General features: G+C 46.3%; 2 protein-coding genes and 1 pseudogene across 2 annotated transcripts in view; 2 read left to right on the top strand and 1 right to left on the bottom strand.

Moving 5' to 3' along the window:
- The first annotated feature begins 22,940 nt into the window (after positions 1-22,940).
- On the top strand, positions 22,941-55,540 carry LOC103303866 (transmembrane 4 L6 family member 4-like). The gene is made up of 5 exons (XM_054714108.1): positions 22,941-23,493; positions 24,236-24,325; positions 41,514-41,650; positions 54,622-54,796; positions 55,455-55,540. Exons 1-5 carry the CDS (start codon positions 23,320-23,322, stop codon positions 55,470-55,472), a joined length of 594 nt encoding a protein of 197 aa, XP_054570083.1. The 5' UTR covers positions 22,941-23,319; the 3' UTR covers positions 55,473-55,540.
- LOC103303867 (ras GTPase-activating protein-binding protein 1-like) lies at positions 38,678-40,088 on the top strand (annotated as a pseudogene).
- A 10,910-nt stretch (positions 55,541-66,450) lies between the features above and the next one.
- WWTR1 (WW domain containing transcription regulator 1) overlaps positions 66,451-72,089 on the bottom strand; it is a 153,078-nt gene continuing 147,439 nt past the window's right edge. Inside the window, exon 7 of the mRNA XM_008160850.3 lies at positions 66,451-69,796. Coding sequence (XP_008159072.2) covers positions 69,612-69,796 — 185 coding nt within the window. The 3' untranslated portion in view covers positions 66,451-69,611. The remainder of the gene's footprint in view (positions 69,797-72,089) is intronic.

The following is a 72,089-nucleotide window of genomic DNA, read 5'->3' as shown; positions in this document are numbered from 1 at the left end:
TCCAAGACTACTGTACCCAGCAAGGCTATCAATCAAAATTGAAGGTGAAATCAGGAGCTTCACAGACAAAAAAGGACTAAGGGAGTTTATCACCACCAAACCAGCAATGAAAGAAATGCTAAAGGGTCTGCTGTAAAAAAAAAAAAGAAAGAAAGAAATAGGAAGCAAAGAAGGTACACAGGGGTATAGAATAAAAATGGCGTCAAATAAGTACCTATCAATAATAACTTTAAATGTAAATGGATTGAATGCCCCAATCAAAAGACACAAGGTAACAGACTGGATAAGAAAACAAAACCCAGATATCTGCTGTCTACAGGAAACCCACCTCAAAAAAAAGGATGCATACAGACTGAGAGTAAAGGGATGGAAAGAGGTTTTCTAGGCAAATGGAAATGAAAAAAAAGCGGGGGTTGCAATACTTATATCTGACAAATTAGATCTCAAAGTGAAGGACATAACAAGAGATAATGAAGGCCACTTCATAATACTAAAGGGAGAAATCCAACAAGAAGAAATAACTCTGGTAAACATATATGCACCCAATACAGGAGCACCAAGATACATTAAAAAACTCCTGGAAGATATCAAAGGAGAGATTGACAGTAATACAATCATAGTAGAAGACTTCAATACCCCACTATCACCATTGGACAAATCCTCTAAACAAAAAATCAGCAAAGAAACATCAAACCTAAATGACTCAGTAGAACAGATGGAATTAATCGACATCTTCAGAACATTTCACCCCAAAGCCACAGAATATACATTCTTCTCAAGTGCACATGGGTCATTTTCAAAGATAGACCATATGTTAGGACATAGGCAAAGTCTCTCCAAATTCAAGAAGATAGAAATCATATCAAGTATCTTCTCAGATCACAGTGGCATAAAACTGGAAATCAACTACAATAAAAACAACCCAAAGAAATCAAACACTTGGAGACTAAGCAGCATGCTATTAAACCATGACTGGGTTACCAAAGACATCAAGGAAGAAATAAAAAACATCATGGCATCAAACGACAATGAAAACACAACAATCCAAAATCTATGGGACACAGCGAAAGCAGTCCTGAGAGGGAAGTTCATAGCTCTACAAGCCTACTGCAAAAAACAAGAAACAATGGTAATAAATTACCTAACCCAACAACTCAAAGAATTAGAGAGAGAGCAACAAGATAAGCCCAGTGTAAGCAGAAGGAAAGAAATAATAAAGATCAGAGCGGAGATAAATGACATAGAGACCAAAGAAACAATACAAAAGATCAACAAAACCAAGAGCTGGTTCTTTGAAAGGATAAACAAGATTGATGGACCTCTAGCCAGGCTCACCAAGAAGCAAAGAGAGAGGACCCAAATAAACAAAATAAGAAATGAAAGAGGTGAAATAACAACAGATCCCGATGAAATACAAAGGATTGTTACAAAATACTACGAACAACTCCACTCCAACAAACTGGACAACCTAGAAGAAATCGACGTATTCCTAGAAAAATACAACCTTCCAAAACTCAATCAGGAAGATTCTAAACAGCTCAACATGCCAGTAACTATGGAAGAAATTGAAGCAGTCATCAAAAAGCTTCCGGCAAACAAAAGCCCGGGGCCAGATGGCTTCACAGGAGAGTTTTATCAAACTTTCAAGGAAGAACTAAAACCTATCCTCCTCAGACTATTCCAAAAAATTCAAGAGGAAGGAACACTTCCAGGCTCCTTCTATGAAGCCAGCATCACCCTAATACCAAAACCAGATAAAGACAACTCAATGAAAGAGAATTACAGGCCAATATCCCTCATGAACATTGATGCCAAAATCCTCAACAAAATTCTACCAAATCGGCTCCAGCAGTACATCAGAAAGATCATACACCATGACCAAGTAGGATTTATCCCAGGAATGCAAGGATGGTACAATATCCGCAAATCAATAAACGTGATACATCACATAAACAAATTGAGAGATAAAAATCACATAGTCATATCAATAGATGCAGAAAAAGCATTTGACAAAATCCAACACCCTTTCTTGATAAAAACTCTCAACAAGGTGGGAATAGAAGGCTCGTACCTCAACATAATAAAAGCTATTTATGATAAACCCACAGCAAACATCATACTCAATGGGCAAAAACTAAAACCATTTCCCCTAAGAACAGGAACAAGACAGGGATGCCCACTCTCACCACTCCTGTTTGACATAGTACTGGAAGTATTAGCTATCGCAATTAGGCAAGAAGAAGAAATAAGAGGCATCCAAATTGGAAAAGAAGAAGTGAAGCTGTCCTTATTTGCAGATGACATGATATTGTACATAAAAAACCCAAAAGATTCCATCAAAAAACTAATAGACTTAATAAGTGAATTCGGCAATGTAGCGGGATACAAAATTAACGCCAAGAAATCTATGGCTTTTCTATACACCAATAATGAACTTACAGAAAGAGAGACTAAAAAAGCAATCCCATTTACCATCGCACCAAAAAAATGAAGATACCTAGGAATAAACTTAACTAAGGAGGTAAAAGACCTATATGCAGAAAACTACAGGACACTGAAAAAAGAGATAGAGGAAGACGTAAACAGATGGAAGAACATACCATGTTCCTGGATTGGTAGAATCAACATCATTAAAATGTCCATACTACCCAAAGCAATCTACAGATTCAATGCACTCCCCATCAAAATATCAACAGCATATTTCACAGACCTAGAAAGAACTCTCCAAAAATTCATGTGGAATAAAAAAAGACCCCGACTAGCCTCAGCAATCCTCAGAAAGAAGAATAAAGTAGGTGGGATCTCAATACCAGATTTCAAGCTGTATTACAAAGCCACTGTTCTCAAAACAGCCTGGTACTGGCACAAGAACAGACATATTGATCAATGGAACAGAATAGAGAACCCAGATATCGACCCAAACCACTATGCTCAGTTGATATTTGACAAAGGAGGCAAGAACATACAATGGAGTCAAGACAGTCTCTTCAATAAATGGTGTTGGGAAAACTGGACAGATACATGCAAAAAAATGAAACTAGATCACCAACTTACACCATACACAAAAATAAACTCAAAATGGATACAGGACTTAAACATAAGATGGGAAACCATAAAAATACTAGAGGAATCCGCAGGCAACAAAATATCAGACATATGCCACAAGAACTTCTTCACTGACACTGCCCCTAGGGCAATGGAAGCTAAAGAGAAAATTAACAAATGGGACTACATCAAAATAAAAAGCTTTTTTACAGCAAAAGAAACCATCAACAAAACAACAAGAAAGCCCACTGCATGGGAAAACATATTTGCAAATGCTATCACTGATAAAGGTTTAATCTCCAACATCTACAGGCAGCTTATGCAACTTAATAAGAGGAAGATAAATGATCCAATAAAAAAATGGGCAACAGACCTAAACAGAATATTTTCAAAAGAAGACAGAAGAAAGGCCAAGAGACACATGAAAACATGTTCAAAGTCACTTATTATCCGAGAGATGCAAATCAAAACAACAATGAGGTACCATCTCACACCTGTCAGAATGGCTATCATCAACAAATCAACAAACAACAAGTGTTGGCGAGGATGCGGAGAAAAAGGAACCCTCGTGCACTGCTGGTGGGAATGCAGACTGGTGCAGCCACTGTGGAGAACAGTATGGAGTTTCCTCAAAAAACTGAAAATGGAACTCCCATTTGACCCAGTAATCCCACTCCTGGGAATATATCCGAAGAAACTAGAAACACCAATCAGAAAGGATATATGCACCACTATGTTCATAGCAGCACAATTTACAATAGCTAAGATTTGGAAACAGCCTAGGTGCCCATCAGCAGATGACTGGATCGGAAAACTGTGGTACATCTACACAATGGAATACTATGCTGCCATAAAAAAGAAGGAATTCTCATCATTTGCAACAACCTGGATGGAATTGGAGAACATTATGCTAAGTGAAATAAGCCAGTCAATGAAAGAACAATACCACATGATCTCACTCATTTAGGGATAGTAAAGAACATTATAAAGTGGTGAACAAAAAGATAGATACAGAGACAGTAAAGCATCAAACAGACTTTCAAATTACAGGGGGAAAGTTTGGGAAAGGTGGGGGAGTTTTGAAATCAAACGAAGGACTTGTATGCATGCATATAAGCATAAACAATGGACGCAAAACTCTGGGGGGGGAGGGCATGTGTGGGTGTGGGGGGGGTTATAGTAAGATATGTACACATATAATACCTCAATAAAAATATTTTAAAAAAAAACATATATGCACCCAATACAGGAGCACCCAAATACATAAAAAAATTCTGGAGAATATCAAGAGAGGGATTGACAGCAATACAGTCATAGTAGGGGACTTTAATACCCCACTAACACCACTAGACCAATCCTCTAAACAAAAAATCAGCAAAAACAGCCAAAACCGGTTTGGCTCAGTTGATAGAGCGTCGGCCTGCGGACTCAAGGGTCCCGGGTTCGATTCCGGTCAAGGGCATGTACCTTGGTTGCGGGCACATCCCCAGTGGGGCGTGTGCAAGAGGCAGCTGATTGATGTTTCTCTCTCATCGATGTTTCTGACTCTCTTTCCCTCTCTCTTCCTCTCTGTAAAAAATCAATAAAATATATATTTTTTAAAAAATCAGCAAAAACAAAACAAAACATCAATCCTAAATGATTCACTAGAACAGATGAAATTAATTGACATCTTCAGAATTTTCATCCCCAAGCCACAGAATATACATTCTTCTCAAGTGCACATGGGACATTTTCAAAGATAAACTGCATATTGGGTCCCAGGCAAAGTATCTTCAAATTCAAGAAGATAAAAATCATATCAAGCATCTTCTCAGATCACATTGGCATAAAACTAGAAATCAACTACAATAAAAACAATCCAAAATAATCAAACACCGGGAGGCTAAATAGCATGCTATTAAACAATGATTGGGTTACCAAAGAGATCAAAGAAGAAATAAAAAGCATTGTGGCAACAAACGACACTGAAAACACAACAATACAAAATCTATGGGATGCAGTGAAAGCAGTCTTGAGAGGGAAGTTCATAGCTCTACAGGCTTATCTCAAAAAATAAGAAACAATGGTAATAAATTATCTAACCCTACAACTCAAAGCGTTAGATAGAAAACAACAAGAAAAGCCCAGCATAAGCAGAATGAAGGAAATAATAAAGATGAGAGTGGAGATAAACGATATAGAGACAAAAAAAAAATACAAAAGATCAATGAAACCAAGAGCTGGTTCTTTGAAAGGATAAACAAGATTGATGAACCTCTAGCCAGGCTCACCAAGAAGCAAAGACAGAGGACCCAAATAAACAAAATCAGAAATGAAAGCGGTGAAATAACAACTGATCCTACAGAAATACAAATGATTATGAAAAAATACTGAAAACAACTCTATTCCAATAAAATGGACAACCTAGAAGAAATGGACATATTCTTAGAAAAATACAAGCTCCCAAAACTCAATCAAGAAGAATAAAAAAACCTGAATAGGCCGATAACTATGAAGAAATTGAAACAAAAATCTTCCAGCAAACAAAGCCCTGGTCTGGATGGCTTTACAGGGGAATTCTACCAAGCATTCAAAGAACTAAAACCTATCCTCCTCAGACTATTCCAAAAAATTCAAGAGGAAGGCACACTTCCAAGCTCTTTCTATGAAGCCAGCATTACACTAATCCCAAAACCAGATAAAGACACCACAACAAAAGAGAACTACAGGCCAATAACCTTGATGAACATAGATGCTAAAATCCTCAACAAAATTCTAGCAAATCGAATCCAGTATTACATTAGAAAGATCATACACCATGACCAAGTGGGATTTATTCCTGGAATGCAAGGATGGTACAATATCCACAAATCAATAAATGTGATACATCACATAAATAAACTGAGAGACAAAAATCACATAATCATATCAATCAATGCAAAAAAAAGCATTTGACAAAATCCAACACCCTTTCTTGATAAAACCTCTCAACAAACTGAGAATAGAGGGATCATACCTCAACATAATAAAAGCCCTATATTACAAACCTACAGCCAACATCATAGTCAATGGGCAAAAACTAAACTCATTTCCCCTAAGAACAGGAATAAGACAGGGATACCCACTTTCACCACTCCTGTTTGACATAGTACTGGAAGTGCTGGCCATAGCGATCAGACAAGAAGAAAAAATAAAAGGCATCCAAATTGGAAAAGAAGAAGTAAAACTGTCCTTATTCACAGATGACATGATACTATATATAGAAAACCCCAAAGGCTCCATCAAAAAACTACTAGACCTAATAAATGAATTTGGCAATGTAGCAGGATACAAAATTAACACCCAGAAATCTATGGCCTTTTTATACACCAATAATGAACTCACAGAAAGAGAAATGAAAAAAAAATCCCATTTACCATTGCACCAAAAAATTTAAGATACCTAGGAATACACTTAACTAAGGAAATAAAAGACCTGTATTCGGAAAACTACAGGACATTGAAAAAAGAGATAGAGGAAGACATAAAAAAAATGGAAGAACTTACCATGTTCATGGATTGGTAGAATCAACATCATTAAAATGTCCATACTACCCAAAGCAATCTACAGATTCAATGTGATCCCTATTAAAATACCAATGGCATATTTCAAAGATCTAGAACAAACTATCCAAAATTTCATCTGGAACAAAAGAAGACCCCGAATAGCCACAGCAATCCTGAGAAAGAAGAACAAAGTTGAAGGGATCACAATACCAGATAACAAGCTATATTACCAAGCTACGGTTCTGAAAACTGCCTGGCACAAGAACAGACATATAGACCAATGGAACAGAACAGAGAACCCAGAAATCAACCCAAGATTATGCTCAATTAATATTTGAGAAAGGAGGCAAGAGCATACAATGAAGTCAAAACAGTCTTTTTAATAAATGGTGCTGGGAAATTTGGTCAGATACATGCAAAAAAAATGAAACTAGGTCACCAACTTACACCATACACAAAAAGAAACTCAAAATGGCTAAAAGACTTGAATGTAAGACGGGAAACCATAGAAATCCTACAAGACTCCAGGTCAATCAGAGGTGGTGTCATCCAAAGGAAGAGATGTATATGAAAGACAATATTCTCACAAACACATAAAATAGCATATGTATGTCGTAACAATATATTTACCAACACAGCTCCTAGGGCAATGGAGACTAAGGAGAAAATAAACAAATGGGACTACATCAAAATAAAAAGCTTCTCCACATCAAAAGAAACCATCAAAAAAACAACAAAAAAGCCCACTCCATGGGAGAACATATTTTCCAATGATATTTCCGATAAGGGTTTAATCTCCAAAATTTACAGAGAACTCATACAACTTAACAAAAGGAAGATAAATGACCCAATCAAAAAATGGGCAAAGGACCTAAATAGACACTTATTGAAAGAGGACATACAGAAGCCCCAGAGACATATGAAAACATGCTCAAAGTCACTAATTATCCGAGAGATGCAAATCAAAACAACAATGAGGTACTATCTCACACCTGTCAGAACGGCTATCATCAGCAAATCAACAAACGACAAGTGCTGGAGAGGATGTGAAGAAAAGGGAATCCTCCAGCACTTCTGGTGGGAATGCAGACTGGTCCAGCCACTGTGGAAGACAGTATGGAGTTTCCTCAAAAAGTTAAAAATGGAACTTCGATTTGACCCAGTAATCCCACTTCTAGGACTATATCCCAAAAAACCAGAAACACCAATCAGAAAGGATATATGCACCCCTACATTCATAGCAGCACAATTGACAATAGCTAAGATTTGGAAACAGCCTAAGTGCCCATCAGCAGATGAGTGGATTTAAAAACTGTGGTATATTTACACAATGGAATACTATGCTGCTATATAAAAAAGAAGGAACTTTTACCATTTGCAACACCATGGATGGAAGTGAGGAGCATTATGCTAAGCAAAATAAGCCAGTCGGAGAAAGATAAATATCACATGATCTCCCTTATATGTGGGATATAATCCTCTCTAATAAAATGGTAATATGCAAATTAACCATCACTCCGCTACATATGCCACGCCCACCAGCCAAGCCACGCCCACCAGCCAATCAGGGTGAGTATGCAAATTAACCCCATCCAAGATGGCTACAGCCACAGAGAGCAAGGTTTCCCAGGTAACAGAGCAAGCCAAGCTTTCCATAGCCGTTGCAGGCCTAAGCCTCCACTCAAACTACAAAGTTTCAATTATAGAAGGTAAACAAATTCAAACAAATGGTGGCAGAATGGAGCTTGAGAGAGCAGGCCAGGGTTGCCGGCAGCAACAGAGGAAGCAAAGCTTTCCGCACACCCTGGCCTGGCCCACCCGCTTAAGGCTACAAAGTTTCAATTATAACCCCAACACAAATGGCTTCAGGCCTCAGATGGAGCCCCAGGCTTGGCTCCGCTCCAGGCTACAAAGTTTCAATTGTAGAAGGAAAATAAATCCCAGATACCAGGGCCTCCCCTTGGGTTGCCAGGGGGCGTGGCTGGCCTGCAAACCACCACAGGCCCCTCGCTCAGGCCGCCCCATGCCCCAAGGGAACCCCACCTTGATCCGGGACACCCTTCAGGGCAAACCAGCTGGCCCCCACCCGTGCACCAGGCCTCTATCCTATCTAATAAAAGAGTAATATACGGATTGATCATCACTGCAACACACAATATAGCTGCCCCCATGTGGTCAAAGATCCTGCCCCCATGTGGACACAAGATGGCCACTATAAGATGGCCAGCAGGAGAGGGCAGTTGGGAGGCACCCGGCCTGTAAGGGAGGGCAGTTGTGAGGGACCAGGCCTGCAAGGGAGGGCAGTTGAGAAGGACCAGGCTTGCAAGGGAGGGTAGTTGGAAGTGATCAACCCTGCAGGAGAGGGCAGTTAGGGGTGACCAGGCTGGCAGAGGAGGGAAGTTGGGGGCAAACAGGCTGGCAGGGGAGCAATTAAGCATCAACCAGGCTGGCAGCGGAGTGGTTAGGGGGTGATCAGGCTGGCAGGCAGAAGCAGTTAGGGGCAATCAGGAAGGCAGGCAGGCAAGCAGTTGGGAGCCAGCAGTCCTGGATTGTGAGAGGGATGTCCGACTGCCCATTTAGGCCCAATCCCACCAGGATCGGGCCTAAACGGGCAGTCGGACATCCCTCCAGGAGTCCCAGATTGGAGAGGGTACAGGCTGGGCTGAGGGACAACCCCCCGCCGTGCACGAATTTCGTGCACCGGGCTTCTAGTGATCAACATAATTTGATGAACAAGAAGAGATCCAGAGACAACTGATAGGGGAGGGGTGGGGTTAGAGAGCAACCAAAGGACTTGTATGCATGCATATTAGCATAACCAATGGACACAGAAACTGGGGCAGTGGGGGCTTGCCCAGAGTGGAATGGCTGGGCGGGGTGGGGGGGGTCAATTGGGGAAAAAGGAGACATATGTAAAACTTCAGACAATAAATAAATTTTTAAAAAATAAAGTAAGGTATTTTTAGGTTACCTTTAAAAAAGAAAGAAAGGGGAGAGAAACCAAGATGGCGGCATAGGTTAAACACCTAACCTGCAGCCGGGCACAACAATTTCAAAGGCACAACTAGAGGTCAGAACGGACATCGTCCAGAACCACAGGAGAGCTGGCGGACTGAAATGCCCACAGCTGGGGGGAAGGAGAAGGCCACGGGGACAATCAGGGGAGCCGTAAAAGCATGAGGTATGGAGAAACGGGCGGAGACACCAGCACGCGCGCCTGCGGGGAGGATGGAGCCGGAGAGGAAGGGGCGGCTGACGGCCTGGCAGGTGTTCACTGGCAGGAAGGAGATAAAGGCTCCGGATTGCGCTAAGCGCCGGCTCCGACTGCACTGAGCTCCAGTTCCGGGCGAAACCCTGGGAAGCCAGGCGCAGGCTGGGGGAATGAATCTGGGCTGTGGGGCGCAGGCACAGAGGAGCGGCGGAAGGCAGAGCTCCAGAGGCGCGCACGGGACGGACTGTTGCCTGCGCCACTGAACTGCCCTAGCGGGAAGGAGACATAAGCTCAGGACCGTGCTGAACCCCAGTTCCGACAGCACTGAACCCCAGTTCCAGGCGAAACCCTGGGAAGCCAGGCGCACCCCGGGTGGAATGAATTTGGGCTGTGGTGGCAGAGGCACAGAGGAACGGCGGCTCCAGATGCGCGCACTGGAAGGTGCGCAGAGGACGGACTTTTGCCTGCGCCACTGGGTGGCCCTGCTGGGAAGGAGACAGGGGCGCCAGACTGCGCTGAGACCCAGTTCCAACTACACTGAAACCCAGTTCCAGGCGAGAATCTGGGAGTCCAGATTCATTAGGGGAGGGACTGGACTGTTTGGCAGTGGGCGAAACTCCAGGGCGCGTTTCTCTCAGAGGTGTTTGCAAGGAATACAGAGGGACACAGACGCAGGAGCCTCATAGGGCGGGGCTGACAGGAAGCCAAGGTTGTAGGCTCCACGCTGTAGCTCCGCCCCAGCCAAGCTGAGCAGAAGCTTTTTCCTGCTGAGTGCCTCAGGTAGTGGCTGACCCACACTGCATTGGAGACCCAGAAACGAGGGCATCTAGTGGTTGGTGTGAGATGACACCAGATTTCAACCACTCGCATAAGGGAGGCATTCTAGAGGCAGACTCAGTGAGCGCCAAGGCATTGCTGCATCAAGACCCGGCCCATAAACATGTCTCCTGCACAGCAACTCTTCCTATATAGACAAAGAGGGTCCTCACGGCCAATTGGCCTGGAGGACAATTCCTCCCAGTGACACCAACAACAATCAAGACTTAACTGTACAAAGGAGGACCAAGATGGAGACATAGGGCGGCAGCCTGATCGTTGCCAACCACAACAATATTGAGACTACGACGGGAGAGCAGAGCAGACACCAGCCAGAACCACCGGGGGGCTGGCTGAGCAGATGCTCTACAACTAGAATAAAAGAGAGGGGTACGCGGGATGATGCTGATGCCGGTGACCCAAAGTCCACACTTTAAGAACTATGGCTCAGGCGACACAATGGCGGCCTGGAACGTGCTCGGCGCAGTTCCCCCGACGGTCTCCGGCTGAGGGGACGGCTCCACTCGCTGCCGAGCACGGACAGACGAGCCCCTGGGAGACATGGGGTGGGAGACTCCGTGCTCGCTGACCTCCGAGTCCTTCAAGAATCTCAATGCCCCGAAGCGGCCAGGTGCGCATGCTCGGCGACCGGCCACCGTTGCAGACCCAAGGGCCAATGCAGCGACACTGGACCAGCCCGCTGCAGCGCACCGGGCACACCGGAGCCTCGCCAAGCCGCCCAACGAGTTCTGCGGCAGCCGCCCTGGAGCTCTGAGAAAATGACCTAAGGAATTGCTGAGAGGGAATTGACCAACAGGAATTGGGATCAAGAAGACGAAACCCCGCTGAGACCCGAGTCCAGGCGAGGCTGCGAGCCTCTGGGCTCAGGTGTGGTCACACGCCTCTGGGTCTAGGTGAGGCCTCACGCCCCTGGGTCTGGGTGAGGCCACGCGCCCCTGGGTCCAGGTGAAGCTGGATTCCGGGTTCGGGTGAGGCCATGTGCCCCTGGGTCCAGGTGAATCTGAACCCTGGGTCCGGGTGAGGCCGTGGGCCCCTGGATCCGGGTAAGGCTGGGTCCCGAGTCCGGGTGAGGCCGTGTGCCCCTGGATTCGGGTGAGACCACGTGACCAGGGGTCTGAGAGAGGTAACGTGCCCCTGGGTCCGGGTGAGGCCATGTGCCCCTGGGTCTGGGTGAAGCTGAACCCTGGGTCCGGGTGAGGCCGTGGGCCCCTGGATCCGGGTAAGGCTGGGTCCCGAGTCCGGGTGAGGCCGTGCGCCCCTGGATCCAGGTGAGACCACGCGACCAGGGGTCTGAGAGAGGTAACGCGCCCATGGGACCGGGTGGCTTCGTGCACCTAGGTCCAGGTGAGGCCACGTGCCCCTGGGTCTGGGAGAGGCCACGCACCCCTAGGTCCGGGCGAGACCATGTGTCCCTGGATCCTGGTGGGGCCTCGTGCACCTAGGCCCGGGTGGGGCCGTGTGCCCCTGGGTCTGGGGGAGGCCAGGCGTCCCTGGGTCCGGGTGAGACCGTGTGTCCCTGGATCCGGGTGAGGCCTCGTGCGCCTAGGCCCGGGTGAGGCCACGTGCCCCTGGGTCTGGGAGAGGCCACGCACCCCTAGGTCCGGGCGAGACCATGTGTCCCTGGATCCTGGTGGGGCCTCGTGCACCTAGGCCCGGGTGGGGCCGTGTGCCCCTGGGTCTGGGGGAGGCCAGGCGTCCCTGGGTCCGGGTGAGACCGTGTGTCCCTGGATCCGGGTGAGGCCTTGTGCGCCTAGGCCCGGGTGAGGCCACATGCCCCTGGGTCTGGGGGAGGCCAGGCGTCCCTGGGTCCGGGTGAGACCGTGTGTCCCTGGATCTGGGTGAGGCCTCATGCGCCTAGGCCCGGGTGAGGCCACGTGCCCCTGGGTCTGGGAGAGGCCAAGCGTCCCTGGGTCCGGGTGAGACCATGTGTCCCTGGATCCGGGTGAGGCCTCATGCACCTAGGCCCGGGTGAGGTCACGTGCCCCTGGGTCTGGAGGAGGCCAAGCGCGCCTGGGTCCGGGTGAGACCATGTGTCCCTGGATCCGGGTGAGGCCTCGTGCACCTAGGCCCAGGTGAGGCCACGTGCCCCTGGGTCTGGGGGAGGACAAGCGTGCCTGGGTCCGGGTGAGACCATGTGTCCCTGGATCCGGGTGAGGCCTCATGCACCTAGGTCCAGGTGAGGCCACGTGCCCCTGGGTCTGAGAGAGGCCACGCACCCCTGGGTCCGGGCGAGACCATGTGTCCCTGGATCCGGCTGAGGCCTCGTGCACCTAGGCCCGGGTGAGGCCACGTGCCCCTGGGTCTGGGAGAGGCCAAGCGTCCCTGGGTCCGGGTGAGACCATGTGTCCCTGGATCCGGGTGAGGCCTCGTACACCTAGGCCCGGGTGAGGCCACGTGCCCCTGGGTCTGGGAGAGGCCAAGCGTCCCTGGGTCCGGGTGAGACCATGTGTCCCTGGATCCGGGTGAGGCCTCGTGCACCTAGGCCCGGGTGAGGCCACGTGCCCCTGGGTCTGGGAGAGGCCAAGCGTCCCTGGGTCCGGGTGAGACCATGTGTCCCTGGATCCGGGTGAGGCCTCGTACACCTAGGCCCGGGTGAGGCCACGTGCCCCTGGGTCTGGGAGAGGCCAAGCGTCCCTGGGTCCGGGTGAGACCATGTGTCCCTGGATCCAGGTGAGGCCTCGTGCACCGAGGCCCGGGTGAGGCCACGTGTCCCTGAGTCTGAGAGAGGCCAAGCGTCCCTGGGTCCAGGTGAGACCATGTGTCCCTAGATCCAGGTGAGGCCACGTGCCCCTTAGTCCAGGTGAAGCCGTGCCCCTGGGTCCGGCCGAGACCAAACCAGAGGGAGTCGGACCTCCGTTACCACCATTTGTCCACCATCCAGAGCTGAGGTGTCAGTGCTGACATGTACACATAAGGAACTGGTGGACATTGAAATTGGGTCTCAAAAGAACTGTTGGTCCAGAAAGAAACTCACTACAGACTGATTCATTTGCCTGTCAGCATAACTATTATTGCTCGTCTCACATTCAGTTCTCATAAGTATATATCTAGTGACATATGATCTCGCTCATCTAGGGGAAATGATGAACAACATAGACTGAGGAACAAGAACAGAACCAGAAGCAAGGAGGCATCGATCGGACTATCGGGCCTCAGAGGGAGGATAGGGGAGGGTGGGGGGAGGGGGAGAGTTCAACCAAAGGACTTGTATGCATGCATATGAGCCTATCCAACGGTTAAGTTCAACAGGGGGTTGGGGCATGCGTGGGGAGGGGGGGATGGGAATGGGGGGATGAGGACAAATATGTGACACCTTAATCAATAAAGAAATTTAAAAAGAAAAAAAAAAAGAAAAAGAAAGGGCAGTGTCCTAAGCTCTCTGCCCCATGTACCTGCCACCCACTAAGGGCTGCCACCTGCAGAGCATGCACTCAGATGGGCACACCATTCTTTACATGTGTCAGCCCCATTTTGTACCACAACCCTCTGGGGGAGTCGTGCTATTATTACAACCACAGAGGAGAAATGAGGAGACTGAGGCACAAAGAGGTTTGGCAAGAAACTCAACGTCACAGAGCTCCCCCAACCCCACCAGCCCTGTCCCCTGAAGACTGTCCCCCTGCCCCGTGCCAGCTGGGCTGCTTCCCCCTGGCCACGGGGACGGAGTCCTTCCCGGTGCCAATCAGACCAGCAGCACGTTCAGTCACACTGTCAGTTACAGAATTCTCTGTGTGACAGATGCATGCAGACCCCACATGAACCCATTCTTCCAATGGCTGCTTGTGCTCATTCTCCAGAAAGCTCCCTGCACCACGTGCTGAGAAGAGCAGTGGGCCCTGCAGGGTCAGGAGCTGATGTCTGCGGCCTGCAGCTGAAAGTGCCATGGTTTCAGCCACTTTCACACATGTGTGTCAGGAGTGCTCTGGGCTCACTGTTTCAGTGTGTGTGCTGGACCAGGGGAGGGAGGACTGGATGCTGGCTGAGACCATCAGTAACTGTGCAACTTTGGAAAAGCTTCAGTCTCGTGGCCTCATCTCCTGCCAGTCAATGACATGATGGGTCAGGCTGCTGCTGGCTCCTCTCTGAGGCCTCCATGCTCTAGTGGGGAGGGCACAGTAGCTGGGTTAGCAATCTGTCCACTGAGCTTAGCTCCTTTGGAGAAACTTCCGAACGCCTATGTCCAGGTCCTGCCTGCAGAGACAGTAGATTCATCAAGCCCAGCATCAGTACTTCTGTTTTTCTGCAACTCAGCATGGGGTTCCAATAAGGAATGAGGAGGCAGGTTCGAGAACCAAGACTAGAGTGTTCTCAAACTTAAATATTCATCAAAAACACCTGAAGGCGATTCCCACCCCAAACTTTCTGATTCAGTGGGTGAGGGCCGAGGCATTTCTAGTCAGTTCCCAGGAAAGGCCGATACAGAAACTTTAATGTAGATGGTTTTCCATCCTTTCAAATTTTCCATTTTTGTGACTGTTTTACAATGTAACAATGCATTAGAACAGTCATCATGTATACAATTTATAAATAAAGAAATAAAAAGAAAACAAACATGCATCAGGGCTCACTGTTGAGACAGTCAGGTGCCTACTCACCAGGGTCCTCACCTGAGAGGCCCCAGAACCCCTTGGCAGCTGCTAAATAAGTGCAGAGTCCCAGCCCTCAGCCTCATTCAGATTCGGGACTCAGAGAAATTCACACTTTACACTCACATCTTAGGATATTCTGAGCAGGGAGCCATTGACTCCACTATGAACCTCCCTCAGAAAAGGCCTTATTTTTCTTTCTCTGTTCTTAAAAATAGCTGTATTCTCTCACTCAAAAGCCACAGATATCCCTGGCAATGGATATATAGGTGAGTGCAAGAAAGGAAGCAAACATATCAGCATTCTACATGTCTTTCTACCTCCCCTTTCCCTGAAACTCCCCCTTTTTCCCAGGCTTCCCTGTCCTCCCCTGAGTGGGGCTCTGCTCACCACACCATGGTGAAGCCCACTGCTGCCCTCTAATGGCCACTCCACCCAGCAGTCACTCTGCAGATAATTTCTCCCCTTGAAGGAACATTTTCCAAAAGGCCTGGTAATCAGGACATGGCAGGATGAGCAAACAGGTCAATCAGAGGTGATGTCATCCAGAGGAAGAGATGTATGTGAAAGACAATATTCTCACAAAAAAACATTCATTCATTCAACGGAAATTTTGAAAAGATTTGGAACAGTGTACTAGGCATTGTTCAAGTTCCTAATATAAAATAACACAAAAATGGGGTTCCAATAAGGAATTCACAAATAACCCATGCAAGAGCCCTATGTATGCTTAGCTGACAGCCAATGGGATGAGATAACAAAGAAGTGAATTATCCTCGCTCTTGCATGGAGTGAACTGCTGTGGAGGAAGACGTGGCCGAGAAGAAGCGAGGGAAGAACTCACAAACAGGGAGAGCATGAACATTTACCGACCAGCTAGGAATTGAATTACTGGGTGTTCTCTATAGGTCACTTCTCTTCATCTTCACTCTCTCATTGTACCCTTCCTTTTATTATAATAGCCAGTCTTATGTGTAAAGAAAGTGAAGCCCAGAACATTAGGAAACTTGGCCCAGGTGTTAATAGCTGCATGCACTGAACTTCTTCACTGGTTGTAGGAACAAAGCCCAGGGTGGACTTGAAAAGGAGACTGCTCACACCTGCCCCTTCTGACCACTCACACACCTTCCCTGGGACTAGCAATGCTGCCTGCAGTGTGCCAGCTCACCTTCCCACTAGTACTCCCCATATCCTCATTCTCTGAAATGTGTTCCTCTCTGCTCATTCCATGATGCAGTTTCTTTCTACAGTGCAAGGGCTTAGTGACAATTAACCTCTGCTAATCACAAAAATAATTTACTCAATTTATAGCCCTACAGTCAAATTGTTACAGAAAACTGGAGAAAAACCAAGCAATGCTTAAAGAAATGGAGTTACCCAGCTTTATTACGCCAGCGGACTCAGAGGAGGTTGTCTCTCAAATTCTGAGCAAAGCAATCTGGTGGAAGCTTTTCCTTTATATCTTTTTGGCTTCTTTGTCCCCTAAATATGGGGCTTCCGGTCCCTTTTGCAAGTTTTCAAAAGAGCCCTATGTATGCTTAGCAGATATCTCTCAGGAAGCCTGTAGCCTTGAGAGTACAACACAGCTCAGTAGCCTTGATAACAGATAACTAAAAGACACCTGGTATGGGGGTAGCTAGGGATGGCAGCAGAGTGGCTTGCAAGGTCAGACAGTTGAGCTTATTTTCCTTATCATTAGAGCAAAGCATGGTTAATTCATAATTAATTCACAGAACAAAGAACCTTCTATGTCTAGTAGAAATTTCAAACAGCAGTTTTTACAAAATAGAGGTTATTATGCTTCATTCCCTACTGGTTTTATATACATGAGTCAAATCATTGACTCTTGTAGGCCATTATTGGGGATGGGGTTATATTGACCCCTGATGTTACAATGAACAGGGACAACAACTTTCTTAGCTGCTTCCTGCTGATAAGGGATGACGACCAAGGGGTTAGCATCCCATTTCTTCCTCTTGGAGGGGATTGTAGGGAATTCTGCTGGTTTGTAGGACCATTTGAAGTTTATGAGGTAAGGTGAGTTAAGAAATTTAGAAAACATGGTCCTAAGGTTACGGCTATGAGTAGCATTAAGAGTGGTCCTGTCCATGGGAGAAGCCATTTCCAGACCTCTCCCCTGCCCACCCCCTAAGCAGCCCAGGATCGGATAGCTCCTGTCTTCTTTTTGTTGCTCTTTCTATTAGATCCTTAGCCTTATCTCTGACAATGCCTGACTGGTTGGCGTAAAAGCAGCACTCTTCTCCTAAGAAGAGGCGGATTCCATCTTTCTCTGCTGTTAGTAAGTCTAATCCTCTTCTATTCTGTAGTACTTCTGTGGCAAAGGAATCAAGTTGATCCTGCAAGGCAAGTAGGGTCTCAGCTACTTTCTCTGTCTTCTGAAAATTCTTGGGTCAAAACTTGATAAGAGACAGAGTGAGCTATTCCCCCTACCCCAGCTCCTATGCCACCCACAATTCCAAGTGCTTTTAGAATGAGAATCACTTGCACAGCCCTTTCATATCTAGTTACTGCTTAAATAGGGGTTTCAAGTGATTGGTTGTTGGGTATAATAGACATATCTGGGGTTAGATAGGCAGGAGTGCACACTCCCATCCAGTTTGCAGGCAGGCAGGGGTAAGCAATGGTCACACACACGTAGAATGTTCCTGCACAGGGGGAACCAGTGGTTGGTGGCGTTTTCAGCCTTGAGAGTGGAGTTGCATAGATCATCTGGGAGGCGATCTGTTGGATGTTGGCCCTGGGTACTGCTGATACAAATAGGAGCAACATTAGTTAGCTGCACATTGGCCATGACAGGTCCTATTATTTCTTCCGCTAAGTTCCCTGGTTTAGTTATGTTTACCGGGGTAGCCATTAATAGGAGTGGTCCTGGGGAAAGATATAACCAGCAATTCCTAGCCACATTAGGGTTGGTAATGTTGAGGAGGTGCTGGGTTGAATCGAGGAGCTGATAGAATCGGGGATCCAAGTCATATTGCTTCTGTGGCTGAGTTCTTAGTCTGGGTACAGGTACCTTGGATGCTTCCTGTCATTGCTTGATTGTTTCTAGTCCGATGACTTCCCTGGGTCAGGCAACAAAACTTTGGTCCCCACTACGGGCCCAATAGACTGAAGCACTGCTTGAGAGTCCCTGAAAATGGTTGCGAAGCTTACCTGTCCAGTAGACCAGTCTTTTCCATATACAGAGCTTTATTCCACTGTAGCAGTAGCTCCCTGATAAGAGGAAAGACTTTACAATAGTGTCATCCTGGGTCCTGGTTAAGCAGGGGCAGGATGGATATGTAGTTGTAAGAGAGAGTGGGAACATACAGGCTATGATTAAGGGATGTATGCTATTCCCCCTGTTCCTGTTCAGTGGGGGTCCACAGCAGTGAACCGCTAGAATGAAAATTAGTATTATAACTATTCCTGCAGGCAAATGTAGCCAAAGATGGCATGACAAGGAGTGATCCAGCAATTCATGATGAGGCCTTCGTTTCCTTGCTGAGGAGCAGCCAGAGGGGATTTTCAAGATCTGGGGTCACCTTCCACTTGGACTGATCGCTGCTTGGCTGATAAGCTGCCTTCACACGTGAGTGGTGGACCCATGTGCTCAATCCTGCAACTTTGAGAGCTGTGGGTGTGGTTAATATGACTGGATAGGGTCCCTTCCAGGTAGGCTTGTGGAGTTCCATTTTCCAATCATTTATCCAAACCTGGTCTCCAGGTTTATAAGGATGTACAGCTGTTCCTAGAGAGATGGATAACCGATCAGTAAACCATCTGTGGACTTCAAATACAGTTTTTCTAAATCCTTGTAGCTGCTTCTGGATTTCCAAGTTCCCTATTTCCCCCAAATCTCCCTTTGGCCGAATTAAGGGAGGGGGTCTGCCATATAGAATTTCAAAGGGAGAGAAACCTACCCTGGCCCTCGGGGCACAGTGTACCTGCAGGAGTACAAGAGGCAAGATATCTGTCCAGGGTAAGGTTGTGTCTTGGCATAGCTTAGCCATAGTCTGCTTGAGAGACCAGTTCATGCGCTCTACTTTCCTTGAACTCTGAGGCCTGTAAGCTGTATGTAGGTTCCATTTAGTTCCTAAAGCCTTGGCTACCTGTTGTACTATTTCTGCTACAAAGGCTGGGCCATTATCAGACCCTATGGTCAGAGGCATTCCATATCGCAGAATTATGTCCTTCAGTAACACCTTAGTGACTTTTCTTGCCTTTTCCGTATGAGTGGGATATGCCTCAACCCAACCTGAAAAGGTGCAAACAAAGACTAGCAGGTATTTATTCCCTCTGCTAGGCCCCATTTCTGTAAAATTTACTTCTAAGTCCTCAAAAGGAGCTTGCCCACAGCGCTGAACTCCTATTGGTCCCACAGGACCCTGTTTGGCATTATTCTGAGCACAGTGGAGGCAACGCTGAGAGACTGAGGCGCACAAGGAGGGAAGACGGGCAATTAGGTAGTACCTGCCTAACAAAGCTTCTAGGGCAGCCTTTCCTAAATGAGTGAGTTCATGCTGCTGGAGGACTGCCTTATGGGCTAACTGTTCTGGGACATAGACCCTATGATCTGGGAGTATCCACCAGCCTTCCATTGTTCTCTTGTCCCCTTCTTGCTGGGCCCATTCCTCTTCCTGAGGAGTGTACTTTGGAGGTTCAGGTAATTCGGGGGCCACATGATCCGTGACGGTGCCACTTGTTCTTTAGCAGCCAGCTTGGCTGCGGCATCAGCACGCTGGTTTCCTTCTAATTCTGAGTCTTTCCCTTTCTGGTGACCTTTGCAATGGATGACGGCTATTTCCTTGGGCTCCCAGACTGCTTCTAGTAACTTTAAAATCTCATTCTGATTTTTTTATTCCTTTCCCTCTGGCTGTCAGGAGTCCCCTTTCCTTGTATATAGCCCCATGGATATGCAGGGTGGTGAAGGCATAGTGCGAATCAGTGTAGATGTTGGCACGCTTATCCTTACTGAGTTCTAGGGCTCTTACTAGGGCCCAAAGTTCTGCCCTTTGCGCTGACCATCCTTCAGGCAGGGCCTGTGCCTCAATTGTCTCAAAGTTTGATACTACTTCATATCAGGCTGGTCTTTTCCTTTCATCTAAGAAGCTACTGCCGTCTGTGAACAATACTAAGTCCGGGTCCTGTAGGGACTTGTCTGTTAGATCTGGTCAGCTGGAGTCAACCTCCTCTAGGACTTCTAGGCAATCATGCTCAGGGGCTCCCTCAGCAATGGGTAGAAAGGTGGCAGGATTAAGTGTTCTCACTGCTTCTAATCGTACCCGCAGATTTTCACATAACAGCCCTTGATATTGAGTCATTAGAGCACGAGTCAGCCAGTGCTGCCCCCTTGTTTCCATCAGGGTGACAACAGCATGAGGTATTTTTACATTTAAGTTTTGTCCCAGGGGAAGCTTATCTGCTTCTTTGACTAACAATGACGTGGCTGCAAGGGCCCTGAGACATAAGGTCCACCCAGTGGCAACTGTGTCAATCTACTTGGGGAGATAGGCTACTGGTCTTTGCCAGGGTCCAAACTTCTGAGTTAGAACCCCTAGGCTACCCCATTGTTCTTGTGAACAAAGAGGTTAAAGTCCTGTGTCACATCTGGTAGCCCTAGTGCTGGGGCCTCGGTGAAGCTTTGCCTTAATAGTGATGAAGACATTTTCCTGCTTGGGACCCCAGTTGATGGGTGCCTTCTCTTCCCCTTTCAAACCTTCAAAGAGGAGCTTAGCTAGTTCTGAAAACCCTGGGATCCAAATCCGACAGAACCCTGTTGCTCTCAGGAATTCCCGAATCTGCCGCCGGGTGCTAGGGTCTGGGATGGCACATACTGCCTGCTTCCTTTCAGTCCCCAGCCTGTGTTTCCCTCGGGTGATGAGGAAGCCTAGATACCTGACTTCTTTCTGACAAATCTGTGCCTTTTTCTTAGACACCCGATAACCTGTTTCAGTTAACAGTCTCAGAAGGGCTCATGTTCCTCCCCAGCACTGAGCTCGCGTGGAACTAGCCAGAAGGAGGTTGTCTACATATTGGAGGAGAACACACCCCAAGTCCTGTCCTGGGAACATAGATCAGATGCTAGTGCTCCACTAAAAAGTAGGGGAGTTCTTGAACCCTTGTGGCAGTCTGGTCCAGGTGAACTGCTCCTTGGTCCCATAGTTTGGTTTTCCCATTCAAAGGCAAGCAGAGGCTGACTGGAGAGTGCCAGCTGAAGGCAGAAAAAGGCATCTTTCAGATCTAGACATGTAAACCATTCTGCCTCTGATGGGATGAGTCCTAGAAGTGTGTAGGGGTTCAGTAGCGCCAAATGCAAGGTTATAACAGCCTCATTAATAGCCCGCAGGTCCTGCACCGGGCAGTAGTCATTAGTCCCAGGCTTTTGGGGTTTTTTGTTTTGTTTTGTTTTGTTTGTGTTTTTTTGTTTTGTTTTGTTTGTGTGTGTGTGTGTGTGTGTGTGTGTTTTAATGTATTTTATTGATTTTTTTTACAGAGAGGAAGGAAGAAGGATAGTTAGAAACATTGATGAGAGAGAAACATCAATCAGCTGCTTCCTGCACACCTCCTACTGAGGGAAAGTGCACAGTTAGATACCTACTATAGTCACATTTGAATATCAAGGAGGGGTCGGATGAACATTTCTCAGGCATTTCCCATCTAAAATCTATATTTTAGATAATAAATACAGCAAAGATACCCAGAACTGAAAGTGAAACAAATGCTTTGGGAAGACACAATGTAGGGGGGAAAAAATAAAACAAATTAAACAGTATTATTCACAAGAAATTATCTGGAATAAAATGTCTTATCAACAGTACAAGTTATAGGGTGAATTCAGAAACTTAGAAATTTGGTAAGAATCCAGAGTCAATTCATAGCTTAGATGAAAGCTTCTGTGAATTTTATCTGGTCTGAATAGCTCCTGAAAACTATCTCATCAGATGCCATAAATTTCAGGAAATCTTCACTTTCGGGTCACTAGGTGGTGTGCAGATCCAGGCAGGAGAAGTGCTCTCTTTAGATATGTCACCTGAATCCAGGTCTCTATTCCCTGGAGTTTGTTGGCGCAGGGTGGTTAGCAATGCCTGATAGAGGTCTTTTCAGTGAGGTTCAGGTGAGTCTTTCTAAAGTTGTTTTTTCCAGCAGATAAAACCTCCAGGTTGTGGAGTGTGTGGCTGAAGGTCTTCATCTGCCTGGAGCGCCCTGTGAAAGGATTGTTGCAACAGAACATGGTTATTTTGATAGAGGCAATCAGGCCTTCAGAGTATTGAAATATGTCTCCTTTTTCAGCTGTGGATCAAGGGGCAGGGACCAGGTGCACTGGGTGCCCTGTGACTATCTCAAAGGGTCAGAGTTTGTGCATTCCAAAGGGGGTGGGTCTGAGATTTAGAAGGACCAATGACAGTGCTTTGGACCAAAGAACATGGAAGGTCTCTACAAATGTTGCCAGTTTTTTGTTTGTTTGTTTGTTTTTTTAATCTTTGCCAATTGTCTTAATAATGCTGATAGTGTGTTCAAGTAACATGGGGTGAGGGTGGTAAGTGCAGTCCAAGTGTTATAAAACTGACCAAACAGCACAGACTTGTCAAAGCATTTTATAAAGTGGGTTCTGCAGACCATGCCCCTCCCTCCACTCCACCCCCCACACCATCTGCCTTTCTCACAATGGAGGAGAGTCACAATGCCTGTGAGCACAGGAAGGTTCTGAGATGTGTTGCAGTAAAGAAGTCTGCTTTATTTTGTTTCAGCCACTGTTACCTAAGTGCACGTGATCGCCTAATCCAATTTTGGCAGAACTTATATCCTGATAGAACCACAGTCTGTTGAACACACTTAGTCTCCATGGCAAAATAGTTACTCTGAACCAAGCATAAAACACCCAGGACTCCGGGTCGGGGAGAAGGTATAAATAGCCATCGGCATCGAGGTTCTGCTCCATTTGAGAAGCGGAAGCAACCAGAACACAGTTCCCAGGCTGACTGGCTTCTCAGCTCCAACATAGGGATTGAACTGGGACATTGACTAGGACCCTCTGCTCATAACTTTGAAGAGACCCGTGAAAGAGGCAGTGAGGGAAGTTTTTTCCAGTCCTGTGCCATCCTTCCCCAACATGTGCACCGGGGGGTGTGCCAAGTGCCTGGGGGGCACCCTCATTCTGCTTTCCATGATTGCCTTCCTGGCTAACATCCTTTTGTTTTTCCCTGGAGGAAAAGAGATAGACAACATCAATCACCTTTCTGAAGAGGTCTGGTTTTTCGGAGGAATATTAGGAAGTGGGTTCTTGGTGAGTATTAAAATCCCCTGAAGGAGATTTTCACCCCATTCTTCCAAAATTGGGCACTTATTAACCAGGAAGATGCTTACTTGCTAACAAAAGCCTAAGCATTGCTTGATGAAAAGTCAGTGCCTTAATTGTTCCTTCTCCATTAGGGCCTACAAGGACCTGTTTGCTGTATCACTAGGTCATTTAAACTTGGTCTGGCGGTTCTCATGGGCCAATAAAGCTCCAGGAACCAAACTGAAGGTCACAGAATTTCTCAATTCAAACAAGAGAGAGTGCTATGGGGAGGAGGAGGGGGAGGGGGTGGAAATACACTTTATAGCAAATTGATTGACTGAACCACCAAGAGAAATAGGTGTCAGAGCATTCTTCTTCCACTCGTGCATGAAGGCTTTCTTGTTCCTGTTTCCAGTAGAGACTGGGAGCTTCTGCTTTAGAGAGAGATCCTTATCATGACAATCCAGGACACCTGTTTTGTTTTGTTTTTCTTTTTCTAACCCACCATCTAAATGGAGACTGGGGGTGTCAGAGTTTGCAATCTTGGTCCATTGAAACTGCAGTTAAGTCAAATGGCATCAAAATACTCAATAACACTGGTCCACCCCACCAGCCATGCTCTGTCATTCCTGCCATAACCTTCAGCCACCAAGTCCCACATCATGGCTGTGGCTCCTCACACAGCCAGGCAGGTGGGGGCCTTGCTTTCACACCCAGACCCATTCTGAGGTGCTTCTCTTGCTGACAGATGCTCCTTCCTGCTAACTTGTTCTTGGACCTGAAGTACAATGACTGCTGTGGGTGCTGTGGCAACGAGAGGTGTGGGAAGAGATTTGCGGTGAGTTACCAGGGGGGCAGACACCATAACTATTCCCAGGCACACTGTCCCCTCCTGCTGGACATCTCAAGGGGTGCAGAGGAGTAACCAGCCCCAAGCAGGACTCTGGGGACAGCTGGTGCAGGGATAAAGATGTAATTCTTCCTGTGGATGGAAAGTAACTATAACGATACATTTAAAATGCCACCTCCGATTTCACAAACAAGCAGAGATGTCAGAGCTGGAGGCATTTAAAGAACCAGGCTGGGAAGGCAGAGATGGGGAGTGGCCCTCTCCTCCAGCCATGAGAGGCCGTGAGACCCTAGGCAAGTCATTTCCTTCTCTGGTCCATCTGTAAAGAGGGGTTGGAAAGATAACAAATGGTAACCTCCTCTCCCCTTTAGCCCCCTAAATTCCCCATGCACACCACTGCCAGTTCACTATCTCAGTGCCCAGCTCTTTCCACTTCTCCCTGCATTTTGCCTCAGGACCTCTTCCTTCATGCAGCCATCCATATTTTCACAGACAGGTAGAGAGATTAGGCCTCCCTGTTCCTCTCAGGGTGGGAAAAATCATGGGATGTAAGGTCGGGTCCCATTTTCACAGCTGGCCAAGTCACTGTCCTGCTCTCTGCCTCCCTTTGTTTACCTGTGATATGAGGAAGTTGGACTAGATCAGAATTTCCCAATTTAGGACACGCTTTGCTGGTATTCAGATGTGCTATATTTTTCAATAGCATGGAAGGTTACCCCCTTTTCAATTTTCCTTCAATCCTTTGAGTCTATCATGAAAAAGAAAATCTTATTTTGGTGGAACAAAGTTCTTACTATTCCTATCCCCTCATGACCTCCTTTTCTAAGAAAAGAACAAGCCCCCAGCTCCAGGATTGCCAGCAAATTAACAAAGAATGATATTGTGCTCTGTTTGCTAAAGATCCTAGCTTTTCATGCAGATGATGATATGAATGAATGAAAGAGAGGGTTGACTTAAAGAAAAGTATTAGGAGATCAATACATTGATGTGGCAAAGATGAAGGTAGAACTGGAATGAAGGCGGGGTGAGGAGTAAGGCCAGCTCCTGCTCCCATCTCCTGAGGTTCAGTTGTCCACCTAAGAGACTTGAGAGCCCAGTGATGAACTATACCTTAACTTCTTCAAGGGAAAGCTATCTGTTCCGAAATAAAATCATGTCATCATTGTTTCTCGCCACATTTGCTCATTTATTGAATCAAACAATACTTACTGAGCACATATGAAGGGCTAAGGCTGGTGCACAGCACATAGCACACGGATTTTCATGGGAGATGAAAGATCATTCAAAGAAAACGTTCTCACCTTCGTAACACCAGCACGAGATCCAAGTAAGCATCAATTATTATAATAATCTTTAAATCTCATTTACAAAAAGATGTAAAATAACCACAATTTATGTGATCTATATATATAAAAGCCTAATATGCTAATTGTCCCTCTGACCATTCGACCGTTCGACCAGTCACTATGATGTGCCCTGACCACCAGGGAGCAGATGCTCCGACTGGTAGGTTAGCTTGCTGCTGGGGTCCAGCTGATCAGGACTGGGCGAGACAAGACGAACATGCCCTGGAGCCCTCCTGTGGTCCCTCTGACAGTCCCTCCCTGGCCCTGATCATGCACTAGTGGGGTCCCTTGGCCTGGCCTGTGTCCTCTCCCAATCCACAGGCCAGGCTGAGGGACCCCACTGGTGCATGAATCCATGCCATGGGCCTCTAGTATAATTATATTACATGTGTAATATATACAGTAGGTCCTCGGGTTACGTCGGAGATCTGTTCCTACAGCGCAACGTAACTCAATTTTCACTGTAAGTCGGAACCCACCTACATAAGCACCTATGTCACTCACATGGAGCACATACACAGCAGCAATGAAGTGAAATGGTAAAAAAAAAAAATTAAGAGAAAGATAAGAATTCCTGACCTTTACCTGTGGTAAATAAATAATAAAAAACATAAAGCACATATGTACATATATCGAAATGATAGAACATTTTTTTTTATAAATAAATGGGAGATGACAACGTAACCACGAAACGACATATATCAAGTCCGATGTAACCGAGGACTGCCTGTAATGTGATATTTTTATATTAATAAGATAGGAAGAAATACATAACTCATTTTCCCCTTGAAATGTAATCTTGTGCAATGTGGAAGATTTGGGGGAATAAGTTGAAGGTGAGAATTTGGGGAGGGGGGAGCAATTAAGGATATTGAGTGAAAAGAAAAGAAGACTCATTGTTTAACAGTCTACTGGCTCATTCCTTGGTATTGAATAGAGGTGAAGACTAACCTGTTAAAACAAGGTTGTTCTTTTTTTAATCTTTATTGTTGAGATTATTATAGATGTCCCTCTTTTTTTCCCCCATAGCTCCCCTCCACCTGGTTGCCACTCCACCTTAGGCTTTTGCCACCCTATTGTCTGTGTCCATAGGTATTGCATACATGCATATATGATCTTTTTCTAATCTCTTCCCGCACCCTCTTGTACCGCGCCAGCACAGCCAAGGGTTCAGTGAGCCTGAGCGGGGGCGACGAAGGATGGAGAAATGATAGACAAAGAGAAAAAGCTGGGTCTAGGTGGATCTTCTGTGCCTTGCTGAGGCCACAGAACAGATCCAGACTGCAAAGCTGAGGCTTTATTTATAATCAGGGACAAACAAGGTAATCTACAATGTTCTTGTAAGTTTCACTTGTTTTTGGCAGCACTTGCTGCCCCTCCCACAGCCCACTAGCTAACCAGGAAAGATCTAGGGAGCAGTCACAAGATCAAGCTTAATTATGCTTAGAGGACTGTGCCCTCCAAGCTGGGACTTGTTTGTGACTTTGCCAACAGGTCAGTCCGAGGCTTAACCCTATAACCGCTTCCTACACCCTCCCACACCCCCTTCCCTCTGAGAATCATCAGTCTGTTCCATTTCCATGCCCCTGCTTCTATTCCATTCACCCTTTTATTCTGTTCCTCAGATTTTTTATTCATTTGATTTTTAGATTCACTTGATAGTTACTTATTTGTTGTCACTTTGCTGTTCATAATTTTTTATCTTTACCTTTTTCTTCTTCCTCCTTATCTTAAAGAATACCCTTCAGCATTTCATATAATACTGGTTTGTTGGTGATGAACTCCTTTAGCTTTTTTTTTTCTGTGAAACTCTTTATCTGACCTTCAATTCTAAATGATAGCTTTGCTGGGTAGAGTATTCTTGGTTGTAGGTTCTTGCTATTCATCACTTTGAATATTTCTTGCCACTCCCTTCTGGCCTGCATAGTTTCTGTTGAGAAATCAGCTGACAGTCATATGGGTACTCCCTTGTAGGTAACTAATTGTTTTTTTCTTGCTGCTTTTAAACAAGAATTCTCTCTTTGTCTTTTGCCCTTGGCATTTTAATTATGATGTGTGTTGGTGTGGTCCTCTTTGGATTCCTCTTGTTTGGGGTTGTCTGTGCTTCCTGGACTTGTAAGTCTATTTCTTTCACCCGGTAGGGGAAGTTTTCTGTCATTATTTCTTCAAATAGGTTTTCAATATCTTGCTCTCTCTCTTCTTCTGGCACCCCTATAATTTAGATGTTGGTACCCTTGCAGTTGTCCCAGAGGCTCCTTACACTATCTTCATATTTTTTTATTCTTTTTTCTTTTTGCTCTTCTGGTTAGGTGTTTTTTGCTTCCTCATATTTCAAATCATTGACTTGATTCTTGGTATCCTCTAATCTACTATTGAATTCCTATATATTATTCTTTATTTCAGTCAGTGTATGCTTAATTTCTGACTAGTCCTTTTCCATTTTTTTTGGCATTCTCACTAAGATCCTTGAAGGTCTCACTAAGTTCCTCAAAGGTTTCTAGATGATTCTTGAGTAACCTTATAACTGTGGTTTTGAACTCTACATCCAGTAGTTTGCTTTCTTCCATTTCTTTCATTTTTGACATGTTTCTTTGTCTTCACATTTTGGCTGCTTTCCTGTGTTTGTTTCTATGTATTGGGTAGCTGCTAAGTCTCCTTGAGTTGATAGAGTGGCCTTGTGTAGTAGGTGTCCTATAGGGCCCAGTGGCTCAGCCTCTCCAATCACCTGAGATGGACACTCTTGGTGCACCCCTTGTGAGCTGTGTTGTAGTTGAGCCTTGATTGCCATTGGTATCACTGGGAGGAGTTGACCTCCAGGCCAACTGGCTGTGAGGACCCGCTGCAATCACAGTGGGAGAGCTGCTGTGTAGGAGATAACCTTATGGGGCAAGACTTGCTTCAGTGGGGCTCTGGTGCTCACTGAGTCTGCCCCTTGTGTGTGTCACTTATGGTTGTAAAGAGTTATAACCTGGTACGGTCTCACACTGACCACTGGGTACACTGGCTCTTGGATCTCCAAGGAGGTGCAAAGTCAGCCACTGCCTGGGGCCACCCAGCAGGAGCTACAGAGAGATCTGCAGATTCCTCTTCTTTGTTTTTGTTTGTTTGTTTGTTTGTTTTATTTTTATTTTATTTATTTATTTATTTTTTTTTACTTTATATTTCTTTATTGATTAAGGTGTCACATATTTGTCCTCATCCCCCCATTCCCATCCCACCCCTCTCCCCACGCATGCCCCAATCCCCTGTTGAACTCAACCGTTTGATAGGCTCATATGCATGCACACAGGTCCCTTGGTTGAACTCTCCCCCCCCCCCTACCCTCCCCCTACCCTCCCCTATCCTCCCTCTGAGGCCCGATAGTCCGATCGATGCCTCCTTGCTTCTGGTTCTGTTCTTGTTCCTCAGTCTATGTTGTTCATCATTTCCCCTAGATGAGCGAGATCATATGTCACTAGATATATACTAACAAGAACTAAATGTGAGACGAGCAATAATAGTTATGCTGACAGGCAAATGAATCAATCTGTAGCGAGCTTCCCCCTGGACCAACAGTTCTTTTGAGACCCAATTTCAATGTCCAGTAGTTCCTTATGTGTAAATGTCAGCCCTGACCCCTCAGCTCTGGATGGTGGACAAATGGTGGTAATGGAGGTCCGACTCCCTCTGGCTTGGTCTCGGCCGAACCCAGGGGCACGGCATCACCCGGATTAAGGGGCACGTGGCCTCACCCATACCCAAGGGGCGCGTGGTCTCACCCGGGCCTGGGACCCAGCCTCACCCGGATGGATCCAGGAGCGCATGGCCTCACCCGGACCAAGGATCTGGCTTCACCCGTACCAAGGGACGCTTGGCCTCTCCCAGACCCAGGGGCACGTGGCCTCACCCGGGCTTAGTTGCACAAGGCCTCACCTGGATCCAGGGACACATGGTCTCTCCCGGACCCAGGGACGCTTGGCCTCTCCCAGACCCAGGGCCACTTGGGCTCACCCGGGCCTAGGTGCACGAGGCCTCACCCGGATCCAGGGACACATGGTCTCACCCAGACCCAGGAACGTTTGGCCTCTCCCAGACCCAGGGCCATTTGGGCTCACCCGGGCCTAGGTGCATGAGGCCTCACCCGGATCCAGGGACACATGGTCGCACCCGGACCCAGGGACGTTTGGCCTCTCCCAGACCCAGGGCCACTTGGGCTCACCCGGGCCTAGGTGTACGAGGCCTCACCCGGATCCAGGGACACATGGTCTCACCCGGACCCAGGGACGCTTGGCCTCTCCCAGACCCAGGGCCACTTGGGCTCACCCGGGCCTAGGTGCACGAGGCCTCATCCGGATCCAGGGACGCATGATCTCACCCGGACCCAGGGACGCTTGGCCTCTCCCAGACCCAGGGGCACGTGGCCTCACCCGGGCCTAGGTGCACGAGGCCTCACCCGGATCCAGGGACACATGGTCTCACCCGGACCCAGGGATGCTTGGCCTCTCCCAGACCCAGGGCCACTTGGGCTCACCCGGGCCTAGGTGCACAAGGCCTCACCCGGATCCAGGGACACATGGTCTCACCCGGACACAGGGACGCTTGGCCTCTCCCAGACCCAGGGCCACTTGGGCTCACCCGGGCCTAGGTGCACGAGGCCTCACCCGGATCCTGGGACACATGGTCTCACCCGGACCCAGGGACGCTTGGGCTCTCCCAGACCCAGGGCCACTTGGGCTCACCCGGGCCTAGGTGCACGAGGCCTCACCCGGATCCAGGGACACATGGTCTCACCCGGACCCAGGGACGCTTGGCCTCTCCCAGACCCAGGGCCACTTGGGCTCACCCGGGCCTAGGTGCACGAGGCCTCATCCGGATACAGGGACGCATGGTCTCACCCGGACCCAGGGACGCTTGGCCTCTCCCAGACCCAGGGGCACGTGGCCTCACCCGGGCCTAGGTGCACGAGGCCTCAGCCGGATCCAGGGACACATGGTCTCACCCGGACCCAGGGACGCTTGGCCTCTTCCAGACCCAGGGCCACTTGGGCTCACCCGGGCCTAGGTGCACGAGGCCTCACCCGGATCCAGCGACACATGGTCTCACCCGGACCCAGGGACGCTTGGCCTCTCCCAGACCCAGGGGCACGTGGCCTCACCCGGGCCTAGGTGCACGAGGCCTCACCCGGATCCAGGGACACATGGTCTCACCCGGACCCAGGGACGCTTGGCCTCTCCCAGACCCAGGGCCACTTGGGCTCACCCGGGCCTAGGTGCACAAGGCCTCACCCGGATCCAGGGACACATGGTCTCACCCGGACCCAGGGACGCTTGGCCTCTCCCAGACCCAGGGCCACTTGGGCTCACCCGGGCCTAGGTGCACGAGGCCTCACCCGGATCCTGGGACACTTGGTCTCACCCGGACCCAGGGACGCTTGGCCTCTCCCAGACCCAGGGCCACTTGGGCTCACCCCGGCCTAGGTGCACGAGGCCTCACCCGGATCCAGGGACACATGGTCTCACCCGGACCCAGGGACGCTTGGCCTCTCCCCGACCCAGGGCCACGTGGGCTCACCTGGGCCTAGGTGCACGAGGCCTCACCCGGACCCAGGGACGCTTGGCCTCTCCCAGACCCAGGGCCACTTGGGCTCACCCGGGCCTAGGTGCACGCGGCCTCACCCGGATCCAGGGACACATGGTCTCACCCGGACCCAGGGACGCTTGGCCTCTCAGACCCCGGGGCACGTGACCTCACCCAGGCCTAGGTGCACGAGGTCTCACCCGGATCCAGGGACACATGGTCTCGCCTGGACCCAGGGGTGTGTGGGCTCTCCCAGAACCAGGGGCGCTTGGCCTCGCCCGGGCACGGGATCCAGCGTCATCCGGGTCCAGGGGCATATGGCCTCACCCGGACCCGGAGTCCGGCCTCACCCGGACCCGGAGTCCGGCCTCACCTGGACCCAGGGGCATGTGGCCTCACCTAGACCCAGGGACGTGAGGCCTCACTTATACCCAGAGGCGTGTGACCACACCCTAGCCCAGAGGCGTGCAACCCCGCCCGCACCCGGGTCTCAGCGGGGCCCCGTCTTCCCGATCCCAATTCCTGCCGGTCAATCCCCCCTCAGCAATTCCCCTGGCCATCCTTCCAGAGCTCCAGTATGGCTGCTGCAGAACTCGTCGGGCGGCGGCTCGGCGAAGCTCCGGTGCGCCCGGTGCATGGCGGTGGGCCGGTCTGGCGTCGCTGCGTCGGCCCTTGGGTCTGCATCGGTGGCCGGTCGCCGAGCATGCGCACCTGGCCGCTTCCGGGGCGTTGAGATTCTTGACGGACTCGGAGGTCAGCAAGCGCGGAGTCTCCCACCCCATGTCTCATAGGGGCTCGTCTGTCCGTGCTTGGCTGCCAGTGGAGCCGTCCCCTCAGCCGGAGACCGCCGGGGGAACTGCGCCGAGCACGTTCCAGGCCGCTGTTGTATCGCCTGAGCCATAGTTCTTTTGTGTCGCCTGAGCCGTAGTTCTTAAAGTGTGGTCTTTGGGTCACCGGCATCAGCATCATCCCACATACCCCTCTTTTATTCTAGTTGTAGAGCATCTACTCAGCCAGCCCTATGGTGGTCTTGGATGGTGTCTGCTCTGCTCTCTTGTCGTAGTCTCAAAGTTGTTGTGGTAGGCAACAATCAGGCTTCCGCCCTATGCCTCCATCTTGGTCCTCCTTTGTATAGTTAAGTCTTGATTGTTGTTGGTGTCACTGGGGGGGCTCTCTTTGTCTATAAAAGAAGAGTTGCTGTGCAGGAGACACGTTTATGGGCCGGGTCTTGGTGCAGCAAAGCTTTGGCGCTCACTGAATATTCCTGTTGAATGTGTCCCTTATGCACATGGTTGAAATCTGGTGTCATCTCCCACAGACCACTAGATGCCCTCGTTTCTGGGTCTCCAATGGGGTGTAGATCAGCTACTGCCTTAGGCACTCAGCAAGGATTACAGCAAAAACTGTAGTTTCTTCCTCCTGTCTGAGTGGCCCTGGAGCAGTCCGACTAGAACAGCAGTTCATCTGGTCCGCTGCCAGAGAGCAGGCCACCCACATGCATAAGCCGTTGCTTGGGGCGCAGGTGTGCCTGCAAGACTTGCGGGGCAGGTCTTCAAAACGTGCGGGGCGGGTCCCAGGGCGGGGCGGGGTCTCAGGGCGCCAACAGGCCATGGTGCGGCGAGCCGCGATGGCTGTGAGTCTGGACCTTCTGCCTTCCACGTATCTAAGTCCCCTCGTTCCGCACTCCAGCGCAGCAAACACTGATTGCTGGGCGCACCTTCGCAAGAGTCCCGCCTCTCCCCGCAGGCATCTGGGTCTCCCGCGGTTCGCCAGAAGATGGATTTCAGGGTGATGGAGAGCTAATCTCCCCTAGGTTTGGAACAAAAGCCCCTTTCCCCCGCCACCAGCCAGACCCACGCGCCTCCACACCTCATCCCCTCCGATTTCGCTGGGTGCGAGGCAACAGAACAGCCTTTAACCTCCGCCGCCATCTTTTTCAAACTTCCCAATTTGTACTTCTTAATCCCTTCATTTCAGTCAACTCTACTGAAGTCTAGCGCCGCCGGGAGGTGCACGGAAAGGGCGCCCGGGCCTCCGTCCGGTGCGCGGTGCGCGCGTCCCGAGGAACCAGGCGCGCGAGGGCTGCGCGGCGGGGACAGGCGCTGGGCGGCCGCCGAGCTCCAGGCACCGCCATCGCCGCGTTCCGGGCATCGCCGCCGCGGCGTCCCCCCAAATTGTACTTCTTAATCCCTTGAATTCAGTCAACTCTACTGAAGTCTAGCGCCGCCGGGAGGTGCACGGAGAGGGCGCCCGGGCCTCCGTCCGGTGCGCGGTGCGCGCGTCCCGCGGAACCAGGCGCGCGAGGGCTGCGCGGCGGGGTCGGGCGCTGGGCGGCCGCCGAGCTCCAGGCACCGCCATCGCCGCGTTCCGGGCGTCGCCGCCGCGGCGTCCCCCCAAATTGTACTTCTTAATCCCTTGACTTCAGTCAACTCTACTGAAGTCTAGCGCCGCTGGGAGGTGCACGGAGAGGGCGCCCGGGCCTCCGTCCGGTGGGCGGGGCGCGCGGCCCGCGGCGCCAGGCGCGCGGGGGCTGCACGGCGGGGACGGGTGCTGGGAGGCCGCCGGGCTCCGGGCGCCGCCGCTGCGACGGCGTCCCCAGCGTCCCGGGCCGGGCGGCCTGCGGGGGCGGCGGAGTTGCGAAAGTCAGATTCCTCTTCTTTGTATCAGGTTGGAAGTGCCCAGATGAGGCCCAGCTATGAAGCAAGGCAGACCGGTGCTGATGCCAACCTTGGGCCTTTTATTGATCGCTTTGGGGCTCCCTAACCCAGATGCAGCTTGTTTGATGGGCTTTAGGCTGAGAAAGGACAGGCCATTCATATTCAAAAGCTGCTGTGCACAGCTTGGGTGGGTTTGTAAATTGGGTGGGGTGAGGTCTCAGGGAATCTCCAGGGCGGAGTGAACAGAAATGTCTGCCAGTCAGCACTGGGGAGGTCCCAGCATGGGAACAATGACCACTGCAAGCACCTCTGTCTGGAAGAAAGCCACTCCAGAGTTCCTGCCCAATGCCAGACAGTCCAGTTTCTCCCCATACGTGTCTGGGTCCCCAGAGCCTCGCCTGGCACTGGAGCTCAGAGCAAGCGGGAGCTTGTAAATTCAGTTCAAGGTGCTGGCCTTTTAAGAGGAGCAGCTGGGTCTCTATCAGCCTGTGTCACTCAGCTCCAATCTGCACTGGTTTTCACAGTCCGTAGTTCTTACTGCCTGTAGGACTTCTTTCCCCAGCACTGGAACCCTGGGCTGGGGGTCTGATGTGGCACTGGAACTCCTTGCTCCTCCAGGTGACCTCCAAAGAGGCGATCTCCCTCCCGATTAAAAGAGTGACACACCCAGATGCCGGACCAGCCCATTCCATGCCTCCGCACCTCTTACCAGTCTCAATGCACTTTCTTCTTTACCTCTCTAGTTGTAGTACTTCCACTCAGCCAGCTTTCCCATGGTTCTGGATGATAGTTGTTCTATATTTTAATTGCAATTTTGATGTGTTTGTGGGAGGCAGCAAGTACAGATGCTTACCTATGCCACCATCTTAGTTCCTCTCAAAACAAGGATTTTTTTTAATCTTTTGTTTTTAGATTTATATACAACCTTAACGAGATGTGAAATAACATTCAAGTATCATACAGAACTTGTTTTTAATTAGATTTAAGTGCAGTCCAAGAGGAATGCTGAGAAATCATGCTTTTACAAGTCCAATTGAGTCCATATGATCTGAAACATTTGCTCTGCCCAATTCTAGTTGTCCAGATCCCAACCGGTATGTCCCTCGTCCACATACCGGTTGGGATCTGCCCTTGGTGTGAGTTGAGGATGACACCTTCAAATGACTGTCCAGCTGTCCACAAGCCAATGCCCACCAAAGGAACAGCCAAGCCAGTCTGTAAGCCCAGCCACAGCTGCCCTGGACCAGGGACCACCAGCCTCCAAGTGGCCAGAAGCATTTGTTTTTGTTGTGTTTGTTTGTAATAGACTGCCAACTTTTCAAAATAGAGTTCACTTAAGTATGTAGACACTTCTTTTTCAAAAAGTATGGTACTGCAGGGCCTGCATGTTGGCACAGTGGCCTACACTGGGCAAGGCTGAGCCCTTCGTTAGCAGCCCCACCCCACCCCTAGGAGCCATTGCATCATGCCTTGCTCTGGAGCCAGGTTGCCTTTTGTTCTGAGAATCTGGACAAAGCAGCAACCATTCTATAAAGACAGGTATTCACAAACATTTGTCAGGCAAAGAGATGTGGGCTGGAAACCAGGTCTCCTCAGACTCCCAAACTATCCTATGTAATAAAAGGCCAGAGACCATAACGGCGTCACAACCATAATGACCATGAGGCCAGAATCACCACGGCCCCTCGTGGGGCTGGCCCCACCCACCAGCAAGCAGTTAGGGGTTATCAGGCAGGCAGACCAGTGGTTAGGGGTGATCAGGTAAGCAGGCAAGTGGTTAGGGGCGATCAGGTAGGCAGGCCAGCAGTTAGAGGTCATCAGGTAGGCAGACAGCCCCTCACAGGGCCGGCCCCAGCCCCCAGCAAGCAGTCAGGGATTATCAGGTAGGCAAGCCAGCGGTTAGGGGTGATTGGGTAGGCAGACAGCCCCTTGTTGGGCTGGCCCTGCCCCCAAGCAAGCAGTTAGGGGCGATTAGGCAGGCAGGCAGAGTGGTTAGGGGTGATCAGGCAGGCAGACAGAGTGGTTAGGGGTGATCAGGCAGGCAGGGGAGCAGTTAGGGGTATCAGGCAGGCAGGCAGAGGGGTTAGGGGCGATCAGGCAGGCAGGCAGGTGAGCGGTTAGGAGCCAGTAGTCCTGGATTGTGAGAGGGATGTCTGGATTGGAGAGGGTGCAGGCCAGGCTGAAGGACACCCCCCTTCATGCACGAATTTCATGCACTGGGCCTCTAGTCTTCCTATAAATACGATCTTTTGTTGACCTTAAAAAAAATAGATAATCTATTTCTCCAGCAAAATGGGATTATTTGGAAATAACAAAAAGTTGCAACTCGAGACATGCAGTTTAATGGTGAACCACGTGCAAGTCCCAAGAAACAAAGGAGAGGACCCTCTTTTCTGGAGAAAGGCGGTTGGAAGAGCTCTTGTAAACAGTTCTTACTGACGGCTCCATGGTCGAAGTAGGGCTTAAACGCTCCCCCCAGCCTCCTGACTTCAATTTAAAGGAAGTTTCTCTTTATTATTTTATACTTTCTTTTCAATTACAGCAAATTTAGATACTCTAAGATTCTTAATCAGCACTTTAATAACTCCTGACTAATAATTAAAACTCAAATAAAGTAAGCAAAAACATGTTTTCTTATATGCTGTTTTAGTTCTGTGAGAGAACCAATACCATCCACAGGGCAACTTGAGAATAAGAATATCTGGTGTTAGTGTCATGGGTGTGCATGTATTTGAATAGTGGGAGTTACAGGACTTTAGACTGGGAGGAACGAAACCCAGATTCATAGTCTAGCTCAGCCCGTTCTAGACATGCAACACGAGAAAGTCCCAAATTAAGAGCATGGGCTTTGGAAGCAGTATCCAGAGACTCAGATCCATCTTATAGCTTCACTATTTGACTTAGAGCAATGATCTTAAGTTCTAGTTGTCTCAGCTTTCTCTGGAAAGTGTACATTATACTACCCACATCACAGGTGTGCTAAGAGGACTAAATGAGATTATGCATCTAAGGCTCTGATGGAATGAAGCTAGTTGTATTAGTTAGAAAGTGAGGTGCTTGCAGTAGATGATAATTGAAATCTTTTTCACAAAAATATAATTACAAGAATATTTAACCATTTATGTAGTGGCAATTCTGGCTTTGAAACACTTTTGACCACTTTTAAGATGTTAGAAACCCTCCCTTTTATAGAATCTGTTTTTCGTTGAGACACCCACTCTGGCATGAAGGACCACACATCAGCAGGTATTTCCAGACCATTCAGAGCTGCTCTGAAAGGCGAGGCACGGCATTAGCGGACACTGACCTCAGTGGGAGTTCTCAATGGCTGCACTGGGGTGATCTGGCCTTTCCTAGAGGGACACCATCTGGTCTAACTGAACAGCGATTTGGATGGAGCATGAAGGTGGCTCGGAGACAGAGAAGCTAGATAAGCTCTCTCCAAACTGGAGCAGCATATCCCCAAGGGTGTTGTTGCAAGAACTCACCAAAAAAGTTATAAGCTCCATGAGATTGGAAAACTCTGTAAATTACCATATGTACCCCAATATAAGGCAATAATTAACATAAAACCAAATCTCAGTTTCCCATAAAGACGTTTCAAAATAAGCTCTTAACTAAGATTAATATATAAACTTTCAGTGACATATGCCTATTTTAAATTACGTTATATAAAATACTAGATGCCCGGTGCACGAAATTCGTGCACGGAGGGGGGTTGTCCCTCAGCCCAGCCTGTACCCTCTCCAATCTGGGACCCCTCAAGGGATGTCCGACTGGGATCGGGCCTAAACGGGCAGTCGGACATCCCTCTCACAATCCAGGACTGCTGGCTCCCAACTGCTTGCCTGCCTGCCTTCCTGATTGCCCCTAACCACTTCTGCCTGCCAGCCTGATCACCCCCTAACCACTCTGCTGCCAGCCTGTTTGCCCCCAACTTCCCTCCTCCGCCGGCCTGGTCACCCCTAACTGCCCTCTCCTGCAGGGTTGATCACCTCCAACTGCCCTCCCTTGCAGGCTGGGTGCCTCCCAACTGCCCTCTCCTGCTGGCCATCTTGTGGTGGCCATCCTGTGTCCACATGGGGGCAGGATCTTTGACCATATGGGGGCAGCTATATTGTGTGTTGCAGTGATGATCAATCTGCATAGTACTCTTTTATTAGGTAGGATAGAGGCCTGGTACAGGGGTGGGGGCCAGCTGGTTTGCCCTGAAGGGTGTCCCTGATCAGGGTGGGGTTCCCTTGGGGAATGGGGTGGCCTGAGCGAGGGGCCTGTGGTGGTTTGCAGGCAGGCCATGCCCCCTGGCAATGCAAGCAGAGGCCTTGGTATCTGGAATTTATTTTCCTTCTACAATTGAAACTTTGTTGCCTTCAGCGGGTGGGCCTGGCCAGGGTGTGTGGAAAGCTTTGCTTCCCCTGTTGCCAGCGGCAACCCTGGCCTGCTCTCTCAAGCTCCATTCTGCCGCCATTTGTTTGAATTTGTTTACCTTCTATAATTGAAACTTTGTAGCTTGAGTGGAGGCTTAGGCCTGCAACGGCTGGCAGAAAGCTTGGCTTCCTCTGTTACCTAGGAAACCTTGCTCTCTGTGGCTGTAGCCATCTTGGTTTGGGTTAATTTGCATACTCGCTCTGATTGGATGGTGGGCGTGGCTTGTGGGTGTGGCTTGTTGGTGTGTCGGAGGTATGGTCAATTTGCATATTTGTCTATTATTAGATTAGATAAGTTTTCTCCTTCCTCCGAGCAGTGGAGCAAAGCTTGTTCCTCTCCCACTCAGCCGCACAGTTGAATTGACCAAAGCAATGGTTATGGAGAAGCCTAGTCCCCTGCTGGTTAGACAGGAATTCGTGAGACAGTATTACACACTGCTGAACCAGGCCGCAGACTTGCTGCACAGATTTTATGGAAAGAACTCTTCTTATGTCCACGGGGGATTGGATCCAAATTGAGAGCCAGCAGATGCAGTCTACAGACAGAAAGAAATCCATAGGAAAGTGTTGTCACAAAACTTCACCAATTGCCACACTAAGATTCGCCATGTTGATGCTCATGCCACTTTGAATGATGGTGTGGTGGTCCAGGTGATGGGATTGCTCTTCAATAACAACCAAGCTTTGAAGAGATTCATGCAGACATTTGTCCTTGCTCCTGAGGGCTCTGTTGCAAATAAGTTCTACATTCACAATGATATCTTCAGATACCAAGATGAGGTCTTTGGTGGCTTTGTCACTGAGCCTCAGGAGGAATCTGAGGAAGAAGTAGAGGAACCTGAAGAAAGACAGCAAACACCAGAAGTGGTACCTGATGATTCTGGAACTTTCTATGATCAGACTGCAGCAATGACTTGGAAGAACATTTAGAGGAACCTGTTGCTGAACCTGATCCTGATCCTGAACCAGAACTGGAGCAAGAACTTGTATCTGAAATCCAAGAGGAGAAGTGTGAGCCAGTATTGGAGGAAACTGCTCCTGAGGATGCTCAGAAGAGTTCTTCTCCAGCACCACAGACATCGCTCAGACAGCGCAGGAAGACTTGAGGACATTTTCCTGGGCATCTGTGACCAGTAAGAACCTTCCACCCAGTGGAGCTGTTCCAGTTACTGGGATACCACCTCATGTTGTTAAAGTACCAGCTTCACAGCCTCGCCCAGAGTCTAAGCCTGAATCTCAGACTCCACCTCAGAGGCCTCAGAGGGATCAAAGAGTTCGAGAACAATGGATAAATATTCCTTCCCAGAGGGGACCTAAACCAATCCTTGAGGATGGTGAGCACGGCGATGTTGAACCGCGAATCATGAGACACCCTGACAGTCACCAACTCTTCATTGGCAATCTGCCTCATGAGGTCGACAAGTCAGAGCTTAAAGATTTCTTTCAAAATTATGGGAATGTGGTGGAGCTGCGCATTAACAGTGGTGGGAAATTACCCAATGTTGGTTTCGTTGTGTTTGATGATTCTGAGCCTGTCCTAAAGGTCCTTAGCAACAGGCCCATCATGTTCAGGGGTGTGGTCCGTCTGAATGTGGAAGAGAAGAAGAATCGAGCTGCCCAGGAAGGAGACTGGCGAGATAACCGCTTGCAGGGACCTGGAGGCCCTGGAGGTGGGCTGGGTGGTGGAATGAGAGGCCTTCCCCATGGAGGCATGGTGCAGAAACCAGGATTTGGAGTGGGAAGGGGAATTGCTCCAAGGCAGTGAATTGATCTTCACTGATCTTCACCCAGAAGTACAAACCCCATTCCTGCAGAATGGTGATTTCTTCAACCATCCTTTGGTATCTTGCAGTATGACCCTGGTCTCTTATAAACTGCTTAAGTTTGTACAATTAAAATAAAATAAAATAAAATAAAATAAAATAAAATAAAATAAAATAAAATAAAATATAAAATAATTTTACTATATTGATTTTTGAAGTATGACTGTTCCCTCCAGACATCTAATTTTTACAACAGACCTTTAGGTAGGCTTTATGGTGCCCATTTTATAGATGAGAAAACTAAGACTCTGAGGAAATACATTATGCAGAGTCATCACAGAGAAAAGTAGCAAAGCTGAGATTTGAGCCTGAGTCCGCTGACTTTTCAAATCATGTGCTTTGCAGTACACCTTCATGTGACCAAAGTAAAGCAATATAGGTGATAATTTTCTGACTCTATTTTCAAAATTATTAATGTCTCCACACTACTCTTTTATTACTGTTTAGAATGGAAATTGCATCTCTGGGCCTAATTTTTTTTTTATCTGTAAGAAACAGCTGAATGAGCTCTAGGATTCTTTATGCCTTTCATCCTATATAATAAAAGCCTAATATGCTAAGTGTCCAGTCATCCGTTCAACCAATCAAAGAGTAATATGCTAATGATATGCTAAGGCCACTCAACTGCTTGCTCTGATGTGCACTGACCACCAGGGGGCAGATGTTCTAACTGGTAGGTTAGCTTGCTGCTGGGGTCCGGCCAATCAGGACTGAATGAGATGGGCCAGACACACCCTGTAGCCCTCCTTCGGTCCCTCCCTGGCACCGATCATGCACCCTCTCACAATCCGGGACCCTGCAGGGGATGTTGGAGAGCCTGTTTTAGCCAATCCCACCGGCAAGGCCGAGGGACCTCATTGGTGCATGAATTCATGCACCAGGCTTCTAGTGTTAACAGGTATATAATTCTATTTTGATTTTGTGATTAAATAAAAAGAAAGATGCTAGTAATCTCTGTCATATAAAAACATTTGAAAGAACTAGAATGTTGGGCTTGTTTAACTCAAAGAAGAGAAAACTTTTAGAGAATGGAAGGAGAGGAGTTATGTTAAATGCAAAACATGTTTAAGATATAAAAGGTCTACAGATATTTCAAAGGCTGCTACCACATGGAAGAGAGGTTGGACTTAATGATTTCGATCTCAAGGAGAATTTTTAGACTTCCGATTTTTCTCATAAGCAGAGCCTGTGTGCTACATGACACCAAAATCATTATAGGAGACCCCAGAGGCCCCATCTTTGGAAAGACTGACATCTGCCTGTAACGTCTCGTAGCTACCCGTGCTCAACAGCAGGCTAGTTAGGTGTGCTGAGAACAACCTGTGGACCTACTTAAGAACCTAACTGTCTCTCTTATTCTCTTTCAGATGTTCTCCTCCATAATATTTGCTGGGATTGGATTCTTGGGTGCTGGGTACTCATTTGTCATCTCACTCATCTCAGTCAGGCGTGGTCCTAAATGTCTCATGGATAATAACGAGTGGGGCTACCCCTTCCATGACGGGTAAGGTACATCCTGCAATGCCCATTTGTCACCAAGGGGCACAGTCAGATAAATGGCCAAGGGGAGACACTGCATTTGTCCTGTCATCTTTTTCTTTTAATTGAATTTATTAGGGTGACAGTGATTAATAAAATCATATAGTTTTCAGGTGTACAATTCTATAATACATCATCTTTATATTGTATTGTGGGCTCAACACCCCAAATCAAGTCTCCTTCCATCACCATATACCCTTTTTTACCTCCATACCGCCCCCTTTCCCTCTGGTAATCACCATACTGTTGTTTGTGTCTATGAGGTGTTTTTTATTTTTTAGCTTAATCCCTTCACCTTTTACACCCAGCCCCACAACCACCCTCCTCTCTGACAGCTATCAGTCTGCTCTCTATCTATGAGTCCATTTCTATTTTGTTTGTTTACCTAGTGTTTTGTAAATTAGATTCCACATATGAATAAAATCATATGGTACTTGTCTTTCTCTGATTGGCTTATTTCACTTAGCGTAATGCTCTCCAGGTCCATCCATGCTGTTGCAAAGAGTAAGATTTCCTTCTTTTCTTATGGCCAAGTGGTATTCCATTATATAAATATACCATGGCTTTTTTTATCCACTCATCTACTGATGGGCACTTGGGTTGTTTTCAGATCTTGGCTATTATAAATAACACTGCTATGAACATAGGGGTGCGTATATTCTTTAGAATTAGTGTTTCAAGTTCTTCAGATATATTTCCAGAAATGGGATTGCTGGGTCCCAAGGCAGTTCCATTTTAAATTATTTGAGGAAACTTCATATTGTTTTCCATAGTGGCTGCAACAGTCTGCATTCCCACACAGTGCACAATGGTTCCCTTCTCCCCATATCCTCACCAGCACTTGTTGGTTAATTTATCCTATCTAATAAAAGAGTAATATGCAAATTGACTGTCACTCCAACACACAAGATGGCTGCCCCCATGTGGTCAAAGATGGCTGCCCCCCTGTGGACACAAGATGGCCAGCAGGGGAGGGCAGTTGTGGGTGATCAGGCCAGCAGGGGAGGGCAGTTGGGGGTGATCAGGCCAGCAGGGGAGGGCAGTTGGGGGGGAACCAGGCCTGCAGGGGAGGGCATTGGGGGTGACCAGGCCAGCAGTGGAGAGCAGTTGGGGGTGACCAGGCCTGCAGGGGAGAGAAGTTGGAGAGGACCAGGCCTGCATGGGAGGGCAGTTGGGGACGACCAGGCCAGCAGGGGAGGGCAGTTGGGAGGGACCAGGCCAGTAGGGGAAGGCAGTTGTGGGGGGACCAGGCCAGCAGGGGAGAGCAGTTAGGGGCAACCAGGCCAGCAAGGGAAGGCAGTTGGGGGTGACCAGGCCTTCAGGGGAGAGAAGCTGGGGAGGACCAGGCCTGAAAAGGAGGCAGTTGGGAGGGACCAGGCCTGCAGGGGAGGGCAGTTGGTGACGACCAGGCCAGCAGGGGAGGATAGTTAGGGGCAACCAGGCTGGCAAGGGAGGGCAGTTAGGAGTAACTGGGCCAGCAGGGGAGGACAGTTAGGGGCAACCAGGTTGGCAGGGGAGGGCAGTTAGGGGTGACCAGGCTGGCAGGGGAGGGTAGTTAGGGGCAATCAGGCCGACAGGGGAGCAGTTAGGTGTCGATCAGGCTGGCAGGGGAATGGTTAGGGGGTGATCAGGCTGGCAGGCAGAAGTGGTTAGGGGCATCAGGCAGGCAGGCAGGCGAGTGGTTGGGAGCCAGCAGTCCTGGATTGTGAGAGGGATGTCTGGTGGGATTGGGCCTAAATGGGCAGTTGAACATCCCTCGAGGGGTCCAGATTAGAGAGGGTGCAGGCTGGGCTGAGGGACACACATTCCCTCCGTGCATGAATTTCGTGCACTGGGCCTCTAGTTGATAATAGCCATTCTGACAGGTGTGAAGTGATAGCTCATTGTGATCTTAATTTGCACTTCTCTGATGATTAGTGATGTTGAGCATCTTTTCCTGTCATCTTAACTTGCAAGTCTCAGGCATGTTGCTCTGTGAGGCACAACTGGAGCGTGGACTTAAGTTGCACAAGATCTCACCTCTAACTGCTGCTTTGACAGAGATCAGGAAAAATCATGAAAGAGGGCACCTCATCTGGCCTGAGGGAAGGAGATTTGCGGAGTCTCCACTGACATTCAAAGTTTATTAGCAAACACATGAGACAACTAACAATATTAATAAACAAAGTACTGGCTTCCATTGCAAATCTTATAACAGAAAGCAAGAATGATTACTCACTGCCCAGCCTGTGTGGCTCAGAGGTTAAGCATCGATCCATGAACCAAGAGGTCACTGGTTTGATTTTGGGTCAGAGTACATTCCCAGGTTGCAGGCTCTATTCCCAGTAGGGGCATGAAGCAGACATCTGATCAATGATGTTTCCCTCTCATCAATATTTTTTTATTATATTTCATAGATTTTAGTGACTTTTTATCTTTCCATATTCTGTAACATGGTTACAATACTTTATAATTCTTTTTAAATTTTATTTTATTGTTTAAAGTATTACAAATAGTAGTACATATGTCTCCTTTTTTTCCCCATTGACCTTCCCCTAGCCACCCCTACCCCCGGCACATGCCCTCACCTCACCCCAATGTCTTGCATCCATTGGTTATGCTTATATGCATGCATACAAGTCCTTCCGTTGATCTTATACCCCCCCAAACCCTCCCCTACCTTCCTGCTGTAGTTTGACAGTCTGTTCGATGCTTCTCTGCCTCTGTATCTATTTTTTGTTCATCAGTTTATAATGTTCTTGATTATCCATAAATGAGTGAGATCATGTGGTATTTTTCTTTCACTAACTGGCTTATTTCACTTAGCATAATGCTCTCTGGTTCCATCCATGCTGTTGCAAATGGTAAGAATTCCTTCTTTTTTATAACAGGGTAGTATTCCATTGTGTACCATAGTTTTCTAATCCATTCATCTGCTGATGGGCATTTAGGCTATTTCCAAATCTGGGCTATTGTAAATTGTGCTGCTATGAACATAGGGGTGCATATATTCTTTCTGGTTGGTGTTTCTGTTTCCTTGGGATATATTCCTAGAAGTGGTATTACTGGGTTAAATGGCAGTTCCATTTTTACATTTTTTTAAGGAAACTCCATACTGTTTTCCACAGTGGCTGCACCAGTCTGCGTTCCCACCAGCAGTGCACGAGGGTACCTTTTTCTCCGCATCCTCTCCAGCACTTGCCATTTGTTGATTTGTTGATGATAGCCATTCTGACAGGTGTGAGGTGGTACCTCATTGTTTTGATTTGCATCTCTTGGATAATTAGTGACTTTGAGCATGTTTTCATATGTCTCTTGGCTTTCTGAATATCCTTAGAAAAGTGTCTCTTTAGATTGGATTATTTATCTTCCTTAAGTTGTATGAGTTGCCTGTAAATGTTGGAGATTAAACCCTTATCAGAGATAACATTGGCAAATATGTTCTCCCATGCAGTGGGCTTTCCTGTTGTTTTGCTGATGGTTTCTTTTGCTGTCCTGAAGCTTTTTATTTTGATGTAGTCCCATTTGTTTATTTTCTCCTTAGTTTCCATTGCCCTAGGAGCTTTATCGGTAAAGATATTGCTATGACAAATGTCTGCTATTTTGCTGCTTATGGCTTCTTCTAAGATTTTTATGATTTCCCATCTTACGTTTAAGTCCTTTATCCATTTTGAGTTTATTTTTCTGTATGGTGTAAGTTGGTGATCTAGTTTCATTTTTTTTGCAAGTATCTGTCCAGTTTTCCCAACATCATTTATTGAAGTGACTGTCTTGACTCCACTGTATGCTCTTTCCTCCTTTGTCAAATATTAATTGAGTATAATTGCTTGTGTTGATTTCTGGATTCTCTGTTCTGTTCCACTGGTCTATATGTCTGTTCTTGTGCCAGTTCCAGGCAGTTTTGAGAACAATGGCTTTGTAGTATAGCTTGATATCTGGTATTGTGATCCCTCTAACATTGTTCTTCTTTCTCAAGATAGCTGCAGCTATTCTGGGTCTTCTTTTATTCCAGATGAATTTTTGGGAAATTTGTTCTAGGTCTTTGAGGTATGCCATTGGTATTTTAATGGGGAGTGCATTGAATCTATAGATTGCTTTGGGTAGTATGGACATATTAATGATATTGAATCTACCAATCCATGAACATGGTATATTCTTCCATTTGTTTGTGTCTTTCTCTATCTCTTTTTTCAACATCCTGAAATTTTCTGAGTACAGGTCCTTTATCCCTTTGGTTAAGTTTATTCCTAGGCATCTTAATTTTTTTGTTGCAATGGTAAATGGGATTGCTTTTTAAATTTCTCTTTCTGTGAGTTCATTATTGGTGTATAGACAAGCTATAGACTTCTGGGTGTTAATTTTGTATCCTGCTACATTGCCGAATTCATTTATCAAGTCCAGTAGTTTTTTGATGGAGTCTTTGGGATTTTCTTTGTACAATATCATGTCATCTGCAAATAAGGACAGTTTTACTTCTTCTTTTCCAATTTGGATGCCTTTTATTTCTTCTTCTTTTCTGATCGCTATGGCCAGCACTTCCAATACTATGACGAACAGGAGTGGTGAAAGTGGCATGCCTGTCTTGTCCTTGTTCTTAGGGGAAATGGTTTTAATTTTTACCCATTGAGTATGATGTTGACTGTGGGTTTGTCATATATGGCTTTTATTATGTTGCGGTATGATCCTTCTATTCCCACTTTGCTGAGAGTTTTTATCAAGAAAGGGTGTTGGATTTTGTCAAATGCTTTTTCTGCATCAATGGATATGATTATATGGTTTTTATCTCTCATTTTGTTTATGTGGTGTATCACATTTATTGATTTGCAGATATTGTAACATCTTGCATCCCCGGAATAAGTCCCACTTGGTCATGGTGTATGATCTTTCTGATGTAATGCTGGATTCGATTTGCTAGAATTTTGTTGAGGAGTTTGGCATCTATGTTCATGAGGGATATTGGCCTGTAATTCTCTTTCTTTGTATTGTCTTTATCTGGTTTTGGGATAGGGTAATGCTGGCTCGTAGAAAGAGCTTGGAAGAGTGTCTTCCTCTTGAATTTTTTGGAATAGTCTGAGGAAGATAGGTTTGTTTTATTTCTCCTTTGAATGTTAGATAACACTCCCCTGTGAGGCTGTCTGTTCCCAGGCTTTTGTTTGTTGGACGTTTTTTTATTACTGCTTCAATTTCTTCCATGGTTATCTGCCTATTCAGATTTTTTTATTCCTCCTGGTTGAGTTTTGGAAGGTAGTATTTTTCTAGGAATATATCCATTTCTCGAGGCTGACCTGTTTGTTGGAGTAGAGTTGCTCATAGTATTTTTTACGATTCTTCAAATTTCTCTGGGGTCTGTTGTTATTTCACTCTCATCAATATTTCTGTCTCTCTACCTTTTCCCTTCCTCTCTCTCTCTAAAAATCAATAAAACATACTTTAGTCCTAGCCGGCTTGGCTCAGTGGATAGAGCCTCGGCCTGCAGACAAAGGGGTCCGGGATTCAATTCCGGTCAGGGGCATGTACCTTGGTTGCAGGCACATCCCCAGTAGGGGGTGTGCAGGAGGCAGCTGATCAATGTTTCTCTCTCATCCACGTTTCTAACTATCCCTTTCCCTTCCTCTCTGTAAAAAATCAATAAATTATATATATTTTAAAAACATACTTTAAAAGAAAAAAACAATAATACTCACTAACTGGGCTCAAAGTTTCACTAATACTCCAAATGGTCTATAACTAAACAGATTTTTAAGGTGCAAATTTAGAGCTAATGACATTGATAACATTGTAGATTCTTCATGAGAGTCAATGTTAATAGAAATCTTTAAAATAACACTTCGTATTTCTATGGTGATTTGTGGTTTATAAAAATTAGAAAAAAAACTTTTTTAAACACATTTATTATTTAATATCTATAACAACCCCAAAGGGTAATTTACTTCCAACCAAGACAGGCTTAAGAAATTTGACTTGCTCAAAGTCAGACTGCCAACTGGGGGCAGAGGCACAACTCAAATTCACATCTTCTGACTTCCAGGCTCAGTCTCCTCATATTACACATTCTCTGCCTCCACACTGCACTGTCCAATATGGTAGCCAGTAGCCACATGTAGCTATTTAAATTTAAATTCATGTAAATGAAATACAGTTAAAAACTCCTCAGTCACATTAGTCATCTTTCAAGTACTCAGTGGCCACACATGGCTAGTAGTGACTGTATTGAATATGACAGACACAAGGCAGTTCCACCTTCACAGCCAGCCTACCAGACAGTGCTGCGTGGACTCGAACCTCCACGAGGGCTGGGACCATTTCTGCCCTGTTCACCACTGCAGCCCCTCCGCCCAGCACAGTGACTGACGCACCCGGAGGGTCGGGAAAGATGGTTGTTAGATCCTCCTGCACATGGAGGATGGGTTCATTACTAGAAAACCTATTGGGCACTGGTTTATTAACTCAAACCCCTTTATTAATTTACAGTGAAAAGTTAAGAACCCAGAGCAGGCTTCAGGCAGGGGAGGTGGCGGTACTGGTGCTGTTATGACCTGAGGTTGAGTGTGTTCACAAGTTTCATATAAAATATCCCCACCCTTCTCTATAGCTAAACAGGAATATGTGGCCTCTAATATCCTCATACCACAGGCAGGGATGCCCAAATTTACTGTGAAAAGCCCTCTCATCTCACAGAGGACTGCTGGGGCCCTTGGCCATTCAGTTGTCTTGCCTGAGCATAGCATTCAGACTTCAGAAGGCTGAGCCATCTCCTGAGGTTCTTCCCCTGATGGCTCCCTCTCTCCCACATGGGGGTGTGGCTGAGAACGACAGACTGTCTTCTTCCAAGGACCCTTTTCTTGTTGTTTCTAACAACAGCATCAGTGCAGCACTAAACAGATTTTTCTATATTGTGTTATGTGAATGATACTATCCTTGATAAAACTTAAAATGATTTAGAGGAAATCTATGTCTAAAACAAAGAGGGGAAAAGGGAAACACAACAGACTCAGAGTCACACTCCCAGGCAGCACATTGGTCTCAGTACAGTAAGGGCCAAACACATCCCTGGCACACTCACGCCCTGCTTGTGAAGCAATGGTCCCGTACCCAGTTCTCATGCACTCACTTTAGAGAGTGGAAAAGTCCTTTTTTAAAAGTTTTGCTACAGGCAACTATGCCTTTATTGATTCTGTGATTTAACTCACAGGAAGATACAGGCACTCACATGAAGATATCAAGATTTATCATGATATGAATAAATCTTGATTAACATACCATTACAGACATATGTATGTATTTTATCCATCATATTTCAAATAGCCCCAGGAGATATACTTTCTTAAATAGAGGGATTTGTGTAATGGTTAAGAGCATTGGCTTTGAAGTCAGACTGACCTCAGATCAAATCCAGGCACTTCCATTTCTAGCCTCAACTTTTTAATCCGCGGTGGGTGTATGTTCACTCATTCGGTGACTATTTCCTGAAGGCGACTCTATGGCAGGTCTTGTTCAAGGAGAGCAGCACGTCCTGTTAGGGCTGGGAAGGTGGTGTAAAGCAGCTGGCCCTGGGCCCGGAACACAGGCAGGGCACAGTAGGTGCAAGCTGCTGTTACTTACGGAAACTCCCTGTGCTGGAACTGGGGACAGACACAGGGGACATGTCCTTGTGAGTGTACAATCTGAAGAGAAGACAGACAGATGCCCAGACGATGACACAGAATGCTGGGAAGCACAGAAGGGGACCAAAACCAGGCAGAGTGGCCAGTGAGGCAGTGGGGTTCCCCTGCCCTTCCTTCAGCTGCAAGAAGTGAGTTGCATGAACTCCATGCGGCTCCATTCCCATGTTGATGGATTACTGCTGCTCCGTGGGAATGCCCTTCCCAAGAGCAGGATGCTGTAAAACTCCAGCTCAGTAAACTGGGTGTACACTGCCTCAGCTCCCCTTGCTTCACAGAGTGTGGAAACATGACTAGCCCCCAGGTCCAAGGAATATGAGGTTGGAGAGTTGGGCATCTCTGAGAGTCTCAGAACCTGGGAGTTTGGGGGATGGGAGAAGGGCCTGGACGGGCACATGTGGTGGTTTGTGAGTGGGACTGAAAGGACCGCTCCAGGCACCAAACTCAATCCTTGCTTCCAAGTTCCCCGGTGAGCTGATCTCACCACCAGGAGGTGCTAAAGGCATAGTTACTTGTAGAAAAACTTTTAAAAAAGGACTTTTCCACTCTCTAAAGTGAGTGCATGAGAGCTGGGTATGGGACCATCGCTTCACAAGCAGGGCGTGAGTGTGCCCACTGCACACACCTTCAGAAGAGGGAGGAACTCAGGACTGCCAATCACTTTATCTCAGGGTCTTCTCTTTACCAAATGTGCCTGGAAAATATTGTCTCCCTGTAACTCCCTATCATCATCAAGTTTGAAAACTGTAAAGAGGGATAGGACCACATGGAGAAATGCAGAACAGAAAGACGAGTGTTTACAAAATAGTAAGTACTGAAAAGAGGTCTTACACAACAATACGTACAGTGTAGTATCCCAGTGACTTCTCACAACTGAGAGGTTGGTTTTAGCCTCTTTTATAGAGGAAGAAACTGGTACTGCCGCGGGAAAGGGATAAGCAACTTGTATGAGGAATACACGCTAGTGAGAGGAATGCTTGTATTCAAATCCAAGTCCATCGAAATCCAAAATACCAGACTCTTTCCTTTAGACCAGACAGCTCAGATTAAGTGAAATAATAATACTAGCATTTATTGAGACGTACTATATGCCAGACACTGTCGTAAGCACTCTACTAGTATTATCTCATTTAATCACAATAATTCTATGATTTCATAGATAATGTTGTTCCCATTTTACAGATAAGTCGCACAGCTAGTGAGCAGCTAGAACATGTGCTTTTATGGAAAGGTCCATCGGTGCTATGAACAATGTTTTATCTTTAAAGCAAGAGGAAATGCCCTTTCCTTTGTTCTTTCCACTGTTAAATGCCAAGATATCTTCTGTCATTGCAAACATTTTTCAAATTTTTACACAGAATGTATTAAATAAGTGTGTACTGATTACTAAAAGATTCATCACGTCAAAAAGGTCTAAAACCAATAAGGTGGGTGTTGACTTAGTAACCACATGCAGATGGTTTCCCATTGCAGCCTTGGGAGGATACGGGAGGCATAAAGGAAGAGGGGCAGACCAATCTGTGGCTCTGAGAATGTGAGAGGAAGGATAATGACCCAAAGATCTGACCGTTTTCCTGAGTTTGGCGTTGAAGACAGCGTGCTTCACTTTCCTCCTTCACGGCATGACTCCCGTTGTCGCGCAGTGGACTCCCTATACACAGAGTTTGTAAATGTATTGCAGTTCTCCTATTTCAAAGTTTTTATAAAATACACTAGAGGCCCGGTGCACGAATTCATGCACCAGTGGGATCCCTCTACCTGTCCTGAGGGATCGGGCTGAAACCGGCTCTCCAACATCCCCCAAGGGGTCCTGGATTGCGAGAGGGTGCAGGCCAGGCTGAGGGACCTCACTGGTGCATGATCGGGGCCCGGGAGTGATGCAGGAGGTTGGGCAGTTGGGGAGGGACCGCAGGAGGGCTCCAGGGCTTGTCCAGCCTGTCTCACTCAGTCCCGGTTGGCCGTACTCTGGCAGCAAGCTAACCTACCAGTCGGAGCATCTGCCCCCTGGTGGTCAGTGCACGTCATAGTGACTGGTTGACGGGTCAACTATGCAAATAGACCGAACAGCAGAACAACTGAACAACCAGTCGCTATGATGTGCACTGACCACCATGGGGTGCGCGTAGAATATGGTGGGCATTGGCAGAAGGTGCAGAGTGCAGAACATGATGGGCATCAGCTGTGGCAAGATGGTGAAGCAGGTAAGCTGGGGCACCAGTCCAAGAGGGGGCGCCAGTCGCTGTCATCGGGGTGAGCCCTGGTGGTTACTGAAAATTCTTTGCTCCCGCATGCCACAGTCCCGCTAGGTGCTCACACCTGCTGCTGGCACTGGCCCCGCTCACACTTGCAACCAGAGCCACCGCTCACATCCGCTGCTGGCGCCTGGCGCCCGTCCTGATCTCTTGGTGCCATCAGCAGGTGCGAGTGGGGGCTGCCGGCCCTGATTGCCCCTAAGGGTTTCTCCACCTCTTCCTGCTCCTGAAGGGTGATCGGGGCAGCAGCCACCACTTGCACCTATTGCTGGCTCTGGCTCCAGTCACTCCGTGCCATCAGTGGTTGTAAGCGGGGCCAGCATCATCAGCATCAGCACGTGGGAGCAGAGGTGGGAGTGGGGCTGCCAGCAGACAGGGGGCCAGGGGCCGCGTGGGAGGGGCACGGTGGGGTCATGGAGGATGGGCCAAGGCCCACCCCTGTGCCCACCACAGCCTCACGGCCCACAGTTCCTTTCAAGGTGCACAAATTTGTGCACTGGGCCCCTAGTCTATAATAATCTATAATAATAAAAGCGTAATATGCTAATTAGACCAGACAGCCGAACAACCTTCTGGACATCATTCCAGATGAAGCCGTGGCAGCAGAGGCCAAAGCAGAGTGGTTAGGGGCAATCAGGCAGGCAGGTGAACAGTTAGGGGCAACCAGGCAGGCAGGCAAGTGGTTAGGGGCGATCAGGCAGGCAGGCGAACAGTTAGGGGCATCAGGCAGACAGGTGAGTGGTTGGAGGATCAGGCAGGAAGGCAAGTGGTTACGGGCGATCAGGCAGGCAAGTGGTTAGGGACAATCAGGCAGGCAGGCAAGTGGTTTGGGGCAATCAGGCAGACAGACAGAGGTGGCAAGGAGCGATCAGGCAGGCAGGTGAGCAGTTAAGGGTGATCAGGCAGGCAGGAGAGCGGTTAGGGGTGATCAGGTAGGCAGGCAACTGGTTAGGGGTGATCAGGCAGGCAGACGAGTGGTTAGGGGCGATGAAGAAGGCAAGCAGAGTGGTTAGGGGTGATCAGGCAGGCAGGCAGGAGAGTGGTTAGAAGTCAGTGGTCCCGGATTGTGAGAGGGATGCCCGGCTGCCTGTTTAGGCCTGATCCGGCACAAATTTTGTGCACCAGTCCTCTAGTTATTAGCATATTATGCTTTGATTGGTTGAACAGTTGACCAGACACTCCAGCATATTAGGCTTTTGTTATCCTAATATATAAAAAGCCAGGGGCCATCACAACCTAAATGACAAAATGGATGACCAAACAGGAGGCTGCATGGGGCAACCAGGCCATCAGGGGGGAAGTGAGGGATGACCAAACAACTGGGCCCTGGGCACTGGCTGGGGCATGACGGCAGAAGGGAGCTCTGGGCCCTGGCCGGGGCAGGGTGGAACTCTGTGTCTCCTGTGATCAGGGGCATTGTCAGCCTTCAAAACCAGGGCCCAGAGCTCCTTGTCACCGCCGCACCCCAGCCAGGGCTCAGAGCTCCCTCCCTCCAGGGCGAGGTGGCAGAAGGGAGCTCTGGGCTCCAGCCAGGGCAGGGCGGAACTCTGGGTCTCCTGTGATCAGGGGCATGGTCGGTCTTCAAAACCAGGGCCCAGAGCTCCCTGTGGTCACTGCACCCCAGCCGGGGCCCAGTGGCAGAAGGGCGCTCTGGGCCCTGGCCGGAGCACAGCGGAACTCTGGGTCTCCCGCGATCGGGGGCGTGACCGGCCTTCAAACCTGGGGCCCAGAGCTCCCTGTTGCCACTGCACCCCAGCAGGGGCTCAGAGTTCCCTTCCACCGCCGCACCCCGGCAGGATGGAGCAGTTAGGGGCGACCAGGCCAGTGGGGGGGGGCAGTGAGGGGCGACCAGGCCGGCAGGGGCGGGGCAGTGAAGGGCTATCAGGCTGGCAAACAGGTAAGCGGATAGGAGCGAGTGGTCCAGAATTGTGAGAGGGATGTCCCAGATTGAAAAGGGTGCAAGCTAGGCTGAGGAGAACCCCCCACCTCCATGCACGAATTTTGTGCACCCGGCCTCTAGTATAGGATATTAAGGCAGCAGATTACTTAGTGCTCCTAGTTAATTAAATCTTTTTATAAGTGGAATTCCCACGTGTTGACAAAAACACAGGCAGTCCCCAGGTTACGTCAGAGATCCATTCCTATGGCGTGACATAACTCGATTTTTGCCATAAGTCGGAACCCACCTACATAAGCACCTACGTCACTCACACGGAACACATACACAGCAGTAATGAAGTGAAACAGTAAAAAAATTTTAAAAGAAAGATAACAATTCCTGATCTTTACTAGTGGTAAATAAATAATAAAAAACATAAAGCACATATGTACATACGTCGAAATGATGGAACTTTTTTTTTTTTATAAATACTGTAAATGGGAGATGGCGACGTAACCAGGAAACAACATAAGTCGAGTCCGACGTAACCCGAGTACTGCCTGTATACTTGAGTCAAATTCACAATTTGGTTAGAATTAGGCATTTAAAAAAGTCAAGCTCTCCCCTTTAACTATGTGACACGATTATACTTTACATGGCTTCAGATGGCCACTAGACATGGCAGAATTGTGTCAAATGTCCAAATGGTCCCAAATCACAGTGGGTAGGACCACCCAGGTGGTGAGATTCTGTTCCTGGAGTGTCTTCATTTTCCTGGCTCCCCGATCAATGCTGAATTTACCCATCCTCTCCGTCAGTTCACAAAAGTCACTCTGTCACTTAGCTCTGTGACCTGTGGGAACTCACTTAATCTCTCTGTGCCTCAATGTCTTTATTTTTGAAATAGAATAAAAGAAGCATAAGGCTTCTATAAGAAATAAAATAGTTAAAATGTAAAATATTTGGAACAGAGTTTAACACATAGTATATAGTATATAGAAACGTTAGGTATTGTTAAAAATATGGGTATTATGTGATATATTTCTTATTGAGATTATGCTTTGGATAAAAAGTATTTCAAAAGAAAAATTACTAGTGTGACTTTCTAGTCTAGGTATTGCCTACATTTTACAGCTGTTTCCTTTCTTTCCCATGCCCCTGACAGGGATTACCTCAATGATGAAGCCTTATGGAGCAAGTGCCACAAGCCCGAAAACGTGGTGTCCTGGAATCTGACCCTCTTCTCCGTCCTGCTCATCATAGCAGTGTTCCAGATGCTTCTTTGCACCATCCAGGTGGTTAACGGCCTCCTGGGGACCCTGTGTGGAGACTGCTGCAGGGTAAGTTGAGGTCTTTGTCCTTACTCCTCAGGATGGGAAGCCAAGGCTGGCCTCCAGCACTAGTGGAATGACACGGTGGAGAGGGTTGCAGCTACAGAAAGCCACAGCCAGGCTGGACTGTCTGGCAGCCCCCTCTGTTAACCCAGGAACAGTGACATTGTGTTGCTGGATCCAGAAACTCTGTTCTCTGTGCATGTTAACATTTCCAGGCTCAAGTTGATGCAAATTTATAGCTTCACACTCAGTTGACCATAGTCCTGGAGGCAAAGGACTGGGTATGCATAGAGAAATGTGCAGTGATGTCATGTGAAAGTCCCCAGGATGTGGGCATGTGTCGCTGTAGCCTGAAATGATCTCCCCATTTCCTAACTAGAGTTACAGAGAGGGTTAAAGTTGCCATGTAATATATGGTATAGGCTCCAGGGAAAGAACAGAACACACCAGTGCAAAACCTGTATTTTTATAATCCAGATGAGATACATAGTTATGTAGGAGAAAACATTGAGAATTGAGTATAGGTAACCAGTAAGTGGCAGGAGTAATCTGTAGAATAGGGGTGATGGGGAGGGGAAAAAGGAAAGGGAAAGCAAGCAAAATAACAAAAATAATAATACTAATAATAACAACAATAATATAATTAACTTTTTCTGTCTTATAGGGATATAGAAGAGTTTAAACCACTGTGATGACCTTCATTACTCTATGACATGTGGAAAGACACATTAAACTTAATCTTCTCTCTTTGGGGTTGTCAGTTTCCATCTGCTTTCACACTGTCCAAGCTTAGGGCGGACACAGTTATTCCTTCTTTCCAACCAGCTTAGCTCGCCTTGGAGCTTTATGTTAGTTTTAAATAGAAACAGGTTGCCCACCTAAGTTGTATTTATAAATCTTTCAAATTGACTTCCTTTTGGAATTGATGAGCAGATTAAAAGTAAATTTACAAAATTTTTCTACAGAAGTGAAAAATGTATAAAATCACATGTACCACCACATTGTTTCTTTCTACATACGGTGTTAACTGTGGGAACCCCTTTTATATCCCGCCTGGTTCAGGGTTCCAGTTCAGGGTTTGGTTTCTGGAGAAGAGCCGCACGCAAATGAAAAGAGACTAGAAGAAATTTAATTTGGCGATATGGGGGGCAGGCGGGAGCCCACCTCTAGTGGGAGGACTGCCGCTAGGCTCTGGCCTTGCTCTGCCTTTTATTGAGACTATGGGATACACCTTACCCTTAAGCAGTTTGGGATACACCCATAGCCCTTAGGCAGGTAATAAGCGGATTACCATATCAGTAAGGATTTACATGATTATTTGGTGGGGAAGTTGCCTCAGTTACCATTGTCTCAATTAGATACGGAGTGGTTGGCTCTGACCTTTAGGAGCTTCAAGGTTGACCAGCCTTTTTCTATTAGTGAGACAATGGTTGGTTTCCGGCAGTTAACACTTTTGGAAGTTTCAGATAATTCAAAGGAAGGAAGCACATTAAAAATGAGAAACTAAGAGCAATTTTTATTTTCCAGGTTTATGGGGGAAAAGAGTGACTGATGTATCATAAATAATTTTATTTGGTTTCTTTTGGCTTACTTATAACTAATCTTTTGTGGCTGTCATTATTAGTAAGCATTTCTTTGTGGATATTAAATTAAAATCCTAATTCAGTGGTAATATAATAAAGATGGTGAAGGAGGGGCAAAAGGTTGAATGAATTATACCTCTTTTCACCTTTCTACAAATGCTTCCTTTGATCAAACAAAAAATATGTTTTAAATGTTAATTTTGGTAATAACTTGTCAGCCAATAGCCCAGGGTTAACATAATAGATATTATTAATTCTATGTGTTATATTATGACACTAAAACATTAGTTTTATGGGTCAGGCACTAATATACAGTTAAATCCATTGTGTTGACTTAAGTTCAAACCTCAACTCCATCATATACCGCATAGAATCCTGTGAAAGTTACTTTCTAAGTCTCAGTTTCCGCATCTGTAAAAGGACGGTTAAGAAATGTCGAAGTCCCAAGGATGAAATCAGGAGGCCTGTGGGATTGTCCACAGTGAGGACCTCAGAGGAAGTTATAAGCCAGCAAGTCTCACCTCTGCACCTGCCAAGCTCATAGGCACACTGACAACGAGGCTTCTCATAGCCGTTAACAAAGCAATTACCAATCACCCCTGAGTGCTGGCCACTGGGGGATCACCACTGAAGACTCGAGGAGTTATACGTCTTTTGATTTTGCCCTCACTGTAATGAGATCTCTGAGATTAGAGATCAAATCTGGCACTCAACAGGAAGAAGGAGGAAAGGCAGGCAGTTACACATTATGGTCTCCTTGAGGGACCTGTAAATACACACACACACACACACACACACACACACACACACACACACACACACCAAGGTTGGTAATAAAACTGTTCAGAAATTTTTCTTATGTGAGTTCCTAACTTGGTATTGCTTTCTTGAGTTTGTGATTGGTGTCTCTACATTTTGGAGTACAAAAGCACAAAGGAAAGAACAGTATCTCATCCGAGGCTACACCCCAGTGCCTTACAAGGAACCTAGCACATAGTAGGCAATTCATAGATGTGCTGTGTCAGTGGAGGTGCCCAGAGCCCACGCCATTTCTCCTGCACCCTCAGGCTGAGTAAGGTAGTGTTCCTGGCCCTGAAATAAGCTGTAAGAAGATTTCCATACTGAGCCAAAAAAGTACAAGTGGGCATCTAAGCTACAAATTGAAGGAGGGGCTGACATGAGCTTATAGATCCATGACAGGCTCATGAGTATAGAAGTTTAAACTGTGTTTCCTACAACTGCATGTGGTTCCTGACTCTGAGCACATGGCACTGGGCGTTAACCTGGGCCGTTCATGGAACTCTCCCTCTGCTTCAGTCCTACTGAGTCCATGAGCACAAGACCAGAGGCCCACCTGGTAGGTGTCTGCCCAGGAATGGGACAGCTCTGCTCTTAACAGCTCATGGAAGACACTAGGACTCTGGAGATCTCCAGAGGGGGACCAAAAAGCCCAAACAAACCTGAACACCAATGGTTAGGTGGACCATCCCAACAAAATGGGATCATCCCAATTATGGCACCATACTTCTTTAATGGCCTCCTAGTAGCTTCAAGGCTGTGACAATTGTGGAAGATCAGCTGTGCAGGGGCCTACCCCATGGAGCAGGATTTATTTTAATGGGGCTCTTGTGCCTGCTGAGTCTGCCCCTTGAGTGTGTTGCTTGGGGTGGTGCTTTGACAAGGTCTGAAGCTGTCCACTGGGTGCACTGGCTCTGGGGCCTTTCAGGAGTTGGAGGCCAAGGTCAGCTGCTGCCTGTTTTCTTCTTGGGGACACCTGGTATGATCTACAAAGTGATCTGCAGATGACTATGACTGGTGCTGGGCTTGTAGGTGCCCAGGAGAGGCCAAGCCATGAACCAAGGCCAGCTGCTTCTAGTGCCAGGGACATGCCGAGGCTAGATAATGCTTGTTTAAGAAACTTTAAGAAAGTCTGAAGCATGAATCAAGACAGGCCATTTGTATGGAAACAGCCTGGGTGGGCCCACAAGCTAGGTGGGGTGGGGTCTCAGGGAATCACCAGGGTGAGGCTAACAGTGAGCCAGGTTGATGGAGACTCAAATATGGCACCTGCCTGCTAGCTCTGCCATCCCTTCTGTCAGAGAGAAAGCTGCCTCTCCAGCTCTAGCCCCAATGCCAGAAAAATCAGTTCCTCTCTGTATGTCCCTGGTGCCTCTCAAGCTGCTATCTAGTGCTGAAGCGCAGAGGGAGTGAGTCCAAGTAAGTTCCTTTGAGGGCCCTATAAGAAGAACTGGCTGGGACTCCAGCAGCCTCCATCCCACTCAGGCTCAATCTCCAATGGTTGTTACAGCTAGAAGTTATGAGGAACTTCTCTTTCTGGAACTGGATCTGTGGTCTGGGTGACCTGGTATGGGGAGGGGACCCTTCACTCTAAGCAGCCAAGATATTCCTCCCAATTTTTAAATGTCACATGTAGAGGTGGGACCAGCCCGCTCTGTGTCTCTGCCCCTCCTACCAGTCTTGATATATCCTTAGTTGTAGGACTTCTGCTCAGCTAGATTTTAGGTGTTTCTGAATGATGACTCTTCTGTAGTTTAGTTGTAATTTTGATGTGGCTGTGAGAGGATGGGAGTATTGCATTTACCTATGCTGCCATCTTGACCAACCCCTTAATTTTTTTTAAGATTAAGTTTTATTACAAACATGCAGTTTCAAAAAATATGTAGTCAAATTTGATTTGTATAAACTCTAACTTTTTTTTGTTTTCTCCTCAGTTTATACTTTTCACAAAATATTAGAGAAGATATGTAGAATATGTAAATAATATTCAAAATTTGAATGAAAAATATATTTTCTATTCTAATAATAATATACAATGAATTCTGTTTTTCCCCAGTTTTATTTAGATATTGACATATAACATTAGAGTGTACAACATAGTGATTTTATATATGCATATATTGCAAAATGATTGCCACATCAAGATAGTTAACACATGCATCATTCAAATAGTTGTAATTTTATTTTTGTGGTGAGAAATTTGGTCTAACTCTTAAAACTTTGTAAGTATGATAGGTATAAAATATCTTACTGTTATAATTTGTACTTCTTTTAAAAAAATTTTTTTTGTTTAAAGTATTACATATATCTCCTTTTTACCCCATTGACCTCTCCCTGGCCATTCCCACACCCCAGTACATGCCCTCACCTCGCTACTGTCTGTGTCCATGGGTTATGCTTATATGCATGCAGACAAGTCCTTTGGTTTTTCTCTCTCCCCCACCCCACCCACCTTCCCTCTGAGGTTGGACGGTTTATTCAATGATTCTATGTCTCTGGGTCTATATTTTTTCATCAGCTTATGTTCTTCAATATATTCCACAAATGAGTGAGATGATCATGTGATATTTATCTTTCTCCAACTGGCTTATTTCACTTAGCATAATGCTCTCCAGGTCCATCCATGCAGTTTCAAATGGTAAGAATTCCTTCTTTTTTTCCAGCAGCATAGTGTTTCATTGCATAGATGTACCACAGTTTTTTAATTCACTCATCTGCTGATGGGCTTAATAGTGAAATTTAATGCTTTTTATAATACTACTAGTGACCCGGTGCATGGATTGGTGCACATTGAAAGGAAATTAATTAGAAGGTGGCCAACGGGACAGGACTGGATGAGGTAGGACAGACACACCTTGAAGCCAACCTTTGGTGGTCCTTCCCTAGCTGCCACAACTGGGGTGGCGCCAGAGCTAGAAGGGCCTCTGAGGAGTGAACGGGGTCTCTCCAGCAAGTGGAATCCCTCAGGTGGGTCTGCAGGGATTGGGCCCAAACTGGCTCTCCAACATCCCCGAAGGGGTCCCGGAGTGCGAGAGTTGCTGTCACTGGGCAGCTCCTGAATTGAGCATCTGCCCCCTGTTGGTCAGTGCACATCATACCTACTGGCTGGTCAGATAGTCACTTAACCTTTTATATATATACTAGAGGCCCGGTGCACAAAATTCGTGCATGGGGATAGAGCATTGGCTCTAAATTCGTGCATGGGGATAGAGAAGGTGTATGTCCCTCAGCCCAGCCTGCACCCTCTCCAATCTGGGACCCCTCGAGGGATGTCTGACTGCCCATTTAAGCCCAATCTCACCCAGCAGGCGTACATCCCTCTCACAATCCAGGACTGCTGACTTCCAACCGCTCGCCTGCCTGCCTGCCTGCCTGATTGCCCCTAACCATTTCTGCCTGCTGGCCCAATCACCCCTAACTGCCCTCCCTTGCAGGGCTGGTCCCCCCCAACTGCCCTCCCCTGCAGGCCTTGTTCCTCCCAACTGCCCTCCCCTGCAGGCCTTGTTCCTTCCAACTGCCCTCTCCTGCTGGCCTGATTGCCCACAACTGCCCACCCCTGCCAGCCATCTTGTGTCCACATGGGGGCGGCCATCTTGTGTGTTGGAGTGACGGTCAATTTGCATATTACCTCTTTATTATATAGGATAGACTTGATCTCTGATTGAAATCTTAGTGATATGTTGTGTTTAAATCAGAGTCAACTTATTATCATTTCTAATACAGAACAAAAGAATTTTATAGAAAGGCAGATTATTTTTTCTCCTTGAGGTTCAATCAGTGGTCCTTTCCCATGAATTGTTCTAAATCCTGGACTTATTTTGTTCTTCCTTCCCCTCTTCATCCGCTTCCACCTCTGTCACCTCTCCCCTCTTCTTACTTTTGTCCCATCTCACCTTGCAGATGAATATACCCCATGGATTACAATATGTGCTAGATAGCAGTCTCTTCCTGCATTCACAGGTGTGTGCCAAGACAGTTACCCAGGGTTTGTTGACATGGTTTGTGTGTACTTCACGTGTGTTTTGCCTGAGTCCAACACAAAGTCCTCAATCATCTTCTGCCACCACCTGGGACTTACTAGTAACTTGAGACGGAGAATGTTCACCATAAGCTTTCCAAAGTATACGATAACTTTCAGCAGCACTTTTCTTCAAAATAAAGTAATGAGTTAAAACTTCCCACAAATGCTCTTTTTTTTTTTTGGTATGAAATTCGACATTTTTAAGTGTAAACATATCTATCATGTTAACACCTTCAGAAAATTTGACATATGAAGTTTTGAAGCTTGTTGTCAATACAACAAAATAGCATACATATCAAATCGTATATACATCAACATATGTGTAACTCCATCTATTGAAAAAAAGTCCACAATATTAACCAGTACTCCTGGTAACTGGTCTGGGGGTAAATCCCTTCCATTGAGGTGCCAACAGTAATCAAGGCTCAACTACAACAGAAGGGTGTACCCAGCCCACATGAGGGTGGCATACACTTGGAGTGCCCTGATTGGGTGAATGGAGAAGCTGTGCCCCTGGACCATACAGTACACATACTACATTAGGCCACTCTACCAAGCTCGGGAGATGTAGCAGGTCTACCTAATACATAGAAACAAATACTGGCAGGCTGCCAAAATGAGGAGATAAAAAACTATGTCCCTAATGAAAGAACAGAACAAAACTCTAGAAAAAATACTAAACAAAATGGAGACAAGCAATCAATTAGATGTAGAGTTCAAAACACTGGTTATTAGGATGTTCAATTAACTTAGAGGAAGAATAGATGAACTTAGAGAGAACTTCAATAGTATAAAAAGGATATGGAAACCATAAAAAAGAACCAGTCAGAAATGAAGGATACACTAACTGAAATGAAGAAAAATTTACAGGGAATCAACAATAAAGTACATGAAGCCAAGAATCAAATCAGTGATTTGGAATATAAGGAAGCAAAAAAACCCCAATCAGAAGAGCAAAAATAGTTTTTAAAAGAATCCAAAAATGAGGCGAGTGTAAGGAGCCTCTGGGACAACTTCAAGCATACCAACATTCACATCATGAGGGTGCTGGATGGAGAAGAGAGCAGGGAATTGAAAACCTATGTGAAAAAATAATGATGGAGAGCTTCCTTAACCTGGTGAAGAAAACAGACACACATGTCAAGGAAGTACAGAAAGTCCCAAAGAAGCACACACCAAAAACATCATAATTAAAATGTCAAGGTCTAAAGACCAAGAGAGAATCTTAAAAGTAGAAAGAAAAAAGCAGTTAGTTACCTACAAGGAAGCTCCCATAAGACTATCAGCTGATTTCTCAACAGAAACTTTACAGGCTAGAAGGGAGAGGCAAGAAATAAAGTGATGAAAGCAAAGACCTACAACTAAGATTACTCTACCAGCAAAGCTTTCATTTAGAATCAAAGGTCAGATAAAGACTTTCCAAGACAAGGAAAAGCTAAAGGAGTTCATCACCACCAAACCAGTATTACATGAATTAAAGAATCTTCAAGAAGGGGTGGAGAAGGGGGGAAAGGGCAAAGATATGGCAATAAATACATATCTAATCTAATAATAGACAAATATGCAAATTGACCGCACCTTCGCTACACCTAAGCCACGCCCACCAGCCAAGCCACGCCCACCAACCAATCAGGACGAGTATGCAAATTACCCCAACAAAGATGGCAGCTAATTTGCATATCAAGACAGCGTCGAAAGAAGCCAAGAGCTGCAGAAGGGAGTAAAGCTTCGTAGAAGCAAGCAAGCCGGGGGGCGGGGGTGGGAGGGGAGGAGAAGGGAGGAACGAAGTCAGGGCCGGGGGCGAAGGGAAACGCAGGCGAGCTGGCAGAGAAGGCGGGGCGGGCGACAAGGGAGGAATGGAGGCAGGGTAGAGTGCAGCAGGAAATCCTATTGCAGGATTTTTCCTGCAACGGGAACGCTAGTTTATCAATAATTAAAGCTAAAGAACAAAATAAATAAACAAGCAGAACAAAAACAGACTCATAGATACAGAGAACATTTTGACAGTTACCATATGGGAGGAGGAATGGATGGGTGAAATGGTGAAGGGCTTAAGAAATACAAATTGGGTCCTAGCCAGTTTGGCTCAGTGGATAGAGCGTCGGCCTGCAGACTGAAGGGTCCCAGGTTCAATTCTGGCCAAGGGCACATGCCCAGGTTGTGGGCTCGATCCCCAGTAGGGGGCGTGCAGGAGGCAGCCGATCAATGATTCTCTCTCATCATTGATGTTTCTATCTCTCTATTCCTCTCCCTTCCTCTCCCAAATATATATATTTTAAAAAGTACAAATTGGTAGTTACAGAATAGTCAAGGGGATGTCAAAGTACAGTATAGGGAATATAGTCAATTATCCTATATAATAAAAAGATAATATGCAAATTGACCCTCACGCCCTTACACAAGATGTCCGTCCCCATGTGGTCAAAGATGGCCGCTACAAGATGGCCGGCAGGGGAGGGGATCAGGTCAGCAGGGGTGGGCAGTTGGGGGGGACCAGGCCTGCAGGGGAGGGCAGTTAAAAGCGACCTGGCCAGCAGGGGAGGGCAGTTAAGGGCGACCGGGCCAGCAGGGGAGGGCAGTTAAGGGCGACCGGGCCAGCAGGGGAGGGCAGTTGGGGGCTATCAGGCCAGCAGGGGAGCAGTTAGGCATCGATCAGGCTGGCAGGGGAGTGGTTAGGGGGTGATCAGGCAGGCAGGCAGGCAAGCAGTTGGGAGCCAGCAGTCCCGGATTGTGAGAGGGATGTCTGACTGCCAGTTTAGGCCTGATCCCTCAGAGATCGGTCTCTGAGGGATCAGGCCTAAACTGGCAGTCAGACATCCCCCAAGGGGTCCCAGATTGGAGAGGGTACAGGCTGGGCTGAGGGATACCCCTCCCCCCCATGCACTAATTTCATGCACCGGGCCTCTAGTTTTCTAATAACTATGTATAGTGTCAGATGGGTACGAGATTTATCAGTAAGTTTTATAATGTCTAATCACTGGGTTGTACACCTGAAACTAATATAATATTTTATCAACTGTAATTAAAAAATTTAAAAATGATGTTAAAAAGTTAGGCATTATCCAGCTCTAGGTTGGCAATGGTGAAACAGGCTTTTGTATACATTGTTGTTAGAAGTAGAAATGGGTAGGTCCTTTTTTGAAAAATATTTGGCAGAACTTATCAATATTTAAAATCACATATCTTTTGTTGATGTAGTAATTTCTTTCCTAGAAAGTTACTTATCTTCCATCCGTATTCACACAAGAATATGCCATTTTCTAAAGCACTATTTGTAGCTGCCACCTGGCTATCATTAAGGGACATCCATACAAAAAAATATTATTTGTTGTTAAAAATAATGAAGTATACAACTATATGTACTGGCATGGAAAGATGACCAGAAGGTATGGGATATATCTGTTGCTTATTGTGTGACCTTATAAAAGTTACATAACCTCTCCAATACTCAATTTCTTCATCTATAAATTGAGGATAATATCCTTGAAATAGTGATAGGGAAAATGAGACATTTTTGGGGGGCTAGCAATCTGAATTTAGTCACTGCCCCTTTAATTATCTGGTCCTGTAAGACCTGTTTACCCAAAATACTACTCCCATTTTGGAGGCCATAAACCATCCCCAGATGGAGTTATCAGTGCTGGCATCAGGCCAGGCCTTTAGTTGTGGTCTCCAGGCCCCAACACCTAGGGCTTTTTGCAAAGCCCGCGAAAGGTCTGGAAGTATATTCCTTATTTGGGAGACAAGAGACCGAGAGACTATAAAAGGGGAGAGCCTCCTTCATGCTGGGACTCAGGATGTGAACCAGTCTCCCCTGAGTCCTGTGCCGGTACACGTGAAATGTCTGGAACTAAGTGGGTTTTGCCTGTGCCTCCGGTACTCCTGTGTGTTTTTTCAGTCACCTGGTAAATTCTGTAACAATAGTAAGGTTGCTGTGCATATTAAATTAGATTGTAGCTATTGTTTTGCATAGCTTCTGGCACATAGTATATGCTCAATAGGTATTAGTAATATCATTGTTATTAAGAGAAAAAAATGAAAGCTTCTAAACAGCAAGTATAAAATTCATTTGTTAAAAAAAATATCACGTATAGATAAAGCATCTAATGGACTTTTTTATTTTAATGTGAGATTTGTGGGATACAGAACTTTCAGTTTTACATTATACAGGTTGTGATTTATGACATTTTCAACAATGAGCACGTTACCTTACAAATGATGATGAAATTTGGTTTTTAAAACTATGCATGAGACAGACCCTGGAATGTGGGTAAGGTTTCCACTAGACCAGTGATGGCGAACCTATGACACGCGTGTCAGCACTGACACGTGTAGCCATTTCTGATGACACGCGGCCGCATGCCGAGGATGAAACATTTGCTGCTCCTGAGGATGAAACATTTGCAACTAGAGTCTTGGAGTTAGTTTTTTCCTCAAAGTGACACACTACCCGAGTTATGCTCAGTTTTTTGGCGAAGTTTGACACACCAAGCTCAAAAGGTTACCCATCACTGCACTAGAATCTCTTCTCTCTGCTGTTTAGCTGAATGTTTCTGCTTAAACACTCTCTGCCACGAGTGCGCTCCCCCAGTGCTCCTGCAGTGACAAAACGATCACGGCAGTGAGTCAAGGGACTCAACAGGCAGAGAAAACACAGTCCCAGTGCACAGAGTGAATGCCAACAAGGAGGTATACCATACTCCTTGGTATACAATAGAAGAAAAACTGAATTCCTATACTTGTGATGTCTGTCAAATCTGTGAGGGTGCTGGAAGGACAGTAGAAGTTGTTTTTGATTTTGTTGTTGTTTTAAGATATTATATTGATTTTTTACAGAGAGGAAGAAAGAGGGATAGAGAGTTAGAAACATCGATGAGAAAAAAAATCAGCTGCTTCCTGCACACCTCCTATCAGGGATGTGCCCGCAACCAAAGTACATGCCCTTGACCGGAATCGAACCTGGGACCTTTCAGTCCGCAGGCTGATGCTCCATCCACTGAGCCAAACCGGTTAGGGCACAGTAGAAGTTTTAAAGTATACACACATACATATGCAGTCTTTAAAAATCCCAGAGGGTCACTTCAAATAAAGGATATTTAGAATATTGAAAAACAAGCATTTGAGCCAAAAAAATATTTGCCTACAAAATTTTCTTTCTTTCATTCTCTGCCAAAAGGGTTGCATAAGCCTCTCTTTAGTACATTACCACCCAAAGCCCTCATTAAAGGAACACACACAAATAATAAAAAGACAAAGGCTCCATGTGGAAACTCAATTGTATTTATTTTTCTTTTACAGAATCAGAGAAGTAAAAACCAGTACCAAAGTCCAGGTAAAATGGTTTGATCTGCCTGATTTGGCTGCATACTCTCTGTACACATAGCATTCTAAATTAAAAATAAACACATTATAAAACGTAGAAGTAAATTTTGTAAAAAGTTAAAGTACTAGCACAGAAATGATGTAGTGTGTTAGGGAAATGGTCTCTGTCACTGGTCCATTTTCCCAATTAAACTAATCTACAATTTCTTTTTTTTTTCACAGAAGTTGTACTTTCAGAAGTTACTTCCTAATTATATCATGAGACAATAACTCGTAATTAGCAACACTCCTATCACTCAGATCTCCTTCTTCTACTGAGAGCTTCCCTGCCACACTGGGAATAGCCCCTCGGCATACTGTCTTTTTTCCCCGTTTTACGTGCTCTGGTACACTGTGTAATCAGTGAAAGAGATGGCATTTCACATCCTAAATACTAAAGTGAAACACTAAGAATTACTTAGATTGAATAGAGTTGCAAATAGGTTTTAACAATGTATTTACTTCAAGAAAATGTGTTTAATGGGGACGGGGGGTACCTAGAAAGAAAGATATATGAAATTATTTTCCTATTTCAATTTTAATATGCCTTTTCTATGGCAAAACTACTGAATGAAATGTTGAAGTTGATTGATGTAGAACTAAAAAGACTAGATATTCTGGCGGTTGTTTTCTAATAAGAAAAACAGTATAAATAGCACCTTATCATGATCCTGCAGGATTTTTAACACTCACAATAATAGGAAGTAGCCTTTAAAAAGCTGTTCTTACATAGATTTCTAGCTGTAGTGTTCTTTAAAAAAGGCCATATTTTATGGCCTTAATAACAAACACAAAAAAAATATATCTGGTTTTATCTACTAGTAAGCACATAGTCAGAGTCCATGTTTAATTCTGAAAAAAATATTTGTTATGTTCATTAACAAATGTTTTAACTAATTTCACTTAAAAAATTCTAGTGTTTTCTAATGCCACAAGCTTATTAGGAAATTATTTCTAAAAATTGATAATAAAAATCATTGATGTTTTAACTACTGTAGGAAAAAAAGAGGGGTATCTGTTTCTTTTACATTTAATAACCTGAAAATGAATCTATAAAAATATTTTTTAAAAATACAGTAACACTGCTCAGTTTTGTTAGGTCCCTTGTTTGTTTTTTTCTTAGAATGTACAACTCTTTTTGCAATTATTGCTAACACAAGAGAAAAAGGAATAGTGCTTCCTACAATTTAGTAGCAACATAAACATCACCCCCATCTCTCTTGGAGCACTTGGAGGGAGAAGAAATAAAAGGAACTTAAACCTCGGGTCCTTCAGGAAAAAGAAATCACTGTGTTGTGTAGGAAGCACAGCAGGCTCATGCCCTGTCCACCTGCTGCTCAGCATCAGCACGGACAGGCCTCCATCCCTGCCGTTCCCCCGCCACATAAAGTGCACTAAAGCCTTCTTTTCTTCTACAACAGTCTTTTGGCATAAAGGTTGTAGTTGAAAACTGTTGTTTTGTTTTGGGAGTGCACTGCTCATACCTTCTGCCTGTCTTGCTTTTGGGGTACTCTAATTTGTCTTTTCATTTCACAACTGGTATCCTTTCCACTATATCCCATAACTTTACTACTTCACCTCTGACCTTTTCACGTGCCTTCTTTCCAACAAGATGAAAGGTACTCTGCCCATCTACATTCTGATAGATTGAAAGGATCTCAGTTACGATCCCAAATGAATAAGTCCCCTTGGGAATTGAAAGGTTCCTCCCAGAGACCTCAATTATTGTCTTTTTAAAAAGATATTAAATTCATATACGTATTATAAATAACGTCAGTTGAAAACACTAAACAGTTGAGGACTTCATTGGCAGACAGAGTGCATGCCAGGTGAACCTGATGCACTCTCTCAGTCCTTAAAAGCTAATAAAAAAAAACATTTTTTGGTTACATAAGAGGTATTGAGTACATATTTCATGCCTTTTTATACCAACTGTAGCAAAAGGATTAGGATAATATACTTAGGAATCACTTTTACTGAATTCAGAAACATATGCCTCCACCACACACCATCTAGAGGGCATATTTTTAAATGTCAGTCAGAGATCTGCTTCATCCTTCAAACAGTTTCATAGATAAGACTATTTTAAAACTTGAAATCTTAAAAGCAAAACTGACAAGGCTTCAGAATTTAAAAAGCAACAGCTTGCTGTGTGTGCCATTGGACTGAAAGCTATGTATCCTGATGTTTTCAGAACAATCTCAAAAGACAAAAATACAGTTGCCACTGATTCATCAAAAATATTTGCCTGCCCTTTGTCATCAGCTACAAAATATAGTGCTTCATAAAATAAACATCAATTTCTAAGCAGCAATTTTTAAAAAACATAACTTGTAATTTTAAATGTTTTGTTGAACAAATGCTCATAATTAGTAGCAAACTGGTATCATTCATAAGATCCGCAGTGTAGGGACTATCGGCTGGAAGGACTAGCTATGCACATGCGATGCCCAAAATGATGGAGCATAAACTACAAGAGGACCATGTGTGCCTTCGTAAATACAGAGTAATAAGAATCATCAGAACCAGCATGGATTCAGCACTACATGGCATTCCATACAGCAAAATGTTACTATCCATATGATGATTTTTAAAGTTCAGGTAAATATTTAAAGCATTTGGTACTATTGTCATCAATCGTTTTAAAACCGTAAATCAGGTCTGATTTTGGGTACATTTCCTGGACAGAGCCACCTGTCAGAAATCACTGCCTGTGGTCATCTTTTTATGGTTTATAATCAATTGATGCAAAAATTTCAACTAACACCCATAAAGCTTAGTCATGGGGCTACAGAGAGAAGAACAGGAACGCAATTCTGCATAACCCACCACAGGGATGCAGGCTTGCAGAAAACAAAAATAGAATATTTATTTATGTTTAACTTAGTTTACTGTCAATCAAATCCAGGCAATGATTAAACTGGCCATATGGAAAGGAGGGAGCATGAGCCATGGGGGCAGAAAGCGGTTCACCTGCAGACTTGCTCTGCTCCATCGCTTTTCCCAAGAGGCCCAGGAAATGTCAGGTCATGGCTGCACACAGGTTACCACGTTCTGACTACAGCCAGGTCAGAAAGGGCTCGCTTTTGTTCAGAGCAGACTCTACATCATTGAAGAGGGGGATCAGATCTTCAGATTCCAGAGTCCCGAGGTCCACATTGGTTCCTGGGAGACAGTCCAGAAAATCGGGGAATCGGGTCTGCTGAGGATTGATGTTCATGGATGTCTGCCCTGCATTTTCCCCTGCAACAGAATGAGAAGAAACCATTTTCACTCCTTTTTCAGGTTCTTGAAAGAGGGTCAATTCAAATGTTAACATAACTCTCGTCTTCACCTGTGCTATGCCTACACGGAAACAGATTACGTTGCTATGGGTATAAAATATTTCATCTCTGGGCAAAATTTCAGCTACCACACTGACTCTGAGCTGGTGATGCTCGTTCCTAGGACATGCAGAGGTGCCAGGGGAATCTGCAACTGTCCTGGGTCGACGTGGTCCAGAGGAACAAGTCCTGGGAGACAGGGAGGCACAGGTGAAGGCCCTGGGGGTCTGACCTATGACCTGTGTCTTCCCAAGACAGCAGCATGAAGAGCTGTTTTGTGAAAGAGTGGAGAGGCCCTGCCTGTAAGAAATGCCTTATCACAGGGCTATAATCTCAGGATTTAATTGCAAGCTTATATGTACCCATATCCTCCCTCTATATTCAAAGATAACAGTGAGGAGTTTCTTTTAATGGTGTTATTAAAAGGCTGTCTTCATTGATGGCACTAGGGATCAATGTCAAAGCATTTTATAAAGTGGGTTCTGCAGACTATGCCCCTCCCTCCACTCCACCCCCCACACCATCTGCCTTTCTCACAATGGAGGAGAGTCACAATGCCTGTGAGCTCAGGAAGGTTCTGAGATGTGTTGCAGTAAAGAAGTCTGCTTTATTTTGTTTCAGCCACTGTTACCTAAGCGCATGTAATCGCCTAATCCAATTTTGGCAGAACTTATATCCTGATAGAGCTAGAGTTTACAGAGATATAACTCTCATCTCCACCTGTGCTATGCCTACACGGAAACAGATTATGTTGAGAAATGCTGTTCTAGAATAAAATGAAGTGTCTGGGGCGTGGCATGAGGAATCCATGTTCTTTATGAATAACTAGAGGCCCAGTGCATGAAATTCGTGCACTTGGCGGGGCGGGGGGGGGGGGGGGGGGGGGGCGTGTCCCTCAGGCTGGCCTGTGCCCTTTCCCAATCTGGGAGCCCTCAGGGGGATGTCCGACTGCAGGGGAGGTGGGAGAGGCTCCTGCCACCATCGCTGCACTCCCCCTGTGGGAGCACACTGACCAACCGGAAGCAGCTCCTGCATTGAGCGCCTGCCTCCTAGTGGTTAGTGTGCATCATAGTGACCAGTTGTTCCACCATTCAGTCGATTTGCATATTCGCCTTTTATTATATAGGATAGTGTAAGAGAAAATGTACTGACCTTGTGTCCATAGACTGACCTTTTTAATTGCGTGGCCTTATACATACATAACGTGTTGTATATGAGATGTCTGGCCCTGTTTACCCATATGAAGTTGGTATTATAGCACCATCTTCACAAAATGGAGTAAAGCACCCACGGCTCTGGGTACCATTCACACAAACTCATATACATACAAAAATACAATAAATGTTTGTCGATTGTGCTTAAAGAAAAAAAAACCTTAGAATTCAATCACCGTTGACTACAGAATATTAGAACAACTAGTTAATGTAAACAGCCCCAAACAATTTTCTGAAGGAATACAATATACCTCAAAATTGAGGAACATTGATAACTAAGGCCAGCTCCCACCACAGCATGTTTTTTAAGAAACTTATTACATTAGCTTTTGTGTCATAAAGTGCAATAGTCATTGCACAGAAATTCACTATTCTGACTAAAACTGCAGAAAATTCATTTTAAGCATATGAATTAAATGTTTCCCGGGAAGAAAAATTATATTCTTCCTAGTAATGAGGGAAACATAATTCAGCTTTATTTGGGTGATAGCAAAGCTTCATGTCTTTTCTATAACTCATAAAATATCAATGCTTCTTGGCACTATTTTATAGGATTTTCATTGCAAAATACAATGAAAAATTAAATCAAGTTCAACCACATATTGAAAAACATCCAAATAGAAAAGAAAATCCAAAATAAGTTTTTCTGCCACTAGAGTATAACAGATTGGAAGTGTGGTCCAAAAAGGTTACCTGCCTTGAAGAACGATCTAAGGTGCTAATCTCTTTTTTTCTTCATCGCCAGTTAGAATCATTTATCCCTATTGATTTCCCATTTTAACTTTCTAATAACTCGAGAATACATTGTTTTAGCCAACTAAAAGCTCTCTGTTTTAAATAATTCCTCTTATCCTTTCTCCTCAGACATAAAAGGCATGAGGAAACTAGTTAAGGTTCTTTGTTGAGGTTAACAATTTTAAATTATCTCTCTTTGCAGCAAATTTGCAATCTCATTGTAATCTTTTTGGTTTTTGTAGTTTTATCCCACTTAAAAAGTAG

The sequence above is a fragment of the Eptesicus fuscus genome, chromosome 3 (assembly GCF_027574615.1).
Source record: "Eptesicus fuscus isolate TK198812 chromosome 3, DD_ASM_mEF_20220401, whole genome shotgun sequence".
NCBI classification, from domain to species: domain Eukaryota; kingdom Metazoa; phylum Chordata; class Mammalia; order Chiroptera; family Vespertilionidae; genus Eptesicus; species Eptesicus fuscus.
Note: the sequence above shows the minus strand (reverse complement) of the source record. Positions and strands in the feature narration are given on the sequence as shown.

Bases quoted from the DNA above. Each gene is read 5' to 3' on its own strand.
- LOC103303866 (XM_054714108.1), top strand. From the start codon at position 23,320: ATGTGCACCGGGGGGTGTGCCAAGTGCCTGGGGGGCACCCTCATTCTG. The intron at 23,494-24,235 runs GTGAGTATTAAA...TCTTGCTGACAG, and splicing joins TATTAGGAAGTGGGTTCTTG to ATGCTCCTTCCTGCTAACTT. The intron at 24,326-41,513 runs GTGAGTTACCAG...ATTCTCTTTCAG, and splicing joins GGTGTGGGAAGAGATTTGCG to ATGTTCTCCTCCATAATATT.